The sequence below is a fragment of the Felis catus genome, chromosome B1 (genome assembly GCF_018350175.1).
Source record: "Felis catus isolate Fca126 chromosome B1, F.catus_Fca126_mat1.0, whole genome shotgun sequence".
Classification (NCBI taxonomy): Eukaryota; Metazoa; Chordata; class Mammalia; order Carnivora; family Felidae; genus Felis; species Felis catus.
The window spans coordinates 177720661-177792749 of NC_058371.1; positions in this window are offsets into that span (position 1 = coordinate 177720661).

Sequence of the window (72089 nt, forward strand, 5' to 3'; positions counted from 1 at the left end):
CAAATATAAAATCTTGAGAATTCACACTCGCCATTACCTGTCTCCTCAACCAGTCCTATTTCTTTCCCTGTAATCTCAAAAGATCAGCCACCTCTGCTCCTGTTCAGGATGTGGACTCCTGATGCCATTATTTGATGTCACCTCTGGAGCCATGATCCATCCATCATGTGCTGTTTCTCTCTATTTTCAAAATCTTAAATAAATAAACCATTCCATCTTCTCAAATCGAGCATGCACCTGTAGTCAGCATCATGTCTTTTCTTTTTTTTTTTCCCCCATAGGAAAATAGTATAAAAACAAGGAAAAAAGCTGCTGTTTCTCATTCTGCTTAAAATCAAACTATTGCCTCCAGAACCACTGTGAGAGTAATCTCAGTATGGATCCATGGGTCTTCTAATTGCCAAAGGCAGTGATTTTGCTTTCAATCTCCCACCTTGTTTGAGTCTCTTCTTTCTACTTATCATTGCAATTTGTTCCAACATTATCTACTTTCTATATAGTTGACCAATTCTTTCACTCTCCCTTCCCTGACCCTGAACCTGCCTTCAGTATAAGGTCCATTACTATGTTTGGCAAGTTTGCATTTCTCCTAAGCTAGAAGAACTTTGAAAATGAGGACTCCATAATTCCTGTTTCTCCACTGCTATCCCGAGTCCCTGCCACAGCACGGCTGCTTCCCAATTGTCGAACTGAATTGAGCTCATTGTCAGGGATCTGCAGGCATTTGGCTCTTTGATCACTTGAACTCATTTGGCTTTGGTATACTCAAAGTCCTGGTTTTTGCTTACACTACACAAAGCATTCCCTGTGTCATATCTGAATTAGTTTCTTATAGCTACAAGGTAGATGCAGGATCGTGAGCAACTAATAAGGAGGGATGTGGAGAGAAAAGAGAAAATGAATAGACATTATCATGATTTCAGTAGGTGCTAGCTAGATTATACTACAATGCAGGCTCCTGAAAAATTAGAGTGACTTACAACAGTTTATTTCTAAATATCCGGTGTGAGTCAACTTCAGTTTTGTTTCATGTCATCTACACTCTCGGAGCCAGACTGAGAAAGCAGCCTCTGGCTGGAGTATTGTTCTCACTACAGAGGAATAAGAGGACTTGGCAAATGACGTGCTGGCTCTAAGGTTTCTGCTCACAAGAAACACATTACATAGGCCAAAGCAAGTCGACGTCCAAGCCTAATGCCAAGGAAGAGTGGCAAGTATTGTCAAAAAATAAAGCACCACGATGGTTAGTTCAGTACTTTGCCTCTAACAATATAAATTATTGAAATGGTTAAACAGTTCCGAGAGGAGGTGTTGAAAACTATACTGCAAATTCTAGGATCATGGTACACGAGTCAAGATTATCAGGCAATTAGCTTCAAAAACGGTGGAGTTTTATTGTCTGAAGATGGAAAGACTTACTGAGAATTATTTTCTACATGAGAAACACGTATACATCCATCTGAATGTTTAAAGACGTTTGAATATAGTTTATAATTCTCATTTATTTTAATAACTCCCTAGTCCCCGTTCATATCCACTTGATTACGTTGCAGCGAGAGTAACAGCAAATATTTACTGAACAAGAACAATGTTCTAGACCTTCTGCTAAGAGCTTTGCATTTCTTTTACCATGTTGTCTTCACAGTATCTTTTTATGGGAAGTATTAGTGCCATCTTTATTTGATAAATGAGCAAACTGAGTACATTGATGTAAAGTGACTTGCCCGAGGCAGATTTTATATGGGGTGGCAAAGAAGTGTTCAAGTTCGGAACTACTGACTTCCGAAATCGCTGCACTCCTTCCTGTGACATGGAACTTTTAGCACCTTTTTCTCATATAAATGAAATTTGCTTTGGTTTTGCCTGTGGGTGCTTTTGTTCAAAAGAAGAGCGGTAATTATAGCAGAGAGTGGAATTTGGTTACTTTTCCCAGCTTCACTGAAGTATAATTGACAAATGAAATTGTAACATATTTAGCGTGTACAAAGAGACGTCTTGATACATGAATCCATGGTGAAAAGATTCCAACGTGAAGTTCATGAACACATCTGTCACCTCACAAATTTTCTTGGTGTGAGTGAGAACGCAAGTTCTAGTCTCTTAGCAAGTTTCAGTGATACAATACAGATTCATTAACTACATGTTTCATGTCATGCATTAGATTCTCAGACTTTATTCATCTTATAAATAGAAATTTATATTCTATCAACACCTTCCTGTTTCTCCCACCTCCCAGCCACTTGAAGCCATCATTCTACTGTTTCTATGAGCGCAACCTTGTTTTTGTTTGTTTGTTTGTTTGTTTGTTTTAAGATTCCACATATAGGTGTTACATCAGAAAGTATTAGTCTTTCTCTGTCTAGCTTTTATTTCACTTAGCATAATGCTGCCAAGGTCTATCCATGGTGTCACAAATGGCAAGATTTCCATCTTTTTTATGGTTGAATAATATTCCACTATACATGTATACCACATTTTCTGTATCCATTCATCCACTGAAGGACTCTTAACGCGATTTCTGTATCTTGGCAATTGTGGATATTGCTGCAATGAACATGAGAGTATAAATATCTTCTCAAGATAGAGATTTAGGGGGCGCCTGGGTGGCTCAGTCAGTTGAGCGTCCGACTTTGGCTCAGGTCATGATCTCCCGGTCCGTGAGTTCGAGCCCCGCGTCGGGCTCTGTGCTGACTGCTCAGAGCCTGGAGCCTGTTTCAGATTCTGTGTCTCCCTCTCTCTCTGACCCTCCCCCGTTCATGCTCTGTCTCTCTCTGTCTCAAAAATAAATAAACGTTAAAAAAAGTAAATTAATTAAAAAAAAGATAGCGATTTAGTTTCTTTTGTATATACACCCAGAAATGGGGTTGCTGGACAATATATAGCTTTATTTTTAATTTTTTTGAAGAACTTTCATACTATTTCCATAGTGGTTGTAGCAGTCAGTGTACGTTCCCACTAAGAGTATACAAGGATTTCTTTTTCTCCACATTCTTACCAGTAATTCTTATCTCTCATGTTTTTCGTAATAGTCTAACAGGTATGATAAATGTCTCATTGTGGTTTTGACTTGCATTTCCCTAATGGTTGGTGATGTTGAGCATCTTTTCATGTACAGAACTTTCTTGACTTATGATGATAAACCCATCGTAGCTTGAAAGTACTGTAAGCCAAAAATAAATTTCATACACCTAACATATGGAGTATCATAGCATAGCATAGCTTTCCTTAACTGTGCTCAGAACACTTACATTAGTCTATAGGGGAGAAAAAAACATCTAGCGCAAAGCCTATTTTATAATGAAGTATTGAATATCTCATGTAATTTACTGAGTATTGTAATGAAAGTGTAAAACACAATGGTTATAGGGGTACAAGATGGATGTAAGCGTATCAGTTGTTTAGCCCCATGATTGCATCGTTGACCAGGAGGTGTGGCTCATTGCCACTGTCCAGCATCAGGAAAGAGTACTTTACTGCACATCGCTAGCCTAGGAAGAGATCGAAATCCAAAGTTTGAAGTATGGTTTCTACAGAATGTACATCATTTCCACACCCCCATAATCAAAAAATCATAAATCGAATCATTGCAAGTAAGGGCCTGTCTATACCTGTTGGCCATCTGTATGTCTTCTCTGTCTTATGTCCATTCTCTAATTAGGTTTTGATTAATTAATTGATTGATTGAATTAGTTTAGTTACTGAGTTTTATGAATTCCTTGTGTATGTTGGATAGTAACCTCTTATTGGAATGTCATTTACAAATGCTCAGTGTGGAGCCATATGCGGGGCTCAATCTCATAGGACCCTGCGATCATGACCTGAGCTGAAATCAAGAGACTTATTCTTAACTGACTGAACCACCCAAGTGCCCTTCTTTAATCCATTTTGAATTGATGTTTGTGTATGGTATAAGATAGGGATCTAGGTTCATTCTTTGCATGTGGATATCGAGGTTTCCCGATACTGATTATTGAAAAGGGATTGGCTTTTTAAAATTAAACATTATTTACCATTGGGTTCTTTAAGAAAATAATATTCCCACTTTGATTCCTGGGAGAAAGAGATACACACTGGGAATTGAGCTATTTCATTACATTTCCAAATAGCTATCTCTTTCTTCAAAGTTAACAGCATCATGGCATTATTTTAAAGAGCAATATGGATAATTTCTCATTGTGACGGCATGATCCTTTCCCTCATTAGTGGGTTATTGTTTGATGCCTGGGCAAAATACAGGCAGAGTTGATAGTTTTATGAAAATACCTTGTTTTAACGTCATGCCATTCTGTAATAATGAAATTAAGTGATTTATATTATGCATATATATTTATAATTTCAACAGAAGCTTTCTCCTAAGAAATGGTATAATTTTCATAGTTTTGTTAGAATGAATTCCATATACTTAAGCATACATACAATTCATTAAAATGTATACATTATTTAAATTGGTATTTTTCTCTAAAATACTGTCCTATTTATGAATTAATTATTTAACCTTTTATAATTTCTCATTTGATTTGATTTCTCCAATTATCTCTGAGATAGTTCTTCAATTTGCTAAAAGAGTTAAGAAATTCTTTTAACTTTATGACTTTTAAATATTTAATGAGAGCTTTAAAATTTAATAGTCTCTGTATTAAGAAGGATGTTTTTACCTTTGAAAAATAGTTTACAAATTGGTCTTCTTTCTTTTATAGCAGGTTTTACATTTGAATCATTAATGTACCCATTTGAGGATAATTTATTCTGGAAGGCTTTTAGATGTTAATATCAGATCTGTTTAACTATAAATATTTTGGATAAGTGGAGATATATGTAATTATCTCTCTCTAGTAGTACAAATATGCTTTGCAAGTGCTACAAAAAGGCAGTCTAACTTAATGCTAAGACACATGGATTGAAAATTACCATATACAAACTGTCTGACCTTGGACAGTATTTTAACTCTCTAAGCTTTAGCTGCATCGATTATAAAATAAAGATGACAATAACCATGTGGCTACAAAATGAGTCTATGAGACAAGTCTACAAAACACCTGGCTATATGTGCACATAGATTGTTCCCAACATAGATCAGGATACACACACACACACACACACACACACATACATATATATGCATATATATATTTCCTATTTTACATATTAAAGGAAACAAATTTAAAGAGTGTGCAATTAGTTAACACCAACAGAAGAATGTAAACACAAATAGATTCTATCAGCAAGGTTTCTTTGAGGGGCTGGGACATTGATTCATGACTGGGGCATTCACGAGAATACGTAGTATAAACTTCCCCGCAGTTGGAGCCAAGGACTGAAGATTATTAATGACACTGAAGGCTAAGCACCTTCCCGTTTTCTCTGTCTCCCAGCACTGCTTGCTTCTGTGTGAATTTTACTCTTCAGCGGGCTTGTTCCACCTGGTGCTAAAATGGCACCAACACTTCCAGAGATGTATAGTTCTTTTATTTGTATAATTTTTAAATGTTCATTTATTTTTGATAGAGCAAGAGCAGGTAGGGCCTGAGAGAGAGGGAGACAGAGAATATGAAGTAGGCTCCATGCTGTTAACACAAGGCCTGACGTGGGGCTCGAACTCACAAACTGTGACACCATGACCTGAGCCGAAACCAAGAGTTGGATGCTTAACCGAGTGAGCCACCCAAGTGCCCTGTAGAGACATAGGGTTCTCATTGTTTACTAGGTTGGTGGTTTTCTTCTCTCTTCTGGAATATGTATGTGTGTGTATGTGTGCATGTAAGTATGTGTGTGCATATATGTGTGTGCATGTATGTACAAATATAACTAGTATATACACATATACACACAGGCTCAGGCTTGTGTGTAAGTGTGTGCACGTGGGGACATGCACGTTTGTGTGTTATAAATTACCTGGCTTTGTTTGCGTCTTTTGTTTAAATTGTGGATAAAAAACTGAGAGTGATAAAGTGGTTTGTGCGCCACGGTGTCCAGCCCTGTATCACAGAGCCATCCCTGTATCCGGGAACAAGCAGCCAATATGACTGACTCTACTGTTGATACCATATGTGTAGGGATGGGGAAAAATAAGAATGGCATACATTCCCTAAAATATTATATTTGCAATAGTATTTGTAAATCCATAAACACACCTCTTAAAAATTGTTAGGGCATTTTGCTTAGTGTGACTATTATTTCCTAACTTTAATATATTCCTTTTGACATTTAAGGCCCTAAGTGACACCTGAAGTCTACAGTAAAAAGGCAAATTTTTATTCCTACATCAAACTCTTAGAAAAAGGTATTTGTAAAATGCCAAAATCAAATGCCAACCTCTGTAGAAAATATGTAATTTGCAAATGACCCACTTTCTTAAACTGTATGCAAAGGGTGAAATTAAGAGGTGTTTATTCATAATATGACCTGAAGTCACCAATTTTATAACTTCATTTCTTGTTGCTTCATACGAAGTTGGAGAAGGACAAGGTAAAGAGGAGAATAGCTAATTTGACATGAATGCAGAATCAGAATTTATCACTAGGTACCTGCTGTGTCTTAGGTTTCTGTTAAGGTCATTTCTTTAGGATTTGTGAAAGGCAAGCCACAACATCCCTTGAATGTGGTGTAATTCTTGACAGAAAAAAAAGTGAATTTGTCCCCCTGAAAGTGAGGATAAAATCAAGATGAAAACAAAACCAAAGAAAGGCTGGTGTGATCTGCAATGCTGAAAGACTCAAGGTCTTTAAGGTTGCAGAAATTAACTTTCTCATGTCTTCTAGTTTTCATCACAGATTTTCACCATTTTTATCCATAAGGGCTTGAGTTTATGAGTGGGTGGTGAGATGTATTTGGGGGAAACTTGAAATTGGGTTGTAAGGCAAAGCCATTTTGAGGAGATTTGAACTAATGGAAAGAGATCACCTGCTGGGCAAACAGCTTTCTGGGGTGTTTTAGGGAAAGGGAAAGTTTACAAGGAAGGAACACCTCAACATGTTTAAGAACCATAAGGAAGACAACATAGCTAGACTTAGCTGATGAAGGAGAAAAGGGCATAAGATAAGGTCACTTAGGTAATCAACTGGCAGATCGTGTAGAATCTTAATAGTCCAAGAGAAGAATTTTGGATTTTTTACCATGGGACGTGAGAAAACAGAAGACATTAGGAAGTGAAGAATCGTACACTTATTTACATTTCTTAAAGTTTCCTATCCCTGATATATAGAAAGCTGATTGGGAAGGGACACCTAGGGGTAAGGAGGTGAGGGTGAATTGAGTGAATAGTGAGGATGGAGAAAATACAAAGAGCTATACTTTTGAAAATACAGTTGTCCTGAGATGCCTGGGTGGCTCAGCCCATCAAGAGTAGGACTCTTGATTTTGGCTCAGGTCCATGATTTCACTGTTGGTGAGTTTGAGCCCTGCAAAGGGTTCTGTCAGTGCAGAGCCTGCCTGGGATTCTCTCTCTCCTCTTTCTGTTCCTAACCCACCTCTGTGTGCTCTCTCTCTCTCTCTCTCTCTCAAAATAAAGAAATAAATAAACTTCAAAAAAGAGTATAGTTGTCCTGGTCCTGCTGTTGGAGGAGTTGTGAGGAATGGGGGGAGTATAAGGAATGAGGCAATCAACGTGGTATTTTTGTGTGTGTGCTATTGAGCACCATATACTGGAAAAGAGATAGGTTGGAGGGCAAGAAAATGATTGTGGGTAGGTTTGAGAGGCCTAGCATAGCTAAAGTGGAAATATAAAGAATTTGAGGAGACTTTTAGGACGAAACCTATCTGTACATTTATTTAAATGGTATTGAGCCCATGACAATGGATTGTACTATGTCAGAACAGAGGCAAGTAACGCAGAGAAATTGGTCCATGACCAAGCTTTCCAGTATTCAGAGCTTGGGCAAGGAAGAGAAAGCTATGAAAGTGGACTGAGAAGGAGAACCATTTTAGGGAGTTAAAAAAAAAAAAAGTGTTGTCTTAGGAAAGCCAACACAGGAAACTTCCAAGATGATGAGAAAAATAAAACTATTAGATTATACAAAAGTCATTAGTCCCCTTGAGAAGTGCATTCAGGGAGAAAAAGAATGTGGAGAAAAAGTTTAGAGACAATTATTTTGAGAGTATTTTCTCTGAAGTAGACAGGAAAATTGGATGGTAGCCATGGGGACCACAAAAGCATTTTGTTGGAGGAGAGAGCATGTTGTATGTTAATAGGAGAGATTCAAAAGGAAAGAGAGATGATGATGTAGAAAGAGGGCTGTATAAGGAATGAAGCCAACAAGAGATAAGACAAGGTGGAATTTCAAACAAAACATGATATGTTGAAATATTGTAGGATGTGTATACATCCCTGAATTCATTGCTTTGCTGTGAAGAGTGTAAACATTTTTCAGTCACCTCAGCATGATGCAAAGTAACCAGTTTATAATGATTTTTCCTACTACAGAAAAGTCTTCTAGGAAACTTGAGAAATGTTTGAGTTTCTGGTTGTTCTTTTTTTTTTAATATATAGCTCTTAATTGTAACAGTTACATTTAAATTTACAGAAATAATAATATATAATATGATAGCTTTACAGATGTAAGCCTTATAAACAAAAGAAAAAAGTAAAAAGATAGTTTTCTACTTTTGTGAACAAAAAATATAAGAAAGTTAAATGGTCCATTTGATTTATTTTACTTCACGTGCAATGCAAATTTGTCAAACATTATCTACAATACATTAGCAATCTGTTCCCTGTATTATTTTTCTGTTTAAGCGGCTTAGAATTAATAGCACCTTAACTTCACAAGTTTAACACATTACAATATGCCTTAAAATACCCATATTTTCGTCCTTACCACCAATACTTTAGATTGGTTTAAATTTCAATATGATATTCAGTATTGCAATTCATCAGCACTTTCTAATTTCAGCTGCTATTGTTGTTATAAATTAATACATGGAAATGATTTTTAATTTAAAAAAGTAGAAATGGGTACACAATGAAAAGTACATATGTTTTGCCTTTGCAGAAATTTCTAGGGATAAACTTCATCAATCACTTCACATATATTCTTCCAGGAATTTTCTATAAATACATGGCAATATTTCTTTTTTGGTGCTATAGAAGTGCCCAGCACTGCAATTCTCTGCCTGACCTCCTACATATATCAGAGTTATTTCCTTATCTTTACCGACCATGCTCAGCTTAGATAACCAGACACAGTTCTTCACGGTTTTGGGAGGAGGGAACACCAAGATGTAGTTAGAAACCAGGACAAAAAATTCTCACCGCCTAAGAGTTAGAAATCCACTGGTTACAGGTGCACAGTTGTCCCCCTCTTATCCATAGGGGAATACACTCTAAGACCCCCTGCATATGCCTGAAACTGCAGATAGTACTAAACCCTATACATATACACCAATGATAAAGTTTAGTGTATAAATTAGGCACAACAAGAGATTAATGACAATAATAAACTAGGACAATTATGATGATAAACTGTAATGAAAGTTTTGTGAATGTGTCTCTCTGTTTCAAAATATCTTATAGTACTGTGCTGTCTTTTTCTCTTCTTGAGATAATGGAAGATGATAAAATGCTCATGTGAAGAGATGAGATGAGGTAAATGGCGATGTGATGTAACATTAGGCTACTATTGACCTTCTGATGGTATGTGAGAAGAAGGATCATTGGCTTTGGAATCTTCGTTGACCAAGAGTAACAGAAACTACTGAAAACAAAACCACAGATAATAGGGAACTATTGTATTAAATTTTCTTGACCCCTACACTAAATGAAAAAAAAATCCACAAGGTTGTGAGGCTTAGAAAGGAGGACTTTGAACAGAATATGACTGGGAAATCACCATCCATCACCAGCCATCATCAGCTGTGCCTTCACTTGCCTATCAATCAGCCTATAGAGTTGGTACCCAAAGACATTACATGACGTTTCACCTAATGAAAATGATTATCAGCTCATCTAACAGTATGGTCTGGATGACTAGAAACAGAGTAGGTGAGTGATACAGAAGAGAACAAGAACACCAATTGGCCTGGCTCCTTGGTGTCTCCCTCCAGCTTGATTTCCTATCCTTCTGTATAGGAGTCTGTATAATGAATTTGTGATTATGCAAACATCTCTCGTACTTCTAGTGCTTACTGCTGTCTCAGTCTGGTTTCTTGCCTTAGATAATCCACACATTTCACTCCTTTATCCATTTGGATTTCTCACTAAATTTAGCTTCTTTGAAATCAGTGTTGATCATCTCCAATCCAAATAAAGTATCACTGTGTTCCACTCTCTATCTTAGTTTTCTTCATATTACTTATCACTGAGTGTCATACATTCACTCGTTTATTTCCTGTATCTTTCCACTAGTATATAACTGCATAAAAGAAGATACCTCAGTTTATTTTGTTCACTATTGTGCCCCTTGTGTCTAGAGTATAGCATATGGTCGCACTAATTACATCACTGAATAGATACAATTATTCATATGTTAATAAAAATGATAATAGCTGCTCAACAATTTGATCCAGTGTCAATTTTAAAATTTCCTTTTCTACATCACCCTTTAGGAGCAGTTTGATTGTGGACCACTTTCTAAAAGCATTCACAAAGGTAAACTGAAAAGGGATTAAAGACCTAAATATGAGACCTGAAACAATAAAAATCCTAAAAGAGAACACAGGCAGTAAATTCTCTGACATTGGTTATAGCACCATTTTTCTAGATATGTCTCTTAAGGCAAAGAGAACAAAAGCAAAAATAAACTATTAGGACTACATCAAAATAAAAAGCTTTTGCAGAGCAAAGGAAAACAATCAGCCAAACAAAAAAATATATACACAGAATGGAGATGATATTAGCAAATGATACATCCTATAGAGAATTAATATCTAAAATATATAAAGAACTTCTAGAACTCAATGCCAAAAAGCCAAACAATCTGATTATAAAATGAGCAAAGGACACGAATAGACATTTTTCCAGATGGCCAACAGACACATGACAATACGTTCAACATAACTAATCAACAGGGAAGGACAAATGAAAACCACAATGAGCTACCACCTTATACCAGTTAAGACGGTTAAAATCAAAATGACAAGAAATAATAAGCATTAGCAAGGATGTGGAGCAAAAGGAACCTTTGTACACTGTTGGTGGGGATATAAATTGGCACAGCCACTGCAAAAAAGTATGGAGATTCTTCAAAAAATTAAAATTAGAAATACCATATGATCCAATAATTCCAGTATTGTATACTTACCCAAATAGAACAAAAACACTAACCCAAAAAGATATATGTACCCCTATGTGTATTGTGCTATTATTTACAATAGTCAAGATATGAATAAAACCTGTTTCCATTAATAGGTGAGTAGCTAAGGAATACATACATCTGTCTATGTATCTATCTATATAAAGAATATATATATATATAAATTTATTTATTATATATAACTTTTACATATTTTATAATTATATATATAAATTATATATATAAATTTTATATATTTTACACATTTACACATTATATTTTATACATTTTATGTATATACATTTATGTATATGTTTATACATTATAAATGTATATGTTTATACATTTTATGTATATTATGTATAATTTATGTATAAATTTATTTATATATAAAAATATATACATATGTATTTATATATGTACATATATATAAATAAATATATATAAAATGCAACCAATAAATGCAATGGTATGCACCCCTCTAAAAGGATGAGATCATGCCATTTCAGACAACATAGATGGACCTGGAAGGTATTATTCTAAGTGAAATAAGTCAGACTGAGAAAGACAAATGCCATATGACCTCATTCAGAAGTGGAATCTTAAAAAAAAAAAAAATGAACAAAAAGCAGAATCAGACTTATAAATACAAAGAACAAACTAATGGTTGCCGGGGGCGAAGGGGATGGGGTGTTAGGCAAAATGGGCAAAGGGAAGTGGGCGATGTAGGTTTCCAGTTATGGAATGAATAACCCAGAGGAACAGCATAAAGACTACAGTCTATGATATTGTAATAGTGATGTAGTGGTACAGATGGTGGTGACGCTTGTTGTGAACATAGCATTATATATATAAATTTGTCAAATCACTAAGTTAAACACCTCAAATTAAAAGAAATTTACTAGGGGCGCCTGGGTGGTTCAGTCAGTTGAGTGACCGACTTCATCTTAGGTCATGATCTCACAGTGTGTGAGTCTGAGCCCTGCATCAGGCTCTGTGCGGACAACTCAGCGCCCGGAGCCTGCTTCGGATTCTGTGTCTCCCTCTCTCTCTGACCCTAACCCACTCGCATTCTGTCTCTGTCTCCCTCAAAAATAAATGAACTTTAAAAAAATTTTTAAAGAAAATTACTCCTCCCCCAATTTGTTTTAAAAATTAAAATAAATTTATAAGTAAACACACACACACACACACACACACACACACACACACACAGTTTGATTGGATTGCACCACTATCCATATTTCTCCCAGAGAATTCTCTGTTTTATGTTGATTTGCGCTTCTCCAATTTACCTTTTGCTGTTACTCAAGCTAAAAAACATTTCCTAAGCCTCTTGTGGGATATTTATCTCCCACATAAGTTTTCCCCTTTCGTGCCAATTGTGCTATTTGCTCCAATATTTTATTTCGCATCAGAATTAATAAAATCTTCCAATTTTTTTCCTGATTTGATAACACATTTATAAAACATTATTCTCTTCACCAAATGTGTCTCAAATTGTGTTTTAAGTGTGTTCCATTTGTAACTTAAAAAAAATAATGCCTACCCCAATCCAGACCTAGAAGTTAACTTTGGATACAGTTTAGTAAATACATATACTGGTCCATTGATGGAAGTAAAGGAAATCTTTAAAGTAAAAATTCCTACTTGATTTTAATGTAACCAATTTTTTTTTAAGGTAACCAGTCTTGTACTTCGGTAATGCATTTTAATGGGCTCATTTCTTATCCACTGGTAAGCTTCTAAGCATGATCTTGAATCTAGAGAGGGCAATTGACATAGCTTTGCATAAACATGTAAAGCATTATCTCCATCACAATCGAGATATATATTTATTTTAAGGTTATATCTATCTATAAAAAAAAAGAAAAAAGAAGTGCTTCTTTATATATCTTTTGGTCTAATGTAAGTTGTTCTTGTTTTTACATCTCATCGTTGATTTCAGTTGTGATTGGGAGACAAATCAGATGAGTGTTTTCAAGTTTCTTTTCATTCTCAGAAGCAATGGGGTTGCAGCTGATATTGCAACATCGCCCATGAGATTGTATCTGTGAGTGGTGGACATTACTTAAGTGTCTTTTGGTTTCATGTAACTGAAAATCCAAATTCAAAGGCAAAGTGAACTTTATTGCTTCACATTGATGAGAAGTCCAGAGAAGAATGCCTTTAGACATTGCAAAATAAATATTCAGAGACTAGTTGTAGGCTCTAGTTTCTCCTATTCTCATCTTCCTGTAGATTGGCTCTTACTTCATTTTTCACAATGGCTATAGTAACCTAATAACTTACTCCCGCAGCTAAGCAGTGGGCTGGTTTGTTTCTCCCCCTGCTACCCCCCCTCCCCCCATCTTCCTTTTCTTAGAGCATTTACTGTAGAAAACTTGCAATTATAAATTCTTTCTCTGCTCCTTTGAGATGTAAACTCCCAGGATAGCGCCAGTTTTCCAACTCAAGGATGTCTTTCTCAAAAACCGGGGAGCCCCCCATGGGGCACCTGGGTGGCTCAGTTGTTGAGCATTCGACTTCGGCTCAGGTCATGATCTCATGGTTCGTGAGTTCGAGCCTTACATCAGACTCTGCATTGACAGCTAGGAGCCTGGAGCTTGCTTCCTATTCTGTGTCTCTTCTCTCTGCCTCTCCTCCACTCATGCTTTTTCTCTTTCTCTCTCTCTCTCAAAAATAAATAAACATTAAAAAAATTTAGAAAATAACCTGGGAGCCACCCTTTGAAATGCAATCATCAGGAAAGACTGTATCCCTATCTCCCAGCCTCTGTGGGATAGTAGGAGTTCACCTACCATAAGCACCAATTAGCCAACACAGATGGCCTTAATCACATGACCTATCCTCTCACACTTCCCAGGGTCCTCCAGTACTTTACCCACGAGCTCACCCAGCACTTAAAACCTTCCCCACCTTCTGTTTCAAAGGAGTTGAGTTCACCCTCTCTCCCCTATTGCAGTAGCTTTCCCCTTATTGCAATAGCTTTAAGCACAGTTTTCCTACATTTTTAACACATCCAGTGCAATTTCCCCTTGACAAGAAAGTAGATTGTATGTATGCTAAAGACAAAAAGAAAAACGACAAAGAGATTTCCTGAAGATTTTACTTAAAATGTTCTTAATATTCCAAGTGGGTTCAAGGAAACAAACAAAAGCCTCAGCATCATGCTTAGGAAAAAAAGTGTTGGGACAGTGCCGGCTGTAAGGTGGTGGCAGGAGAGGAAGAGGTAGGTATAAGTCCGAGGGACTGAAATGAGCAGGAAGTCCAATGGATTCTGATTTCACTATTAAAGTGGAAGAAGATCCAGTTTGGCAGCCAAACTTCTCTTCTTTTGTCATCCGCGTGAGAATGTCATCCGCGTGAGAGAAGAGGTGAGGAAGGACGTTGATGTGGTTCAGGACCTGCTGCTCTAGAAGACAACGCTTTGGCGTAATGAACCCCGGAAGCTGAAGGAGTTTGAGAGAACAGAGGAAGCAGAAAGATCACTCTGACCTCCTCCCCTTCCTCACCCTTCTTCCCTAAACGGATCATAAAGTCCTCATGTGGGAGGGGCCGTCCCTACACCCAGAGGAAAGGAGCATTCTTATCTCAGAAGCCCAAGAGACGCCAAGAAGAATCCCAACAAAGGCAATTTGTTAAATGCCCCCCAGTTGACCACGATTGCTTCATACTCCCTAACCTATCATATTCCTTCATGTCTGGCCACTCTTCATCAAACCCAGCCTGCAAATACTCAGGTCTATTCCTCCAGGTCTTCGTTCCTTATGAGAGTTCCTGTATTACGTGAAACTCATATGAAATAAATGTGTATGTTTTTCTCCCGTTAATTTGTCTTTATCAGTTCACTTTCCAAACTCAGCCAGGGACTCTAAGAAGGCGAACGATGTTCTTTTCCTCCCTTACATGTTATGTCCCCCTTCTCTGCACCTATCCTTTCAAGCTATCACTTCTCTGAAATGGTAGCAAAATGAGGGTGTGAAATGAAAGACGATAAATGTGCCCCCAAGGTTTATATGTAAAATTCATTTCAGGACTATCTTTTGTCAGTCGACTGGAGTTATAAAATGGGTGTTGGCTACACTTCTTTTTTAATAAATCAACTCTAAGTATTTGTAATGAAATAGGATTTGTGGCCTAAGAATAATAAAATAACAAGAACTCAAAAAATCATCTGTTAGATGTATATATATATATTTTTTAACATTTATTTATTTTTGAGACAGAGAGAGACAGAGCATGAATGGGGGCGGGTCAGAGAGAGAGACACAGAATCTGAAACAGGCTCCAGGCTCTGAGCTGTCAGCACAGAGCCCCACACGGGGCTCGAACTCACAGACCGCGAGATCATGACCTGAGCCAAAGTCAGCCGCTTAACCGACTGAGCCCCTCAGGCGCCCATAGAGAGATGTAATTTAAAAAAAATAATAATGATTATTTATTTTTGAGAAAGGGAGAGAGAGAGAGAGACAGGGCATGAGTGAGGAAGGGGCAGAGAGAGAGGGGGAGACAGAGAATCCCAAGCAGGCTCCAGCCTCTGAACAGTTAGCACAGAGTCTGATGTGGGACTCAAACTCACAAACGGCAAGATCGTGACCTGAGCCGAAGTCAAACACTTAACCAAGTGAGCCATCCAGGCGCCCCAAGAGATGTATATTTTTAATGTACTTAAAACCTTTGATAATATAATATAATTTTAAGTGTCTAATAATAGATTTTACCTGTACCAGTCAAATTATTAATATTTGTTTCAATCAGTACTATAAAAATTCAAAACATTAACTATGTCTCCAGATAATTTGCTAATTGTTTTGTCTGCAGAAATACCTGTTATTATATTCGATATCCAGATCCTCTATATTTAAGAAAAGCACAGTTTACCTTAATCTATGGTTATTCTGTCAGAGAAATCTCACTTAAATGCACTGATTAGAGAGTTAAACAAATTTCAGTATGGGACTTTGCATGAGAAATCTTGCTATGGCAACATTAATTTGTTCTAACTTTTATTTTATTGTAAAAACAATTGAATAATGAAGAGTTAAAGATATTTTTAGTATCAACTAAGTGACCAGGAATGAGGAGTACAAAGAACTTACATCACAGAGGAATTGCATTAATCTTCCTCCCTAGCAGTAATTTCTTAAAACAAAAACAAAAACAAAAACAAACAAACAAACAAAAAACACAAGGGTCATTGTCATAATCTGTGTGCATATACCTCCTGTTAAATATTTTACCTCTTCATTATTGAAGTGATACCATAATAATATAGACAGCAAATTCCTTTAACTGATGACATACTTGTCACTTTTCCCATGTAGGCATTCTCAGCTGTTGTGTTTCTTCTGCTTAAAATAAATTGTCATGTCTTTTCACTCTACATAAGTGGAACTGGTGAAAAACGAAAAACAACCTCATTATCAATAATTCATGCTTAATCATGTGGCAATGGCATTTGATGAAAGCATTGTGATGTATATTCTCTTAGACTTACTGTCTTGTAATGCAAGCATTTGAATATGAGACTTAGGATTATAGAAAAGAATCAACAGATCATACCCAGATGTACAGAGATTTATTCCAATGGTACTTTTAGGATTGTAAAGCTTTCAAAGACAATCTCTAAAATTCTCAACCCAGGGTTAACAAAAATTTAAAAAAAATCTTTCCTGAAAGGAAGAAATGTTTTCAGGGGAGCAAAGCCATTTAATGCATTTTCTAGGCAATTATTCTTTGTGGAACCACAATCACAATGTTGATGATTCTTGTCATTGGCATGTTGTTGATAGAAGGTGCATGGTGGTGTAGAGAAAGACATAATTTTAATTCCTTTTTGCCTCTTTGCAGATATTTGATCACAGCAGACCAATTGTATACCCTATTTTAGGGTTATTTGGGGAATTTAATTGCACGGCCCTGTCCACCAATACATTTCCAACTTTTCGATTGTAATATCTCCCATTGTTCATTGATTACTTCTTCCTTATTCCTGCGGCTGTATGGAATATAAACGTTAGCTTTGATGTAAGATATACTAGTGAAATCAGTGAATGGGAGGGACTTTTCAAATGGCAGCGATACCTACAGTTTAAGTACTTTCCCTATTATTTTTCTTTCTTTGTTGTTTCCTCTGATTTGCTTTACTGTTTATATTATAGAAGCATCTTCATTTAGAATATGAGAATTGAAGTGAATAATACTTCTTTTTCATTTATAATCCAATCCTTCTGACTGGTAGCATCTATTATTACAGTAATATTATTTTCACATTATTTTTAGGAAGTTTTAACATATATTATCTCAATTCACAACTCCAATGATGTGGTTGGTTGAGCCGTTACTTTTTCACAGATAAAAGTTATGACAGCGGAATCTCAAAGAAGTGTTGGGTAGTTGAGCATCTTGCTTTGGTAAAAGAAAAATGTATATATATATTTTTTTCATTTTTAAGCACGCCCTTTATTTAGTTCCTAGTGCTTTTATCAAAATATTTTCATATTCTCTGGATGAGATTTCTGAAATCACTCAGAGGGAAATCAAGTGGTATCACTTCTGGTCCCTACTGACCCTCACTGGTCTTCCTAAAGGGTAAATATGTGAAGTTCCTGGCAGGTGAATTAGATTAGGATGCTGAGAGTGTGTGGGTCAGCCTTGCACCTTTGGAGAGGTGTCTTTCAGGAAGTACCTGTCCCATGTCATAAGTTTTACCAGGCATTCTGCCATGTAGAGAGGCCAGCCAACGTCCAGCTGTAACTGAGATTGGATCAATAATTCTTCCTAATTCTGAGGTAAGAGCTAATAACCTTTAACCTAATGGTCACCAGTAATAAAGATGCTGTATTTATTTCCAGCTGTCTTCTCCTAGTTTATATCTCTTCACTGATTCAGAACTAAGGTGAAGAAAAGTGCGGTTTTATATCTTGAGACTTCATGCTTCAATTATATTTTTGAGGCAGCCACAAAACAATACATATGCTCTTTAGATTTGTTTCTGATCCAGTTACAGGCTTGAGACAGAGATCTGGGGAGGGGTGGTAGGAATATTGAAAGGAAGATGCTTAATTAAAGTGTCTTTAAAATATCAGTGATTAACAGTCCTTTTTTTGACCCATGTGACACAGTATAAGAAAAATAAGGTTTGTGACTGTTTCGCCATCTCAGTGGCATTTATTGGTGTAAAGGATACTAGCTGCATTAGAAGTAGCATCAAGGGGGGAACAAGCATCTGAGCGGCAAGACATAGGAGGATACAGGATACAGACAACATCCTGGGAGAAGGAAAGCAGTAGGGCATGAAAGACCTTGGGCAAATATTATATGTGGGCTGGGCCCTGGTACATAAAAGCAATTTGCATAAACATTATATCAAAAATTAATGGGTTCACATGAGGTATAGTGATTTGTTAATGAAGATTTAGAATAACGGATAAGAAGAGGTATTTGTTTAGTCTGATCAGTGAACATACCCCAGCACCAACTCTTGCTATTCCTGGTTCCTGAACCCCGGAACCAATTCTTCCTGTCCTTTATTACCAATTTCACCATTCCTGACTAATTTAATATCTCCCATCCCCCCAAAAAAGAGCAACGTTGTTATTAATCACAAGTCCACAGTTCTTTGGAACCACCTTGTAACGAAACAAACGAGATCTTCTTGCCTCTGCAATGTATTTCTTGTGGTTACATCACTACTAATATGATGATACATCGTCCATTATGCCACAATGATTACTGACTTACAGTGACTCTCTCAAAAGTTGTTCCTGTACTTCAATGCTAAAGACCACAAATACAAGTCTTATCTGGAGTATGAAGAAAAATGTGAACCATACTTTATTTTCTGGTCATGTTAAATTAACCACTCATATAATTTCTTACCACGGACTTAAATGGCACATCTTTCAATCATGTCGTCCTTTGAACTCTGTAGGCCAAAAACACTGCATTCTAGACTGTGATCTCTTTTGATATTGACCATACCCTTACCTTCCACAAAACAATCCCAATTGGTCGAGGAGTAACCTTTACTCATCTGGCAATTCTTGAGAGCAACCTAGTGGAATATTCAATCTCCATATGGGTGAGAGCAAAGAGAGGACATCAATCATAGATGTCCACTGATGTTGAAGAACAAAGATCCTAAAAGCCATAAAAAGTGATAGGCATGACTCCTACCAGAGGACTGCTTGATATATGCCATAGAATCTGCAAAGGTGATAAGGTGGCTGTTGTGGATGCAGGCAGTGGAGGCCCACAGGATAAAAGATGATGTCAGGTCTCTTTGTGTTGTAAACACTGTAGACTAGAGGTAGCACCAAGATCAGAACGTAGATGGACAAAGGGCAAGAGTCTTAAATCCAAGGTGACTGATAGACTGTGGCTCAGACACCTGCTCTTGTACTGCGTTTAAAATGAAGGAAAGTAGGGGCACCTGGGTGGCTCAGTCGATTAAACGTCTGACTTCTGCTTCGGTCATTAACCCCACGTAGGGCTCTGTGTGTACAGCTCAGAGCCTGGAGCCTGTCTCCCTCTCTCTCTCTCCCCTCCCCCTGCTTGTGCTCTCTCTCTCTCAAAAATAAACATTAAAAATTTTAAAAATAATCAAAAAGTGAGGGAAAGTAACACAAATTAAAGTGTTACTACCATTCTAGTGGTCCATCCAATTTTAAGGATTTTATGAGATAATAACATACTGGATCGTGAGAACTTTCTGCTTTCCCGATTAAGCTTTTGAAGCCAGGACTCCATTGGTGAGAGTCTTAGAGCTCCTTCATTTATTGGTCAGCCTCATGTAGGTGTGTGTGTGTGGGGGGGGGCAATGGGAGGTGGAGGTTTGAAAGTACCCTAATGGAAAGAAATAGGACTGGTATCCATTCATAGATGGGACTACTATCTCTGATATTCCAGGTCACAGAGAGAGACATCCTTCAAAGAAAGCTCCCCAAAACAGCAAAGAGGAGGGAGGAGACCCAGGGTCTACTTGCCCAGGTTGATATTGGAAAAGTACTGATTTAGCTTTGAATCCTAGGTTTGTAGCTTATCAAATTTGAGAACTTAACCAGTTTTTTTTTAATTTATTTTTTTTATTTTTTAAGATTTACATCCAAGTTAGTTAGCATATAGTGCAACAATGATTTCAGGAGTAGATTCCTTAGTGCCCCTTACCCATTTAGCCCATCCTCCCTCCCACAATCCCTCCGGTAACCCTCTGTTTGTTCTCCATATTTATGAGTCTCTTCTATTTTGTCCCCCTCCCTGTTTTTATATTACTTTTGTGTCCCTTCCCTTATGAGAACTTAACCAGTTAGTTAATGTTTCAAAGCCCAATTTTCTTTATCTTTAAGGCAGAAATTACAGTTACCTGGTAGATTTGCTGCAAGAAAGAAATAAGAAAATGTATTAAATCGGTTTGCAATATGGTCAATTTTCATTAAGTAATAATATGGGATTCAGCCTATTTCAGACAAAAAATAATACTGAAAAAAGTCATACTATTTAGGGGAGTCCAGAGTAAGATCTGGGGAAACTCTAAGCCAAAGGAAAGAAGGAAGAATGCCATGTGGTAGATTGGAAGGCTCATTCAGGGCTACCTATGAGAAGGCCAATTGGATGTCTAAAATTTTGCTCATATTTTGGAGTCCAAGAGATGCTATGGTCTAAGAAAATACAAAGTTTATAAATTACAAGATCTCATTTGTTATAATAACTCATTTTGTTGTATCTCTTCCCATTTGGACAAGGAGTTATTTTCCCCTATCTTGGAGAACTATGCACCTGCTTAGCTGAAGTTTGAAAATTAGAGATTCACATTTTGGCCTCAGGATAGCATACTAGTTGCTTATAGGAGATAACACACCGGTAGCCTACAGGAGATCAAGTATATATTTTTAAAAGAAACACTATGGCAATGTCAATAAATCTAAAGTAAAAGGGTATAAAAACTACCTTCAAATATAATAGTAAGTGAGCAATCACACATTTTAAACATCTATGCTGTTATCCCTGAGAGGCTAATTGTTACCAGTCTTACAGGGAATGGATATAGTTATTACCCATAAGACTTTATCTGCTAATTGTTTTAATTTTATGTGTGTGTGTGTGTGTATGTGTGTGTGTGTATAATATGTGTATGTATGCAGCTATGTGTGTGTATACGTATATATGTGTGTGGATATCCACACACACAGATAACTACATGGAAATACCATTGTAAATGTGTTGTTTTTGAATAACAACAAAAGTGACATTTCCTTGATTTTATTTCTCACTGCCTTAGGAGTCACAGTCTACATTAAAATGTCAGAGTATGTTGGATGAATGTGTCCCTATTGTGTCTGTAAAATGTAGTATAGGGAAAACATGTTGGCAAATGTATAGCTCATTAGTTCATGCAGCTAAGTGACTACTTTTTTCATTAATTACTTCATCCGGTTTTTTTTTTTGTTCATTTTTCATAATTTTTTGCTTTTTTTTTTTTTTTTTTTTTCATTTAGAACTGGCCTGGAAGGGGCACCTGGGTGGCTCAGTCAGTTGAGTGTCTGACTTCGGCTCAGATCATGATCTCGTAGTTGACGAGTTAGATCCCCGCATCAAGCTCTGTGCTGACAGCTCAGAGCCTGGAGCCTGCTTCAGATTCTGTCTCCCTCTCTCTCTGCCCCTGCCCTGGCTCATGCTCTTTCTCTGTCTCAGAAATAAATAAACATTATTTTTTTTAAACTTGCCTGAAAATTCATGAAGACTTATTATTTCACCTTCTTAGCTACCTGGGGTATCCTATTCCAGGACACCTCTACCGACTAAATTGCTATGAACTCTTAGGGATGTTTAACAAACATAACACTGTATATTCCTTTTAGAAATATAATTCATTATGTCTGAAAAAGTTGGAAAGATGCCTGGTTCTCTAGTATAAATAATTTCATATCAAGACTATAGGGACAACAATTAAAACGTACAAAAATTAAAACACTTCTTTTGGGGCCCTGGGTGGCTCAGTTGGTTACGCATCTAACTTCTGCTCCAGTCACGATCTCACAGTTCATGAGTTTGAGTCCCTCATGGGGCGAGCTTGAGCCCAGCTTTGGGTGAACATGAGTGCCCCTTTGGGTGTGCCCTGCTTCTCTTTCTCTCTCTCCCTCTCTCTATCTCTCTCTCTGTGTCCCTTGTGGGATTCTGTCTATCTCTCAGCCCCTCGCTCACTTGCACCCTCTCTCTCTCTTTCTCTCTCTCTCAAAACAAAAACAAAAACAATATACTTTTGTTTGTTTGTTTGCCACCTTCCATAAATGCATTCACCTTCTGGTAATGAATGATTTGCCCACATTTTCAGCGTCATAGCCAACAGCCACAGAAGCTGCATTTTTCTTTTTTTGGGTTACATTTCAATTATATTATGAGTACCTTTAAGTCTAAATGATGTGCATCCCTACATGTCCCTGAGAATTGCTAAGATTGCTCACGATTCAGCCTATAATCCATTTCTTTTTGATGTTCGGTCTACTAGTTCTGCTCCCTAGTTAGTTAAGGGAATGTAACAATAACCAAATAGAAGAATACTTGACTTCCATTCTTTCCAACTATTATTATTCATTTACTCATTCTTTCAGTTAATATGATTTAAGTGTTTCCCAAACACCACTGTGATAAAAAGCTTACAATTCTGAGTAGCTATCTCATCAAGGCACAGACACACGTTTAGGGTCAGGGATCAGTGAGGGAGAAAGCACAGGAGTAGCTTATGTTGGGTCCATGTTAAAAATGGGAGCATGAAGTGAGGGGCTCCACCTCTCTGGTATGTGGAGGAAATGAGCTAATTGAGAATATCTATTCAAATTCATATAAACACTATTTTTTAAGCAAGATTACTGGCTTTTATATCTAAGGAAGTTGACGTTTGGTAAAGATGATGTGTTTTCCCCCTCATTTACCTGGTTTATCGCTAACTTTAAAACACTCGCTCTGTATCTTTCATTGACTGGATATTACCTTGACCACACTGTTCTCACTTACACATTCCATTTCAGAGTATGTCTCATTGTCTAAGCATCCTCCACTGTCCCCGTTATTTAACATCAGTTAACAACTCTTACCAACATTATTCAGCATCCCATTATTTGACACCTACTTATCATTCATGTCAAAGTAATTTCACAGATGCAGTGAATTTTATATAGGCTGTTAAAGAAAATTTGGATTTGAAATCTTGTTTACCTCGAGGATGGAAGCTTTCAACAGGGACAGAAATTGGCCCAACATAAAGCATTTCCTGATCCATCCCCACTAGAGTATCAAGGTCATATTAGGAAAAAGTCGAGAATATAGAGGATGGGTGAGCTGAGGACATGCCTTAAACATTTTTGAATTTGATCATTATTGAAGGATAATTCGCGTTAGGTGCATGGAAAAAACAGTCAATTGGCATAACGATCTCAATTCTGTGTCCACTCTATTTCCAAAATCTCAATTTTAAAATACACCAAAATAAAAGTGTGTTACTATTTTAGTATCTTTTCCCTCTGCCTTTGTCGTTTACTGGTCTCTAAAATATTATGTGCAGATTTTGCTTTTTCCCTCGCTCAATAATTGCTTTGCATAAGCAACATGATATTCAATGTCTTCACCTAATAAAGATAATGAGCGAAAGTAAAATGCAAACGACAACAGCTGATGTGATGGTGAATCATCCAAATGCCTGATTTTCTTGACTTAAACCTGCTGCTGCTATAGAAGCAGCTATTAGCACACTGACAGATGGTGCCAGAACCATTGTCTTGTTCAGTCTCTCTCTCCCTCCCCTCTCTCTTCCCCCTCCTTTTCTGCCTCCCCATTTATGACAAAGTCACTGTGCTTGGAAGTGTTAATTTTCTCTGAACATTACGATCATAACATCAAAACTCATCACAGTTGGGTCTTTTATTGGATCATAAACAACCAGAAAAATAGATTTGGTCTTTGAACATTGTTTCTCTTTTGACACAATATGAAATTCTCTTTGGTCACCAGAGAAAACTGGGCTTGTACATCCATTACTACGATTTACAGCAAATGTATATTTGTGTTTCGTTCACAAGTGTGATACATATATTTTTTCTCTCTAAGACCTCACGTAACAGAAGAGAGAAGTGTCCTTTCCCATAAGTATTGCTTCTTCATTAAAATACTATTACTACCAACACCACCAATACTAACAACAACAACCTTAAAACTCATGTTTAATAGCTTGGTAAATTCCACCCTTACTGGCTCACCAATTCAATACTGCATTGCCTCTGCAGACATTGTAATCCTCTGCAATCATTTCTTCAGTCTAGGAAATAAGTCAAAAATATTTCATATCTCTTTATAGCAACACGTTGTCAAAACTTTGCTTTCTAAAAGTCTAAGTTTAAATTCAGCAGTGGAAACTCTCGGCACAGGAAATTCTGTTATCTCTATGGTTATTAGCTTTCTGTTGCTGCCATAACAGGTAGCACAGCTTTGGTGGCTTAAAACAACGTGCATTTATTATCTGAAAGGTTTGGAGGTCAGGTATGCCAAACGGGTCTCAGCGGGCGGCAATAATGGTGTTGGCAAGGCTATGTTGCTTCTGGGAGCACCTGGGTGGGTCAGCCAGTTGAGCATCCAACTTCGGCTCAGGTTGTGATCTCACGGTTTGAAAGTTCGAGCATTCGAGCCCCACATCAAGCTTTCTGCTGTCAGCACACAGCCTGCTTCAGATCATCTGCCCCCACCTCCCACTTTCTCTGCCTATCTTCTGTTCACACATTCTGTCAAAAATGAAAATAAACATTAAAAAGAGAGAAAGAGAGAACAAAGGCTGTTCCCTATGTTCCTTTTGGAGACGCTAGGAGAGAACCATCTCCTTGCTTTTTCTTAGAAAAGCTTTTTCTTAATATCCTTTTTATCCTTTGATCTTCATAATAATACAGTGTGTGGGAAGACAGATTTTACCACATTCTACTAATAAAGAATCATTCATAAATTGTTAAACATTTTATAAATAATCTTTTTACTACCAAATTAGGTTTCTCCAATTCTTAGAGACTAAAAGCAAATTTCTTTCTTAAGAACCTCCAGATTTCTGTTGACTTGTTATTTAAGCTTATTTACCTTCATTATGTTCATTATGCATTAGCCAGAAACAGAAAACTGGCTTAGCATGGCACTTAAAAAGGCATGGCTATAAAAAGGTGAGATTTTCTTCACACACAGGCATTTTCCCCTTGCCTACGAAATAGTCTCACATGGTAAAGTCGATACAGTTCATGTGTATTTAGGAATGCACCTTTGGGTTAACAAAGCTTTCCTAAAAAACTTTAGGAGATATATTAACCTAGCTCTTTTACCCGTATCTTTTGCTCCAAAGCCGGTTATGTCTGATTCCCTTGTGAGATTAGGCCCACCCTCTATTTATAGAGGCCCTCCCTGATTTATACCCCACCCTCTATTGTTCTCTTCTGTCCCCATTTGTCTTCTCTCCTATTCATTCCCACGGATGCCTTTCTCAGGGCCTGCTGAGAACAACTCTGTTTCTTATTCCCGGTGTTTTCACATTGTCTGCCATATAGATGGCATATATGGTTCCTCATGACTTGGCTTCTTATGGTCAAGTAATACCATCATTTCATATAATCCTCCATAGAGGCCAAGCATTCTGTCTTTGTGCTGTCCCTTCTTCTTTTGATGCTTGGTTCACTTTCCCACCCGGCCCCCCAACACGACTATATCTTTCAAAAGTGAACTCTTCCTCCTATGGAAAGCATCGCTGCCAATTCCTAAACTTCAAGCTGAAACCTTCCTTCTTCAGGTGCCTTTCCTGGGAGTCCCCATGGTAACCCTGCACATACTACTGTTCCAGTGTAGTAAACTCCATCTTGCCTTTCGGAGCTCCACAGGGTAGTAATCAAACTGTTGTAAATTTTAGTGGAACCACTTATGAGCAACACAAATTCATTAGGATGTTTATTTATTTATTTATTTATTTTGTCACAGTGTTCTCATTTTTTTTTTAAAGTGAGGATTATAATGATAATGTTTCCTACCTGTTAGAGTTCTTGTAGGGACTAAATTAATTTATATACGCAACGTGCTTAGAACGCTAATTACCGTGTAGCGTCTGTTAGAGTATGATAGGTACAGTAGAGAAAAGAAGTACAAAAATATGAAGAGTGTTTTGGGACATGAGGAGAGTGATGGTAACTTAGTATAAAGTAATTGGGGCAGGCTTGAGTGAAAGATGACTTTGATTAAGGCTGAAGGCAGTGAGGGAGCAAACCATATGATTATCTGAGGAAGGAAGAACATTCAAGGCAAAGGCAATAATTAGTGAAAAATCCATCAGGTGAGAGCTTTCCTGACATGTTCTGAAAGTAGCAAGAAGATCACCATGATGGAATAAATGAGGAGGGAACTAGTAGCAAGTGAGGTTAGAAGTGTAAGGTTGCCCAGATGATATTGGACCTTGTAGGCCATTTTAGGGAATTTAGCATCTACTCTGGAGGAAATGGGGAGTCAATCACAGGATTTGAGCAGAGCACTGGAATATGTCTGGCTTACAATTGAAGACCACGGTAGCAGGTGGAGAGTAGAGTGTGGGAAGGGAACAGGTGTGGAAGCAAGGCAATTGATTAGAGTGATATTGCAGTCATCCTGGACATAGAGAGGGACAGCTGGGACCAGGACCCAATTTGAAGTGAACAGGGTGGGAAACTTTCATATTCAGGATCTGTTGTGAAAGTTCAATGAGCAGAATTTCCTGACTGAATGTGGATTGTGAGGGAGTTCGGGCATAAGTATCAGGTTTTTGTCTTGCTTTTAACTGAGAAGTTGGAAAAATAGATTTTCTGTCATATGAATGGAGAAGACTACGTAGATCAAATTTGGGGAACAGGGAGTAACTTAGGAAGGCAGATTTGGTTGTATTAGGTTTGAGACTAGAGATATGAGTCTGGAGGACAGAGGAGTAAAAAGTTTACGTTAGAGAAAAAGTGAGGAGATTGAAGGCCATGAATTGTCCAAGAGCTCAACCCAACAATAGATGGTTGAAGAGAAGAAAAGGAACCAGCAAAAGATCAGCTAGTATGGTTTGTGAAGAGGTCTCATGTGTAAGTGTTCAGAATTTCTTCTTGTTCTCTGCCAGGGGACAGTGTGGCCTTATTTCAAACTTGGGGTGAAACTTGGGGTGTTTTCTCCTTTATACCTTACTGGCCAAAGCATAATGAAAATCAATGTCCTGTTCCCCTTTTCCCCTTTGTAAACCTAGTGTTTGATACAATGCCTAATACCCACTAGAAATGTAAATCTATAAGAAGGGTATCATGGCTCGTGTCTCAAATGTGAGAGCATAGACTGCTGGGGTTGAATTTTGCTCTGAGTGCTAAGAGTCACGCTCTCATTTTTTTTTTTTTTAAGTAAGTAAGAAAGACCTTCATTGCTTTTCACATGCATCTTCTGCTTTTAACTAGATGTGAAACCTAGGCTATCTGCCCATTTGCTTCCAGTGTCCACATTTGGTACAAACAAGGAGAGGCCAATCCAGACCAGACCACTAAGCAGAAAAAGAGCTTTCTCCCCTCTGTCCCAATCCAGACATATTTATACAAATGGAAATGTTCTGGATTAACAAAATGTTTCCCTGAGTGGTTTTGTCAATTGGGCATATCAGCAGTGGTGGTGATGGGAGAAGTGTTAGGAAAAGGTACCTCGAGGTCCTTCTTGACAAAAATATTTTACAATGCCCAGTTTTAAGGCCATATCAGGAAGTACATATTTTCTGATATTTTCTAAACATAATGCTGCAATTGTTAGAAGTTAGAAGACCTGGGTTAAGATCCTACTTAAGAGGCATTGGGTGTGCTACTAAGATTCTCTAATCAACTAAGATAGCACAGAGCAGAGGCTGACACTAGGAAGTCTGATCTGATAACCATTTTTTAAAACTTTTATTCATTTTTGAGAGAGACAGAGTGCAAGAGGGGGAGGCGCAGAGAGAGACACACACACAGGATCCAAAGCAGGCTCCAGGCTCCCAGCTGTCAGCACAGAGCCCGATGCCGGCCTGGAACCCATGAGCCACGAGATCATGACCTGAGCCAAAGTCGGACGCTTAACCGACTGAGCCACCTAGACGCCCCTGACGATCAGGTTTATTATGTGGCTCTCTCATCTGCACAACCTCTGGGCCGCAGTTTCCTGATCTACTGGTGCTGCTATGCACTCTTGAACTTCTCTTTCCTTTTTTCGTCTGCCAAACGAGAATAATAATAGCACCCACTCTAAGGGTTCCTTGGGCGTCTTAGATAAATTAATATATGCAAATATAGTCTCCGCCATTAATAAAACATTCATTAAATATTAACTATTAATGGCAAGCATATAAACGAACTTCTGAGATTAACCCATATTAAACACAGAATTCAAGTACTAACAACAAAGACTCATGAACAGAGGCCCTGAATAAGGAAAACAGTTTGGGAAAATACATGAAAGGGTTGCTGGGAGCTACACGTCATGCACTGGAACTTTCTGGATTGAAAATCCTTTTCCTTTAATTGTGCAAAATATACTGTATATCTATAGCTATAAAGATATATATGCAAATAGGAAAACAATTTAAGAGAAAGGCACACTTAACATGAAGCTACTGGAGCAGAAATACATTTAGTGCATCAAATAACTGAAAGGAAGTGTTGTTTTATTAGAGTGCCTCTAAAAGCCATTAGACTATTTAAAGACGGTTCATTTCTTTAAGTGTACAGAGACTGATGCACTATGGAAAGTTCAGGCAAGCCTCTTCAACCACTTTCCTAATGCCACTTTTATTTCTAAATAGATTATTTTCTGGATAAAACCATGGGCTTAAAAGCCATGTATTAAAACCTCTTAGCTGATAAGATTAAAGATTTTCCTTTAGAGAGAAAGAAGATTATTCCAAAATATTAGAAAAAATATCTCCAAATAAAAGAGTTATTGCTGTCACATTTTTTGTGGGTATTGCACCTTGATATAACATGTTTTATTTGATTTTTTTTTCTGAGCCTGAGTCCTTCTTTCATGTCCAGGAGGATGTTCAAAACAAGCTCTTTGTAGTTAAGAAGAAGAATAAAAAATTGCCTCCTATCAATTTTTGAGAAGAACAACTGAAAGACATATTGAAAACTAAATGATAGATGATCAGGAAAAAAAGAGAATGTTTGACTGGACCTCAGAAAACAATCTGGCATTAGGGAAGGCCTCAAAAACATGTGAAAAGGAGTCCAGGTCAAAAGGAGAACTATTGGCCAATTGGACCTTGTACCACTGTCGAAATGATCAAGTATGACAAGTAGAATATTGTGGAAACAATAATCATCATGGAGGCTGAGAGAGTTGTGGTGTAATAAACCGATCGAAGGTAAATCAGTATAACCAGTAATGATGTGGAAGTCAGAATACAAAAGTTCAACTTCCAGAAGTCATCTGGTGGGTGAGCTAGTCAATTGCCTTGGGCTTAAGGTAGGACTCAATGTAGAACTTAATGTAGAAACTTAAGGTAGAAAAATCAAACTTAATGTAGAAAGATTCATGAAGAATAAGAAAACCCAAACAGAAACCTGATTTGAAATACTAGGTGAAAAATGGCAGGGGCTAAATCCTGGCAAGGGGGTGAAATTTGGCAAGGGAAAAATGGCAAGAATGAAAACTACAACTTTGTCAGTTTGTCGGTGTGTGTGACCCATACCAACGCAGCAGAGTGGTAATCAAGCTTGAAATAATTCTGCCAAATCTGTGAGGGTTGGCTAGGTACCTAGATTGAACTGATGCCGAAGGTAAGAATGGATCAGCGATTGAAGCTAGAGAAAGTAAGACCCAACACAACTGAGATATGCCTGAGTCAGTGTTGTCTTCATATCATCCATTCTGTACCTTCTGTAGCTTTGTATGTTCTATATTGTACCTTTCCTCTCAAAACTCCTTACCTTTGCAACATATGTCAATCAGACCACAAAGGACAAGATACTAGAGCTAAAATAGTTAGAATATTCTGACCAGCTCATTTAACAGAGGCTTTCTCCTCTTTCTGCTGTGATGAGAGGCATAATGATCTTCTTGATTTGGGTCAAACACTCTTGTTATAAAGGGATAGTAAACTTTAAGAGCCCTTCCAACTCTGAAATTCATAATTTCCCCAAACCGTGAATGCATGACCCTTTCTCCTTCACTTGCCCTGGTCAGAATATGCTCTCTCTTTGCCAAGCGGCAATCTGCAGTCATAATCATATGGGTAGTCACAGCCAAGGCATCCCCAGAGGATCCGGCCGTCACAGGAACAGCTGCCCTCCTGACTATATACAGAAGCTAGGCGAAGCTTAAACAGTTCTGCTTGGATTATTTTATTTATTTATTTATTTATTTATTTATGTTGGCTCAGGTGCCTCATGAGCCAACATGAGATAAATCCCTTTGGACAGAAGTGAGTGGGAAATTATTCTTTCCACCTAATGGACTTAATCCTGGCTCCGCTTGTCCTCTTTATTGTAGTTAGGATGGCAGAAGGGCACTTGTCTAAATAGTCACTAGGTGAGGGCATTCCAAGTCCCCACTGTGATAGGGAGGAAGTATATTTCACTAGGCAAAAAACAAAAAGACTCGCGATTCAGGCTATGTGAGTGTGAATACCAGCTCCATCTCATTCAGTTATATAACGTTTGGCAAATTATTTGACTCTCCCAAACTAAGTCTTCTCATCTGAAAATGGGGAGTCATTCTAACAGGTGCCTTATGAAGTTGTTATCAACCTCCAAAGGGTGAGTACTTGATAAACAAGCGTAGCACAATCCAGAATACACACGCAACTTATTGCTGTGAGTATCTGCATGCAGTTATTTCTTCCCTGGATGGTTATGAGTTGAGAAAATTTTGAATGTGATAGTGAACGCCAGGAGGTATGCTTGAAGAAATACTGCATCGATGTAGGTTTAAACACCCAGCTAAGTTTCAACTGCCTTGTGTTACTGTAACACACATGATGAGAATTCTGGTTCCTCCAAAAGGTTAGAAAAGTTCTTAAAAAGGGACGCCTGGGTGACTCAGTTGGTTATGCACCCGACTTCAGCTCAGGTCCACTTCGGCTCAGGTCACGATCTCGTGGTTTGTGGGTTCAAGCCCACACAGGGCTCTCTGCTGTCAGCACAGAGACTGCTATGGCTCCTTTGTCTCCCCACCTCTCTCTCTCTCTCTCTCTCTCTCTCTCTCTCTCTGACCCTCCCCTACTGGTTCTCTCTCTCTCTCTAAATAAATAAATAAAGTTTTAAAAAAAGTCCTTGAAAAGATAAAGGACCTAGTATTTACATTAGCATAGTAGGTCATAGACAATTAACTGTTGAATCAAGGAGTTCTAATCTACATAGAATTGAAGTTCTATATAACTTTTCTATACAATTGAGAGGAACTGGGTTACACAAACCGTCAAGGAAAGTTTACCAAGTGTCACCATTGTGTGTTCTAATAGCCCCCGAACAAAAACATTCACACATGATTTTGAAAAATAGATTTGAATAAGAATAAAACCCTTGGTAAACATGAAGTGGTAGATAAATGCTGGCAATACGCAAACTTTACAAAGGAATGTTTTGAGTGGTCTCTGGTCTATCAACAATACACATCATTATGCATTTATAACTTAATGGTGCTTTCATTAAACACCCTACTTCTTTGAAAAATGACAAAATTGCAAGGTTAAGCTGCTAGTGTGGAGCAGATCTGATGATGTGTGCTAATTAACTATTTTTTTTTAATCAGTGCACTAAAAGAGAAAGAAATGGAAAAACATCCTGCCCGGTTTTCAATTAGTGTATTTTGCTCCTTGCCATTTGTTCCCAATTGTCTATTTTGACTAAACCTAGCATTTTCCCTTGTTGAACTTTTTTTTCCCCCTTAATGTTGTTCTAAATTAACCTCTTCTCTTCTGTTGCTTGCAACATAACGAGCAGTTTGATACTAGACAACTAAATAACTTCATTTAAGAAAAACTGGAGTTCTTCACAGCTAGTCTAAACAAAATCACAAATGATTGTGCAGTGGAAATGTGTTTTATTTGCTGTAGCATTTTCATTAGGTTGAGCATTGAATCAAATTGAAAATCAAAGAATAAAACCTGCCTCATATAAGCAAAGATCATTTTTATTGCAGTGAATATTACCCCTTTCCCTGTCATCTTTTCTGGCTAATATAAAATCATGTACTGTTATACATAAATGGGGATTTGTAAAATTGCAAAGCTTGTTAACAGTAACTACTTTCTTAGCTTGAGATCGACCAACATTTACTTCGTTTTCCCTGACTCTAATTTTGACATATTCCTGTCATTTGGTAAGAGAAGATTTGGATGGAAAAGTCTCAGAAACTGGCATCATATTTTGTGTTTTACATTCTTTTTGACATAATGAACATTTCCGCCTTCTTTTGCTGAAATCAGCACTGGTAAAGATCAAACACAGCGATCTTTTAACAGTTTAAAATTGCCCCTGTCGTTATCTTGTCAGTTACACGAGACCTTCAGTGTTCAGGGCTATGGAAAACTTTCAAGACAAATTTGCCAGAAGTGCTGCTGGAGAAGACTGTTTATAAGACCTAAAAATTTCAATCATTGGTAAGGACATGGGTAACATAAGTGTTATTTAGTGGTGGCCAGAAAGCAGAGTGGCACAGTTCTCTAAGAACGGACATTCAAGGACAGTTTGGGCAGCTGGGTCATTTGATCACATTTTATATTTCACATCCTTACGTTTTCTCCCCATGCCAACCTATACATTTAATAATCTACTCTTAAAACATTCATCTTCACAAAAACCCGGATTAACTGTCCTTCTTTTGTCTATTTCACATATGTTGCCTTTGTAAAGTGGAGAAGAGGTTTAGTGGGGAAGAGGAGATTTTGAGACAGAGTAAGCATGATTCCTAGATCTCCCTTTTGGTAGCATTTACTATGGTGTGATTTTAGGCAAATTCCTTACCTTCTCCAAAGCCCAGTTTCTCTCTTTAGCTGGCACACACCACGCACTCAATAAATGGTAGCATTTCTAGTCTCTAAGTCTAACCAAAACTCCAAGCTTAATGTTGATTTCCTACTTTTGAAAATGTACTTTGGATAATTCTTCCCAATTAATCTAAGTTCACATTACAGCTGTCACTTTTTCAGTAGTAACTGTGCATGTTGATTTTTATTTTAATTAGTCCTCTACTTTTATATTTTCAAATTTGGAGTAAGACGTTTACGCTTAAATGCCCGGATGCTGTCTCAAAATCCAAATGTCAATATTTGATTTTTTATTCCTAAATCAATTTGCTTCTTAATTCTCACATTTATGTCCATAATACTATTATTCCCTTCACTTTAGGAGCAGGACTTCACATTTTAAAATTTCCTTCATATTCTATATTCACTTGGTCATACATGACCACCCATTCTCCCTCCATAGTATCTCTTGGATGATTATGTACATCCAATACTGCCACTTAGTCTGGGATCCTGTCACTGTGAGTCACGTCTAGAGATGTGATTTTTTTTTTAATTTTTAAGTTTATTTATTGTGTGTATGTATGTGTGTGGGGGGGAGGGGGCAGAAAGAGAGGGAGAGAGAGAGAATCCCAAGTAGGCTCTATGCTCAGCTCAGAGTCTGATGAGGCGCCTGAACTCACAAACTGCAAGACCATGATATGAGCTGAAATCAAGAGTCAGATGCTTAACTGACTGAGCCACCCATGTGCCTCTAGAGAAATCATTTTCTAATTTCTCATCTTCATCTCATTGCATTTGTTCTGCACTCAAACACTAGGCCACTTTTGCCAATTCAGCTCTTTCATTATTTAACCGTCTTTCTCAATACCTATTTTGATCACCTTGCCAATATTTAATTTCTAAGAACAATTATTTCATAATGCCTTAATATATTCATTCAGGAGATTCCTTTCAAAGACTTCTATGTGTCATGGCCTGGGCAGAGAAGGATGAGTAAGGTACTGTTTCTGATTTAAAAAGCCTGTCATTTTTTAGGGAAGATCAGTGATCACCCAGGTGATTACAATGTAATGTGCAAAGTAGTCTGAGAGTGCCTGGAATGTAAGAATGAACTCATCATTACCATCCAACTGTAGCTCTCACTATTAACTTATATTTATTTTCTATTTCTTCATATCCATGCAGGAATTAAAAATTCTAACTCCAGAATCGTATGTTCTACCACCTTTTATTTAAACTATGATTTATTGACTATTTACAATAAACTAGGTATTAAGTTCTTCCATACCTTAAATAATTTCACATTCATAATAACCTTAAGAAATATATAATAGTGGTCTCCTTTTATAGAAAAGATAGGGAAGCCAAAATAATGGAAGTGTCCGGTTCAAATTTAACCAGGTAATATATCCCAGAAATTAAATTCAAACCTAAAGCTACCTAATTCTAAATCTTGAACTCTTAAACCCGATGAAAACTTTCTGACCTGGCATGCCATTGCTATTCAGTCTCTTGTACAAGTTCAATCAATTTCACATACCATTCTTCTTAGAATCCTGATTTCCGTAAGTGGCATTGATTTCTCCATTCTCTCCCTACTTGAATTTGTATTATTTGACAGATTTTGCAGAGTTTGGTGGACACAGAACTTAGCACTTTACTTGCATATGGAAAAACACTAAAAGCAGGAGTGAAACTGAAGCAGCTTCAAAAGCAGGACAAGTACAGAAACAGAGTAGAAGCATATCACACGGCACCAAGGAAGTCCAAAACAAGTGACTACGGGGGGGTACATGTAGCCTCTGTGAGGCTAGAATCATGAAAGAACATCTTGCCCAAAGACCTAAACACGGAGACAAGGCATTTCCAGGATAAAGAATCTGTGGACAGCTAATATCATCCTCAATGGGAAAAAAACAGAGATCCTTTCCCCTCCAGTCAGGAACAAGACAGGGATGTCCACTCTCACCATTGCTATTTAACATACTATTGGAAGTCTTAGTCTCAGCAATCAGACAACAACAACAAAAAATGAAAGGCATCCAAGTCAGCAAGGAAGAAGTCAAACTTTCACTATTTTCAGATGACATGGTACTCTATGTAGAAAACCCAAAAGACTCCACCAAAAAATTGCTAGAACTAATACATGCATTCAGTAAAATTGCAGGATATAAAATCAACGTGCAGAAATATGTTGCATTACTATACATCAATAACAAAGCAACAGAAAAAGAAATCAAGGAATCGATCCCATTTGGAATTGATAAAAGGTTAGTGTTCAAAATCTATAAAGAACTCATCAAATTCAACAACCAAAAACTAAATAACCCATTTAAGAAATGGGCAGAATACATGAATAGACACTTTTCCAAAGATAATGTCCAGATGGCTAACAGATACATGAAAAGATACTCAACATAACTCATCACCAGGGAAATACAAACCAAAATCATTATGAAATACCATGTCACACCTGTCACAATGGCTAACATTAACAACACAAGAAGCAACAGGTGTTGGCAAGGATGCAGAGAAAGGGGAAACTTGTTGCACCATTGGTGGGAATGCTACTGGTGCAGCCACTCCTGAGAATAATATGGAGTTTCCTCAATAAACTAACAGTAGAACTACCCTATGATCCAGCACTCTTAGGTATTTACCCAAAAGATACAAAAATATTAATTCAAAGGGATATAGGTACCCCAATGTATATAGCAGCAGTATCAACAATAGTCAAACTGTGGAAAGAGGCCAAATGTCTATCATCTGATGAATAATAATAAATAAGAAGTGATCTCTCTCTCATATGTGTGTGTGTGTGTATATATATATGTATATATAAAGATATATAGATACATAATATAATGTAATATATTATATATATAATGGAATATTACTCAGCCATCAAAAAGAAGGAAATCTTGCCATTTGTAATGATGTGGATGGAACTAGAATGCATTATGATAAGTGAAATAATCAGAGAAAAACAAATACCGTATGATTTAATTCATATGTGGAACTTAAAAAACAAAACAAGGGATGGAAAGGAGATAAGGAAACAAATCACAAGAGACTCCTAGTGATGGAGAACAAACTATAAGTTGACTGAGGGAGGTGGATGAGAGATGGGCTAGATGGGTTATGGGTACTAAGGAGGGCACTTGTGATGAGCACTGGGGATTATATGTAAGTGATGAATTACTGAATTCTATTCCTGAAACCAATATTGCACTGTATGTTAACTAAAATTTAAATAAAACAAAGAAAAGAAAAATATTTATATATTATATGCATATGTGGATTTAAGGAATAACTATGAATAACAATGGATAACTGTGGTTGGCAAATATTTACTGTTTGGGTCAAATAATAAATATTTTCAGTTTTGTGAGCTCTATGGTATCTGCCCAACTATTCAACTCTGCTATTGCTGTTCAAAACAGCCATAAAGAGTTACATAAAAAAAGAAAAAAATAGGTGTAGGTTTGTCTCAATAAAACGTTATTTATAAGAACAGGCAGTGGGGCAGATTGACTCGTGGATTATAGTTTACTGACTGTTGACTTGGAGCCTAATCCTCACATAAAATACAAATGTCATAGTGTAATGTTTTAGTGTGAAAACTATTATTTATTACTGACCATTAAAAATTCAATACTTAGAACTTAAGATAAACTCACTCTTTCCTATTAAACAAGAACTTGAATTTGACTTACTGAATATTTTTTCAGGTTTAATTTTTAGAACAACAACAATAACAACAACAAAAAAGAATCTGTGTGGACTCAAACACTCAGTCCAAGGACCGAGAAGTAGATCAGAGGTCAGGAATTTGGGAGGGGACATTTCTCACCTCAAGGAAATACAGACAGTAAATGCCCATGAGAATATACAAAAGAACCCTCCCATAAAGAAGAAATCCTACGTTTAAAAAATCTGCTGTCTCTGAGGGCATTATACAGCCTGTATAGTACTATAAATACACTCGCATCATAAATTGTGCCCTTTGCTCTTAAGCCTTTACTTCCCCACACATCAAAAATAAACAAAGATCAATTGACCATATAAGCTTGGGTTTATTTCTGGGCTGTCTATTCTGTTCCATTGAGCTATGTGTTTATTTTTGTGTCAGTACTATACTGTTTTGATTACTGTAGCTTTGTAGTATAACTTGAAACCTGGGATTGTGATACCTCCAGCTCTTCTCTTCTTTCTCAAGATTGTTTTAGCTACTTGAGGTGGAGAAAAGGGTGAAATAGATTAAAGGGATCAAGAATACATTTATCTTGATGAGTGATATACGGAAGTGTTGAATCATATTATACACCTGAAAATAATATAACACTGCATATTAATTATACTTCAATAAAAAAAATAAAAAATAAACAAAGATCAACCTAGGAGGATAGAGAAATAACAGTGAATGATCAGGGAGGAAAGAATGTGAGGAAGACAAAATAATACTGGAAATACCCCCTCCCTACCATAAACTTCTAGAACAGAGTCAGGCCAAAGTTAAGGGTAGAAGAAAGTGAGTATTAGATATTCTCGAGCTTTTAATGTCCAAACAAATAAGGCTTTTTATTCATAGTTAAAGGCGATCATGAAAACTGTGAGGTTTGATCCAGATTTCATTTAAGGTTAGGAACTACAGTCAACAGAATAAGTTTAAAAAGCAATGGTAAAAAAGAAAATAGTTTTTTGCTCATACTCCATTTTGTTCAGCTCATTCAATGAGTTAGTTACCCTTGTTAGTATCATAAACAGATCCTATATTGAAAATTCTCTGGCGATTTTCTTTTTTGATATTTTTTAAAAAAATAACATAATATACACTTATTTGGCATAGACCACTGAAGAGTGGAAATTCAATGATTGCGTGTAACTAGAATGCCTTTTCCCCAACAAACTGTGTAATCAGTTCTCTTTTCAAATTACTTTCTTTTTAAAAAAATCCTTCCTTCATCTGTATCTTCTACTTCAATTCTGAGAAACTATGGGATATTTTATAATACATTTCAGTTCCTTTGCCAAAAGTCTATCAATTTCCTGCTGATCAAAATCCTTTATATCTCTTATTCTCTAGTTCAAATGCACCCCCTTCAGTAGGATCCCTTCATGTATATTTCTTTACATTCTTTTGAAAAGTCTTTTAAAAAATATTTTTTTCTGTTTTCTCTGGGTTTGATGGTATACAGCAGGTTCCTTACCTATTAGTTGAAGCTAGTTTATCTGTAAAAAAAATAAAGGGGATTACTCAGAATTTAAAACCAAATAATGTACATAACATATATTTGATTACACTAGCATGTGTGATATGTATATAAAAATAATTATTATTAATGGTATTAAATCAACCTTTCATTGTGGGGTTAGATCCATCCGAAATTTTAAAAAAATAGTATTTCCTCTTCGGGTGAGCTTCTTTGTATAAGAATTATCTAGGTAGACATAAAAAACATAAATTATGAACCTTAGGAAGAAGTTATTTTTAAATTTTCTAAACTAACACATAAGTTCAGAGCTTTCTTATAAATCTCTACACAGTGGTAATTATTATCTCAATTATATTCATGTGAAACAATAGTATATATGCTTTTATTCAGAAGTATGATGTCTTAGTCCATTCAGGCCGCTATAACAAAATACCATAGACTGGGTGGCTTATAAACAATAGAAATTGGTTTCTCACAATTCCAAAGCCTGGGAAATCCAAGATCAAGGCATTGACAGATTTGGTGTCTGATGTGACCTGCTTTCTGGTTTATAGATAGCCATATTTTTGTAATGTCCTCACATGGTGAAAGGGATAAGACAGCACTTTGGGGTCACTTGCATAAGGAGATTAATTCCATTTATGAGGATTCTGCCCTCATGACCTAATCAGCACCACCTATAGACCCCACCTCCTAATACCATCACATCAGGGCTTAGGATCCCAATACATGAATTTTGAGGGAGACACAAATATTCAGTCTATAGCATGTAGGGAGTCTACAAATATTACTTGTGTCTACTGCTTTATTTTACTGTCTTATAAAATATATTCTCAATGTCCTATAAAGCAATTTTATTAAAATTCAATATAGAACCTTTTTTTTAAAAGAAGAAAATTGCAACCACAATACAAATATGAGCTAAAGAGAAACTTCAATCATTTTTAAATTAAGAATGTATTTGAAAGGGCTATCCAGTTAGATACTGACTGGAATTTCCAATATTAACTCTTTCTATAAGGATGTAATGTATAATAGAAATAAATTCACATAAACTAAATTACATATAAATATAACCATATTATATCTTAAAATATAATATTTAAGTGCCATGACAAATAATATATTTACATGACAGTATAATTAATAATGTGTTTTTATCCATTTAATGCTCATAAAATTCAACCAGATAAATGTATTGGTACCTTTTAATTAAAGAATCAATTAGGCTAGTTCACATAGTTTTTTCAAAGACACACATGTGGGTAGAATTCAAATCCTTTCCTTTTGATTACATGTCTATCCCATCACTGTTGCCTTAAGTAGAAAGTCTTAATTGCCTTCATGTGTGATTGTGGTACAGCTAAATCCTAATTATGCCCTAAGAATTCCTGTTTATAAAGATTTATTTCTTATTCTTGGATCCTCAGGCACCCTGGAGACACATAAAAGTCTGTGAATCCCCTAAAAGCTTCCCCTGAAGTCACTCCCTATATGATCATCTTTGGGCCTCTGCTGGGCTTGTTAGCATCCTAAATACCTTCTGGTAGACCAAATAATGGCCTCTCAAGGATGGCCATGTCCTGATCTATAAAACCTGTGAAGATGATTTCATACAATGGCAAAGGGACTTGGCAATATGATTAAGTTATGGTCCTTGAAACAAGTGGGTTTTCCTGAATTTACCAGGTGGGTTCAATGTTATCACAAGGATCCTCATAAAGGAAAGGCAGATGGTCAGAGTGAGAAGAAGAAACAATGGCTACAGAAACAGAGGTTGGAGCGACTCCACTGTGAGGATGGGGCCATGAGCCAAGATGGCAGATATCTCCCAGTAACTGGAATGGGCAAAGAAACAAATTCTCTTCAAAAGCTTCCAAAGTGCCAATGTCTTCACTTTAGCCGAATGAGACTAATTTTGGACTTTTGACTTCCTGGACTATAAGATAATAAATTTGTATTCTTTTAAGCCATGATAGGTTAGTGGTAACTTGTTACAGCAATAATAGAAAGTTAATACAGTGTTTAAATGCTATATGACAGTTTGTGTTTTTTTCTGGATTTACTAACTCGAAATTTTCCATCTCAGTCTGAAAAGAGCCAAATATTAAGACTGGTTAAGGAGTACATCAAGAACACTAAAGTGTCTGAGATTTTACCCTACTAACTAAAAAATTAGCTTGCAGTTTCATGTATTCTGAGAGATTAGAGACAAAGGAATTTCTTACAGCATAGCAGGCAATACAAGTATCAGCATATTTGCATTGGTTTTATTTGCCCACAAGTCCCACCAGGGCGAGACAATGAGCCCAGATGGACACTACTCATGCAGTGGGTTTGCATCACAAATGAGGAATCCAGGTCCAAATGCTCTTTTTGAGAAAACAGCAAATATTATAGCAAGCTACGAGCCAGTCCCCTACCCACTGGAAGCAAGTAATTTTATGGTAGTGATGCTGCTTTCTCTTGGCTTAATTACTTGCCTATGTGACTAGTTACAAAAACTCCTCAGTACCAGGGGACAGAATGTCCAAAGAAGCCAATTTGTTCATATTATTTTTTGTAGTGAGAAGTTTAAATGTTATTTTCAGTATGAAGCTTAATAGATCTTTATATTTTCTCCTTTTTTGTTTATGCCCACACACAATTTATGGAATATATATATATATATATATATATATATATATATATGTAACTAATAGTGACTACATTCTTAATTGTATGTAGTTTCCAGCAAGATAATATCCTATTCTAATTTTCTTTCATTAGTAACTGAAATCCACAAATACATTTCATCCTTCTCAATAATGTCTTGGATATCTTTACTTATGTCCAGCTGTTCAGAGAGCACTTTGCTTGCCATTGTAAAAGGTATTTTCCACAGAGGTACGGGGGTAACTATCAGTAGAATTGAGGGATAATTTAATGAAAGCTACAGACAGCTAAGGCATTATATTCTTTAGGAGTCATGTGCTGGGAGAAGTCATCAAGAAGATATGACTGACTTAACCCATAAGTGGTTAACCCATAAGTGGCACCAGGATAATTGGAGTCTCTTCATCCCCTTCCCTGTCCTTGGAATGTAGGTTATGCTCAACTCGTCCACTCCTAGAAACTGCCCAAGGACATAGCCTTGAGATAGTAATGTGATGATGAGACCATCTGGAAGCCATATATAACTAAACCTAATTGAGACCTCTATATAAACTTGTAAGAAATGATAAGTGGGTCTGTAGATCTTCTTTCCTTGTGGCCACCCAAGACAAGACTCAGTATGTAAGTTCTCTTGCTTATTAAACCTGCACCTACCAACTAGGAGTGGCTTGTCTCTTTGTTTTCTCCCTGCCCTCCACATTCAGTGGCTGGTTTCAGATTTCAGCTGGGAAGCTTTTTTGTTTGTTTGTTTTTGTTTGTTTGTTTGTTTATTTGTTTTGAGAGAGTGAGAGAAAGTGAGAGGGATGGGCATAGAGATAGGGAGAGGAAGAATACTAAGCAGGCTCTGCACCATCTGTACTGAGTCTGATGTGAGGCTCAATCCATATGAACCTTGAGATCATGACCTGAGCCGAAATCAAGAGTTGGATGCTTAACCAACTGAGGCACTCAGGTGCCCCCACCTAGGAAGCTCTTAAGAACATTGCAAATCAACATCATGCCTTTCCCTTTTTAACAAAAATACCATTTTTACATTTGGCTGCATCTATTAACTCTCTAAGGTAAAACAATATATGGAGGAAAACTATATAATGTTAGGAAAAATTTATAGCCAAATGCATGTCCCACTTACACTAAAATTGATTTTAACAATTGGAGTTACGTGACTTAAAATTGTTGACAGATGAAAGGATGACTGATTTAAAAAAAAAAGGGAAGGAAAAAGAAAAAGTAAAAGCTCTGAGAAAGCTAATCTCAAACTCTGGTGTGAATTACAGTAATCTCAGGGAGGTACATTAAACATTTTAGATGCTTCACCTCTTCAACTTTTTTTTTTTTTAATTTATTTTTGGGACAGAGAGAGACAGAGCATGAACGGGGGAGGGGCAGAGAGAGAGGGAGACACAGAATCGGAAACAGGCTCCAGGCTCGGAGCCATCAGCCCAGAGCCTGACGTGGGGCTCGAACTCCCGGACCGCGAGGTCCTGACCTGGCTGAAGTCGGACGCTTAACTGACTGCGCCACCCAGGCGCCCCTAGATGCTTCACCTCTTATTTGAGATGCAGATTCTGCAGATACCAATTTTGGTATTTTTATCAAGCTTCCCAAGTTTAAGTCTCTTCTCTAAGATATCTTTTTAATTTGCTTCAGAGGACCTGATTTGTTTTCCTGGAATTTAAGGTCACCACAGATTGAGTATTGACAGCCTCTGAGAACACATAAAGGCAAAATATAAGTTGTTGGAGATGGGCACATCCTCCCAGAATTTGTTGAACCAAGAAATATGGGAGCTCAGCCAGGAAATGTGTGTGAGAGGTGAGCCTACAAGAGAGAAAGCTGGCGTATGATTGTGTAGTGTTCTGTCTAAAAAAACTCAAGTGGAGAAACCACAGAATCAAGAAACTGGTGGTTAATGCTGAATTATGGAGGACTAAAAGTGATACATCTGATCTTGACAACAGTAAGAGGTGCCCAGAGATGGGAATTTCTGAACAACCTAGGAGGAAGAAGCTATTTTAACCACTCCCTGAGCCAGAGAGCAGACAATCATGCAATCCGAACCTTATCCCTTCCCCAGCTACTAAAAGAGCTAATGTAACCCGGGAGAGGGCAGAGAGATTATACTCCATACTCAAATGCCGAGAACTGCCAATTTCAGGGCAGGCAGAGGAAGATGTGTTTACTGGGAGATTTCTTATAATTAAATAATGATGGATACTATCTTCAAAAAGATAATCTAATTTTAGAGTGGAGGCCCTATTTGCATTGTAAAGTGGGAATAGCATTGTCTATTACCTAAGAGGGCAGGAAGCTTTCCAAAGCTTCCATTAAGGCATCAGGATTACCCTCCTGAATACATTGTAAAGGGAGTGTGGGAGCCTAAACAAATACATAAATAGAATTGTATTTTACTCTCATTCTGAGAGTTGTTTACTTGCAGTGGAGCAGTACTAATCTGGCATTATGCTGCTCTTTCTTTTTCCCATGGAAAATAAATTTTATGGCATTCTTCGGAGCTTCTCTTACCCTGGAATACCACTAGGGACCTCTGCTTTCAGTTCCTTGATGTGAGCAATGCTTCCTCCTGACTTCCTCCAACCCCAACACTGACCTATACCTATTTTACACATGATGATACCTTAAGCTTCTTTTTAATGAGATTTGCTTACTCCTAGCAAGAAATCCTCTTAGGTCGGGACACTTTCAACATTACTCAAAGACTGCTATCAAAGAGCCCACAATTGGTGCCATGGCAAATCCCCACATCTCCACTATCATCTGTGGAAGATCAGTTTGCTTTCCTTAGAAATTGTCAAAGATGCAAGTAAAATTGCCATTGTCTTCCAAATTTTGGAGAAGACCTCTAGGCTTTCTAAATTATTGTATTAAAAGATCTTTGCTACCGACCTTTTCAACACTCTGTAACTACGCTTTCAGAGTCTGAAATTGAGTAATTGACTAAATTGAGTAAATTGACTAAATGTGAAAATGAGTTGACTAAATGTGTGGTACACAATATGACAGCACTTTTAGTTCTTAGACTGAAAGTCTTTTATAAAGAAAAAAAAATTGTTAATGATACAAATACTTAGTCTCCTCTATATCTTTCTGAATTAATTTCCTGCCACTATAATCCTATGCAGTCCTATGCATAGGATTCCACTGCAATCCTATGCAGTCACATTGGCCTCTGCTTTCCCTAAAAAGCCGAATAGTTCTCTTGCTATTGGCATAAAGTTTTGATGCTCTTATTAGTAACTCTCTTCTGCCAGGAAGACTGTAACCTCCCTAGAGAGGTCTTTCCAGACTTCTCTTCTCTTCAGACTTTCTCTTTTGTCCCTGCTCCATTTGAGTTCATGGCAATTGGATCTGACACTGTATTGCCTATCCTACATTTATTGTTTATTATCTCTCTCACTCATTAGAATATAAGCTCCATTAGGGAAAGGATTTTGTCTTTGTTTGCAGCTATGTTTCCTGTGCCTAGAATAATTCTTGGTATCAACTTGATATACCATATTTGATAAACGAGTGAATAGTTTAAAAATGTCTGAAACTCTGGAGGATGAGCATAGATGGGAAGGGTGGTTTAGTAAAGAAATGTTCCTAGAAGTAGGAATAATTCCAAGGTCTGTAAAACAAAGATATAACAGGGTGCTTGGGTAGTTCAGTCGGTTAAGTGTCTGACTCTTGATTTTGGCTCAGGTCATGGTCTCGCAATTCGTGAGATCCAGCCCCAAGTTGTGCTCTGTGCTGGCAACACAGGGCCTGCTTGGGATTCTTTCCCCCCCCCCCTCTCTCTCTGCCCCTCCCTCACATGTGCATGCACTATCTCTTTCTCTCAAAATAAATAAACTTACAAAATGAAGATAAAGCAACGGGGACAAAGTACTGTTAGACAAGAGTTCTACTGAAATCAAGGAAGTGAGAGAGAGTTTCATGGAGAATTACTGGAAAAGTGGTGGAGATAAAGCAAGAAGTAGCACAATCCTGATCACAAAGGTCTCTGGATGCTAATGTATTTACACTATAAAAGCTACAAGGCTTTGAAGCCATTGAAGCTACAGCTATAGAAGATTCTTAAGAAGGAAAACGATATCACCAGATTCATATTTTTGAAAAATGATTTCTGTAGCTAGGAAGAGGAGTGATTGGAGAAGAGCCAGACTGGGGTCAGGAAAAGTGGTGAGGAGGCAATGAGGCAATCCACAGAATAAGTGAGACACCCTGGACTAAGGTAGGGGCAGTGGGGATGAAGAGAAGCAAAATAACCACTGAGACAGTTAGAAGATATGATCTGCAAGATTTTATCACATCATGAATGTGTTGGTAGGGTAACAAGAATCAAGCATGACTGGTTTTATGGCTTGGCAATCAACTGAATAGTGGTATCATTCAAAGAGTTAGGAAATATGGTAGAATGGCAAGGCTTGGGGAAAAATTGGACTGGTTTTGTTTTAGACAACAGGACTCTAAGATGTATTTGTATTTTTTTAATAAATGAGCTTTAAGTACGCTTTTAGATTTAAAGTAAAATTGAGAACAGAAAGTACAAAAGAATTGCCATATATCCCCTGTTCCCACACATGCCCAACCTCCCCCACTATTGATACGAACACCACAGCAGGACATTTGTTACCATCAATGAACCTACAGTTGTGCATCATCATCACACATCATAGTTTCTGAAAGGGTTCACTCTTAATGTTGCATATTCTATGGGTCTTGATAAGTGTACAATTACACATTTCCACTATTGTAGTATCATACAGAATAGTTTCACTGCCCTAAAAATCCTCTGTGTTCTTCCCCCCTCTCCCCTAAAACGACTCCTGACCTTTTTACTCTCTCCATATTTGGCCTTTTTCAGAACATCATATATTTGGAAGCATGCAGTATAAAGCCTTTTCACACTGGCTTCTTTCACTTAGTTATAATTCACTTAATTTTGTATCGTATCTTTTCATGTCTTAATAGCTCATTTTTTTAGTGCTAAATAATATTTCTGCATGTACAACAGTTTATTTAGCCATTCAACCACTAAAGGACACCTTGGTTGCTTCCAAGTTTTGGTAATTATGAATAAACCTGCTATAAACATCCATGTGCAGGTTTCTTTGTAGACATAAGTTTTCAATTCTTTTGGCTTCATACTAAGAACAGCATTGCTGAATTGTATGGTAAGAGTATGTGTAGTTTTGTAAGAAACTGCCAAACTGGCTTTTAAATAGTCTCTCTGCTTCTATATTGTGGAAGAGACCATAAGGAGTAAATTCTTACTTAAAAATATGGTAGAATTTGCCAGTGAACCTATCTGGATTTGCCGCTTTCTGTTTTAGAAAGTTTGTAATTATTGATTCAATTTTTAATAGATATAGGCCTATTCAGATTGCTTCTTTTTGTGTGAATTTTGGCAGATGGTATCATTTAAGGAATTTGTCCTTTCCATATAGGTTATCAAATTTATGTGCATAGTTTCTTTTTTTATAATTCTGCTTTATTATCTTTTTGATGTACATAGGATCTTCAGTGATGTTCCCTCTTTCATTTCTTATATCAGTAATTGTGTCCTTTGTAGTTGTTGTTATTGTTGTTGTTGTTGTTAGGTGGCCTTGGTAGAGGCTTACTGATTTTATTAAACTTTAAAGAAACAGATTTTTGTTTTGTTGATTTTTCTCTATTGATTTCCTGTTTTCAATTTCATTGACTTCTGTTTTAATTTTTATTATTTCTCTTCTTCCTTTTACTTTGGCTTTAATTTGTTATTTTTCTAGTTCCCCTTGGTGAAAGTATGGTTTATTAATTTTAGATCTTTCCTCTTTTATAATTTATGCATTCAATGCTTAAGTTCTGCTCTCAGTACTGCTTTCATTTCATCTCATAGATTGCGATAAGTCTCATTTTCATTTTTATTTACTTAGATTTATTCTTTGACTTTTGTAATATTTGGGAGTATGTTGTCTAGTCTCCGAGTATTTGGGGTTGTTCCAGCCATATTTCTGTTAGTGATTTCCATTGAGTGATTTCCAGCTTAATTCCATTGAGGTCTGAGAGCAGACATTGTACGATTTTTATTCTTTTAAATTTTGTTAAGGTGTGTTTTAAGTCCCAGAGTGTGGTTCTATTTTGGTGAATCTTCCATGCGAGTTTGAGAAAACTGCGTAGGCTGATGTTGTTGGATGAAATAATCTATAGGTGTCAATTATACTCAGTTGATTAGTGGTGGTGTTGAGTTCAACCGTGCCATTACTATTTTTCTGCCTGCTTTCTCTGTCCATTTCTGGAAGAGAGGTGTTAAAGTCTCTAATTATGATAGTGGGTTTATCTATTTATCCTTAAAATTATATCAGTTGTGGCCTCTCATGTTTTGACTTTCATTTGTATGGTGCATGCATTAAGAATTGTTATTTCCTCGGGGCCCCTGGGTGACTCAGTTGGTTGAGCATCTGGCTTTGGCTCAGGTCATGATCGCACAGTTGTGAGTTTGAGCCCAGCGTTGGGCCTTCTGCTGACAGCTTGGAGCCTGGAGCCTGCTTCGGATTCTGTATCCTTCTCTCTCTGCCCCTTCCCAGCTCACAATCTGTCTCTGTCTCTCTCTCTCTGAAAAATAAATAAACATTAAAAATAAAAAATTTAAAAAAAAGAATTATTTCCTCTTGGAATATCAACTCCTTTATCATTATATAATGCTTCTACTTTTCCCTGATAACTTCCTTAGTCTGAAGTTTACTCTGTCTGAAGTTAATATAGTTACTCCTGTTTTTTTCTAATTAGTGCTAACATGGTATATCTTTTTCCATCCCTTTCCTTTTTATTTAGAGGTGTTTCTGTATTTAACGCGGGTTTCCTGTAGACACCGTATAGATAGATTTTATTTTTCAATCTACTCTGACAGTCTCTGTCTTTTAACTGGTATATATAAACCATTAATATTAAGTGATTATTGATATATTTGGATTCATAACTATTATATCTGTAACTATTTTCTATTTGTTGAACTTGTTTTTTGTTCCTATTATCATCCATACTTTTTCTGCTTTTTTTGTGGTTTTAATTGAGCATTTTATATGAATCCATTTTCTCTGATTTCTTAGTATATCAGTTATGCTTCTTTTTATTACTTTTTTTAGTAGTTGGTCAGAGATTGCAATATATGTTTACAGTGAATTCAAGTCTACCTCCAAATAAGAATATTGTAGTGCAAGTGTCTTATAGTGACAAAATATTCCTATTTTTTTCTTTCTATCCCTCTATCACTGATGACATTCATTTTACTTATACATAAGCATATATATATGCATATATATATACATATATACACACATATATATACATATGTACATATGACATATACATGTACATATGTAGTCAAAGCCATTGTCAGTATTATTATTTTGCATAAAATGTTACCTGTTAGATTAATTAATAATAAGAAAAATAAAATTTCCCTTTCTGACGCTTTTCCTTTCTTTATGTAGATCTGAGTTTCTGATGTATATCATTGCCCTTCTCTCTGAATAACATTTCTTGAGAGGCAAGTCTATTGGCAACAAATTTGTTCAGTTTTTGTGTGTCTGAGAAAGTATTTCCCTTCACTTTTGTTTGGTAATTTCACAAGGTACAAAATTCTAGATTGGTATTTTTTCTCTCAACACTTTAAATATTTTACTCTCCTCTTGCTTGCATAGCTTATGAAGAGAATTCAGATATAATTCTTAGCTTTGTTTCCCTTCAGGCAAGCTGTCTTTTCCCTCTTTCTTCTTTCAGGACTTTTTCTGTATATTTGATATTTTGTACTTTGCAAGTGATATGCCTAGGTACTGTTTTGTCTTGTTTTAAACTAATTGGTATTCTCTGAATTTCCTATATATGTGGCTTAGTGTCTGACATTAATTTGGGGAAACTATTGATGATTATTGTTTCAAATAATTTTTTTTTGTTTTTTTCCCTTTTTTCTTCACCTTAATGAATTTCCATTACACATATATTACACTGTTTATAATTGCATTTCTGGCATATTTTGTTCTGTTTTTTTCAGTCCTTTTTTCTCTTTGTGTTTCAGTTTTAGACATTTCTTTTATCATATCCTCAAGTTCAGAAATTCCTTCCTCAGCCATATCCAGTCTATTGGTCATCAAAGCATTGTTCATTTCTGTTACAGTGTTTTTGGTTTTCAATACTTCTATTTTACTCTTTCTTACAATTTCTACTCTCTGCTTACACTCTCCATCTGTTCTTACATTTTGTGTTTTTTTTTTTTTGTTTGTTTGTTTCAGTTAAGGCCCTTAGCATATAATCATAATTTTTTAAAAAATGTTCTACTCTGATAATTCTAACGTTCCTGCCATAACTAACTCTGATACTTGTTTAGTTTCTTCAAACTTTTTTTAAATTTTAATATGACTTTAATTTTGTTGTTCTCATTGTTGTTGAATGGTCGACATAATTAGGCAAATAAAATGAATTGCTACAAATAGGCATTTAATAATGTGGTGATGAGGTGTGGGGGAGGAGAAGCCTCTTACAGTCCCATAATTAGATCTTAATCTTTTGGTTAGCCTGTACCCTGGACTCAGTTTTCTCTCCTCTTTAAGTGGGAAAGGATGGCTAGAGTGGGGCAGAATTGTGTTTTGTCCTTCCACCAGGTAGGTTAGGCTCTGATAAACCCCCAGCAGGTTAAACTCTGGTAAAATAGTTTCTCCTGAGGGCAGGAATTGTCTAGAAGAGAAGAATATTCCAGAATATTTAAAAACATATACTTTTACTCTACCCATGCCAAAAGCATAAGGAAATTTTTTGATAGTGAGGACCTGGAAGAAAACAGAAAAGCATGAAGAAACTTACTGAGTCCTCCTGGAGTTTTGAACTCTCGTATTTGTCTATGATAAGCCTCCAGGAATTTGTTAATTATGGTGCATGTTATTCTACCCATTCCCTGGGCCTTACAAAGCTTTCTCCCCAAGGGTTTATGCAGGGATAAGTTATGATTCTATGTTACCTCTGTATGTCTAATTTTTTGTGCAGTAGTTTGTCTTGTGATCTCACTTTTCTGACATATCTCAGAGGAATTGTTGATATTTTTCACTTTGTTCATCTTTTTACTGCCATCAGGATGGAGAGGTGACTTGTAAGCTCTTCATGTGCTGGTGAAGAAACCTGAAGTCTGCATATGTATTTTAAAATTGTAATGTTGTGTGGGAAATTGAATATTTTAAAAATCTGAATTTTTTAGTAAATGATATAAACTTGGGAATGTCAAGCATTAAATGCTGGTCCTTGTAATAGATTGCAGGTCTCTTAATTTTTAGTTTAAATTTAGGTCTGCACCCTATTTGTGATTTCTTTCTGCGGACTGAAATATCATGGAGGTATTGACAAACTCTTCAGAATAAATGACAAAGAGTAGATTCCAGACACAGGCAAAATTGTGTTGTCATTTGAGTCATAGAAGGAAGAGGGGGAAAGATATAAAAGAGAAAGAAAGAATTATCTTGACCCGTGGTGATATACTCACATCCAATAACTCCAAAGCAGGGATAGTTCTCAGAATCTGTTAATATTAAAAGTAGGAAGCAGGTTTGGCTAAGGTTACTGTTTACTCCCCAATGTCACCCATTAATGTCTCTGACTAAAGAGCCAGAATTAGTTGCCATAGCTGCTTCATTATATTCCTTGACGGCCTTCAGAGGCATCAGGTCAATACCTGAATAAGATTTAGCAAGAACCAATGATAATATGCATATATAATTTTGTTCTATGAAATGTATATACATCGTTGAATCTAAAAAGGCACATTTACATCTATCCCCTCTCTTGGTTCTGACAGAATCTGAATCTAATTAGTATCTACATTTAGCAGAACTTGAGGCTAAGTGCAGTTAGAGACTTTCCCAATGTCAAGCGAAATGTAAGTAGTGGGGGTGGAACTAGATGTTTCACTCAAAATTTCATGTTCTTTCCACTTCTAGCTGGGCTAAAATAAAATACATGAATTTATTCTTGACATACTAGCTTATTTGTCACAAATATTATAATTTGCATTGAGAAACACATAATTGAAGCAAAACTGTAAAATTCAGATGGAAGACCAAAAAAAAAAAAAACAAAAAAAAAAACACTTTTTTTTTTTTAGATACATGGTAATCTGTTTTCTCATAAAAAGGTGCACATATGCAGGGATATTGTAATCAGAATGCCCAGTGGAATTCGCACACTCATTAAACTCCTCAAGCAGAGAGCAATATAAACTAACACAGTGGAAATAAGGTCAGTGAACATAATGAGTGAAACACCTTACAAAGGGAAATTGGTGTGTAGCCTTGAAATCCTCATTTTCTACAGTTTGAGAAAATGTGTCTAGCTGCTAGTTTAGATTACCGCTGCGTCGCCATGGTCATGCCATTCAGAAGGAGAGACGTACACAACTGGGTAAGTCACCAGGAGGCACAGATGTGCGGAGAGAGTTGGTGAAATGTTTCCCATTTTCCAATTACCAGCAGTTTTCTTCAGTCATGGAATTTTCAAAAGGACCCCTCCCCCACATATGGCCAAGCCTGTGTATAAGAATTATAAATAGATGGATTCAATGTGGTTGGCATAACACAATGTGAAAAGTGTTTTGTGATTTATAAAATGTTACGCCAATGCAAGGAGATTTTATTCATTGATATTTTCATTCTTCTACAAAATACATTACACAGCTATCAGATCCAGATACTCTGGTATCCCTGAGAAATGAAAATACATGGAATGTTCTGCCTGTTCTCAAGGTGTCTAATGGATGAAGCAGAGACAATTGCAATATAGTTTGGTAAATATTTTAATAATGATGTGACAGTATGCTGTAGGAGGGCACAGATCCTCCCTATGGGAGAGTCTTCCCTGAAAGGTTGTCATTTGAGATGAGGGATGTCAAATGATTGGCCTTGGCTGGACGAAGAGGCAGGGGGATTGGATAGAAGTAAACAATAGCAAAGGCACAGTGTTGTGAAATCCCATGGTGTGTGCAGAAATGAATGACTTTGGTGTGATTGTGCCGTGGGCTGTAGAATTGTCGATGAGTGTAGACAAGAAAATGGAAGCCAGACTGCAAAATTAGATACTGCAGAATGTGTACTTTCTATCAAAAGTAAGAGAGGCTTACGGAGGTCTTCTGGCAGGGGTGTTATGCTATCGTATTTGTTCTTTTGCAATGACTGGGAGAAAAACAGAATATATAAAAAGGTGGGTGAAGATTAGTGGCAACAAGGTTACTTTAAACAATCAAACTATATGAATTTTGTTACTGGAAAATTTCTAAGACCAACTCCCCAGATAGGTCTCTTAGAGCATTTGCAATCATACTAAATGTTGCAAACATCTTAACTTAGATTTAAGCCCAGTCCATGTTTCATCAGTATGGACCAGGGGCGCCTGGGGAACTCAGTTGGTTGAGTGAACGACTTCAGCTCAGGTCATGGTCTCACGTCTCATGAGTTCAAGTCCCACGTTGGGCTCTGTGCTGACAGCCTGGAGCCTGTTTCTTTGTGTCTCCCTCTCTCTCTGACCCTCCCCCGTTCATGCTCTGTCTCTCTCTGTCTCAAAAATAAATAAACGTTAAAAAAATTTTAAAAAATATAGACCTGTAGCATAGCAGTTAAAAAACAAATCCCTTTCCTTAAATCTCATGTAGCTTATCTGCAAATGAGGGCATTAGTGCAGATGTTCACTGAGGACCTACGTGTGCTAATATTTTATAAGTTCCAATTATCCTGGGGTGCTTAACACCTTATCACAGAGTGGTGCAGAGGCTTATTTGTGAGCAGTATTCAGGAAAAAAATGCATTTTGACTGGGAGAGGGGTGTGCATGCTGTGGGGAGAGCCAGCTCTCTTCTTGTCCTGCCTTAAACTTGGGATGGAAGCAAATGGAACGGAACATAACTTCTATTTGGGGACGTTCATATTTTTAATAAAAATAAATGAAACTACTTATTTTCCTTCAAATACTGAAACACTGTTTCAAGCTGACTTTCATCGACACTGGGTTCTCCTAGGATTTTCTAGTTATTTACATTTGCATTTGACATAGCCTGGTGGAAAAGAATTTTGGATTAGGATTCAGGAAATTAGATTCTAGACTTTGTTCTGCCTCTGAGCAGATGGGTACAAATTTTAGATGTTATTTAATACTTTTATTTCATTACTGTGTGCCTAAGTTTATTTCTGATAAAGGAATGATGTCTATCATACCTGACTATAACATGTGTATGTGTGAATATACATTGGGAAAGGTATTTAAATATGTTTAAAATGATGAAAGTTTCAAGCTTTTATTATCGGTAAAGTTGTCATAACCCTGGGGAAATTTCAAGGAATAATGGAATTACAGGAAGTCAGAGCTGCAAGGGAATATGATAGACATAATCAGTTCTCACAAAGATTTCTGGTGTTCCTCATCTTTCTACATGCCTCTTTGAATAAGAGTGACTGGGTGACCAGCTGTGACCGAAGAAATGTGTGGGGAAGAGTCACGGATCACTTCCAACTTTTAAAGAAATCCAGAGCTGGACAGCAGTTGAAGTAGTTAAAATAGATTTTACTTAAGCACTATTACAACAGAGGACAAAAGACCTCAGTTTAGAGAGGGCTCAATACCAAGTATAATAAGGAAAAGTGGGAATAGGGAGCTGGTAGACAGAAAACTATTAAGAGGGTAAGAAAATTCTTGCCACATTGACCTAAAAGAATGCTTTCTGAATTTCTGAAGGCAGAATTACAACTTTGGACTAAGGTAAATATATATTGCCTGGGGGGTGATGGGTATCTTAGTTCATTTGGGCTGTTATAACAAAATACTGTAAAGTGACTAGCTTATAAACCACAGAAATGTATTTCTCCAAGTTCTGGGAGCTAGGGATTCCAAGATCACGGAGCCAGCAGATCTGGTGCCTGATAAGGGGCCACTTACTGCTTCATAGAAGGTAACCTGTCACTGCTAATTTCACATTGTGAACAACCAAGGGAGCTCTCTGGGGTTGCTTATGAGTAGGACACTGATCCTCCTGACCTAATCATCTCCCATCAGCATCCGTTCCTAATGCCATCACATTGACGATTAGGTTTCAACGTACAAATTTTAGGGAGACATAAAAATGCAGACTATAATAGTGAAGGATGAGGAATTTGATCAGATATTAAGGGTGATTAGATGTTGGGGGTGGGGAGAATCTCGTTAAACTGACCTGAGCAGTTTTCTTGCTACAACTGGGATCTTGAGGACACGAAAGGACAGGGACTAGTTGAAAAAGAACTCAGAGGAGCCTGTCTAGAATTTGGTTAAGGAGATTCACGTTTTAAAGCACATATTGCCTTATGTGTGACCCACCCGTATTTTCTTGAATCATCCAAAAAAGCTACGTGTTCCAGATTATACAAGGATAGGAGGCTTCCTGCCAGTCACCAAGCAGCTGCGTGGGGCACAGCAGCCTCAGAGGTTTAGGGAGTTGTCCGGATCTTCAGAAGAATTTGTGTGAGTTAAAAAAAGAAAGTGCCAATGAGATTTTGACATTTTTTTCCCCCATTATAGGAGCATTTGCTCGCTTACCCTGGTGATACTGGGGCCCTTTGAGATCCTGGTTAGTTAGCTTCATTGTCTAAGTAAGAAACGGATTTTTAGAAAGATCAAATAACTTGTGTGACGTCACATGTCTCCCTTGGAGTAAATTTATTACCAGAAGGAATGTCTGTCTGTTCATCTACTAGCTTTTCATTGTTGAAAAAATTATAATTTCTTTCAGACAGGTAGATCTCTTACTGCTCAAGATGAAAGAAGTTTTTGTGTTGTTGCTATAAGGCACACGTGACATGTTTTTAAAAGACAGAAAATATATACTATTGAATATGTTTTGAACCTCATAGAATTCATTCAAATATAATTTTCAAAGTAATTTTCCAGGGAGGCTATTTCTGTTCGCATTTGTGAGAAACCAAATAGGTATGATAAACTCCCGCCATTGGTCTCATGTGTATGGCACTTCAAACTAAATGAAATTTAAAAACAAAAACTGAAACTAAGTGTTGCATATTATGTGATAGGTATTATTTGATAGGGCTTGATTTCATGAACCATGAGATCATGACCTGAGCTGAAATCAAGAGCTGGATGCTTAACAGACTCAATGGGATGCTTAACAAACTGAGCCCCCAAAGCCCTCCAAAATAAGTTACTTTCATTTTAAATAAAATCCAACATTGATACCACAATTTTATTGCATTATTATTCTTATTATTTTGTGACTTTAAGAAAACTTGGTTTAATGTACCAGCACTTTAGCTGGTTTCAAAACTAAACTAGAATCATCAAAATTTCAAATTTCAGAGTAAAATTTGCCGAGATATGACTACCATCTACTAAAAACTTTGATAAACATCTTCCTGCTAATAATAAAATGAGTCAATGACAATGTGGAATGATATACCTGAAATCTTCTATCCTATATATAAATGGAAATGCATAAAGGAAGACTCTTATGACAACTTTTAATCTATTGTCTTTCAGTAAATACCATCTGACTCTTTGGAAAATACAGAGGTCAGAAATCCTCTAAAAATTCCTTGAATCGATAAAATTCTGTGTTCTTATTTATTCTAAGGTATTAATCATAACTTGGATTGTTTTAAATTTAAATATATTATAAGTAGGTGCAAACCTCTTTTACCATTCTATTCAGTTTTATTTGAGAAGGTAAGTCTAGGTTCTTAGACTCAGATGTGGTACTTCTATAAGCAACGTATGTATGCTCTAAGTCACAGTTGGAAAAAAATATTCTATTAAATCAGCTCATCTCTCGAAGTATCTACTTTTGCTTTTCTTATCCAAATGTCAAAATTGAAGAAAAATACCTTTAAATCTTTTCACCATGCAAACTCCAAGTATTTCAGAAAGCCGAAATAGCAAGTTAGCAACTGTTGACTATTATCTACCCCTCCAATTATCTTTTTAGCTTATATTTTATTTTCTTAATTGTCCTTTATCTTTTGCCTCTATTGTTGTTAGTTATGGTTAGCTTCCCATTTGAAAATATTATAATTAGTAATTCCTATAGAGCTCTTCACTTTGACACTTGAACTCTTAGAAAAGGTGCTATGTAATCACATTCAGAATGTGAAAAAAAGATACCCTCTGTGAGAAATTTCAAGGCCACCATGGCTAAAGTACATAATTTATAAAGCACTTTGTCTTTCTCGGAAGACCAACACTCAAAAATCAACAATGCATGAACTATTTAAGTGTAAATCCTATTCAAGCAGAATTCTCCTAGGGACCGTCATTGAGATTCCTTGTACAAGTTTTTACAAGCAATATATTAAGGCCAACTAGTTACTAAAGCTGTCGATTTTTTTAACTCAGCAGAAAAATGCCAGAAGGTAAAATTTTTGTTGAAAAATATCATCCCGAAGAAAGGGTTATATCGTCTTAAATTATTTCAATGTCCCTCTGGATCTGCATATAATGATACCTCATTTACTTAGTTTTCTGGTAATGAAGCCACATTATAACAGTCAACTGGCTTACACAAAAGAAAAGAGACAGGCACAATTCTTGGGAAATGACATAGATTTTGCAGTGGGCAGGTTAGAGTTTAAGTGGTGTTTTTCTGTCCTCAATGCAACTGCTGATATATAATGCCGGGGAAATCTATTTAGAAACCTAAGTAGGTCAGAATAGGCTTCCAGACATTTAGCAAAAGGAAAGCCTAATTTCCACGACATAAACATTTGGGGAGCCTCCTAAAGACAGATCATCTGGCGATGAACAGTCCTGAATTGGGAGTCCTCTTCTATGTTCTCATCCCTAATATTCAACACCATCATTGACTCAGAGATGCAGGGAAACGTGACTCACTTCATCTTGGACTCTATCCCAAATTTAATATTCACATTTTCTATAACTCATGTAGTTACATTAGAAACCACACCATAAGGCACTAGAACACATTCACTCTGTCAATATTGAGAACAATCATGTTTGATGATTTTGGCAACAATAAATTATCTACGATAAATAATTCTGTGTAAAGTAAAGCATAATGTATTTAGAATCAGTCTTTTCTTTGAATATAGCATTTATCACTGCTAGAACTTGAGGGGAGATCCCTTAAAATCTCTGTGCTTCACTTCTATTTTCTCGAGAAAATAGGTATAATAAGAATCACTTAGGTTGTCTGTGAGGGGCAAATGTGGAAGTATCTAGAAAAATATATAAATTTTCATTATTACTATGTTCTCTATTAAATGTGGCAGTCAATATATAATAAAGGAAGCTGGTGGCCTCCTTTCCACATTGAATGAAAGCTTATATCTGGGCTAAAGTTGAACTATATTTCCTATTTTGGTAGACAGAATTCTCAGAGTGATCCTCACTGAACTTGGCCTTGAATACTTCTCGGTCTCCTGGAATGTGGCCAGAAGTGGTGAATATGATGAAATTTCACTCCTGTGATTAAGTTATATTATAGGGCATGGTTGACCTCCAGATAGGGAGACTATAGAGGCAGGCCTAATATAGTTGCACAAGCTCTTTAAAAGCAGAGGATGTTTTCCGACTGATGGCAGAAGGGGATTACAAGGGTAAAATATTAATACTAATATACTGATAATAGTGAGAATTCTCTAATTCCTCTTCTTCCTATTCGTCTTCATTGTAACACTTGGAAATTCTTCACCAGCCAAAAAAACACCTTAAGTCTCATTCATCTAACCAAATCAAAGACCATCACTCCCAAAAATAAAGAGCTAGTGAAAAGCAGTGTGGTCTAGCATTTTGTACACAGCCCTAAGTATACTTTTGTCATCTGTCTTTGGAGAAGTTTGCTAATTTTTCAGGTAGTCGTCCCAACTGGCATTCAGCCTTGGTATACCTTGATTCTATGCATGAGTCTGCCTTTTTCCCTCTTTGTATTCCCAACTTCTTTATTCCAAGCACTTATTTTCACTTTCAAATTAAACTCAGAGGGTGCTGGGTTTTTCTTTCATGTCCAAACCCATAATTGTGCTTTGTTATTTCGAGCAAACTTTTTTTTTTTCCCACTAAAAAAATGTCCTTCTATAACAAAGCCATCTGGAAATCCTGTTAAGAATTAAAGGCAGGTCTCTTGTGTTTTTCACAAATCTTTATAATTCCCTTGTGAATAATGGCAGAGGAATTACTTTCTACTTCAGGAGACATATCTTCAATGTGAAGTTCAGAAAGGCTTTGCTTAACAAAGATCTAAGATTTGCAAGGGACCCGGACAGATCTTTTGGTTCAGGATTTCCTTCTTCGAAAAGATAAGACATAAAATCATTTTACCAATGATGCAAGAGAATTACAGAGACGATATAATATCCTTTTCAAAGCTATGGTACTGTGTGATTTGGGGACAAGTGGAGGATAGAAACTACATCCTTTGCCTATTAAGTAATTATTTTTTGCATTGAAACAATACAGAGAAAATCCCTAGGCTTGAGTCATTATGGCAGAATGTAGAACAACTTGATAAACATCTGTGTACCTGCCATTCACAAAACCCTGTACAGAGAATGGGATACTGCACGGAGGACTCTATTAAAATATAGCTAGTGATAAATGCCTTGAGGAGGAAAGTATAATAGGTTGAGAGTTAGTTGAAAACAGCTTCTCCAGTGGTGAGGAAAACTGTCAAGGGAGAAGGAGGATTTGGTGTGTGCCATGCAGGTTGGAAAAATATTTTCATAAACAGAGAAGTGTAAAAGCGTGAAATCCCACACAAATAAGTTAACTTCTTTACCGCTATCTTTGCCTAATAAAACATGAGATTTTTCAGGAGTAAGTTGAGTCATTTAAAGAGAGAGATATTTTAGTGACATGAATTATAATGAAACCATATTTTCTGGTTTCTGAATTAGTTTGGCTAAATATTCATCTTATATTGGGCTTATTTTTCACAATTAGATATTTCTCCTCCACTTCCATAATACATGATGTATATAACTTATCACTTAGTATAGTTATGATTATAATATCTAAAATATAGCACTATACACTTGTCTTTCTTTGAGTTAAGCACTCTACATGAATTTTTGTATTTTTGTTGTTGTTTGTTTTTGAGAAAGAGAGAGAGAGAGAGGCAGAGAGAGGGGGACAGAGAATATTAAGTGGGCTCCGTGCTGACAGCAGAGAGCCCAACATGGGGCTCAAAATCATGAACTCGAGATCATGACCTGAAACGAAGTCAGATGCTTAACCAACTGAGCCACCCAGGCACCTCAACATGCATTTTTGTCTTTAAATGTGTAGATAACACTGGGGTTTTAATAATTAAATAATTTAATAATAGTGATATTACAGTTAGGAATTAAACCCAGTATCTGTGATAAGAACATGATTCACGCTTTTTGATATTTTTTTTTTGAATACCCATGTGTCTTTCTGAAAAATAAAAAGGCACATGTTAGAGAAGAAAGGAGTTGTAAATAATCTGGCCCAGTGGTTTTCTAGGTACTTCAGGGGATCGGAGAGGGAGGGATGAATGTGCAGGGTGGAGATCAAGAACCATGTTTCATTGCTGTAAACTTAATCATATTGTGGCCAAAGGCAAAGTACATTCACTCCCTCCCGAGGATCCTCCAAATCTCATGCCATTATGCTTCAGAATCAAAGTCTAAAACCTCATCATATAAATCAGGTTCTAGAGCAGATGAGGTTCCTGGGTGTAATCCCGTATGTATAGCTCTTGGGACAAAATCCCTTTCCATTTGTGGACCTGTGAAACACAAGACACAGTACTGGCCTCAGTTCCATGCAGTGGTAGGTGAAGCACAAGATAATAAGCTATAAATGTACAGTTTAAAAAGTGAGAAATGGGGCACCTGGGTGATTCAGTAGGTCGAGTGTCTGACTTTGGCTCAGGTCATGGTCTTATGGCTAGTGAGTTCGAGCCCCTTGTCGGGCTCTGTGCTGGAGCCTGCTTTGGATTCTGTGTCTCCCTCTCTTTCTGCCCCTCCCCTGCTTGTGCTCTGTCTCTCAAAACTGAATACATGTTTTAAAAGAAAAGTGAGAAATAAGAGGCAAAAATAAGTCCTTGTTTAAGAGGAGTTCTGGTCTTTCTGGGAAAATGTTAGGAATTTTTTCATTACATTTCAAAGCTTAAGAATAATTATTTGTGGCTTCTTACTCCATCCTCTGGTTTCTTGGTTTCATCTTCTTTTCCATGAAAGAGAGCTTCTTGCAGGTAAATAGTTTATCTGTCTGCTTCTCACCTATTATGGACTGAATGCTTGTGTGTCCCCAGATTTCTATGTTGAAGTTCTAACCCCTGATTGTAGTGGAGATGGGGCCTTTGGGCAGTACTTGGGTCAGGAGGGTGGAGCCTCATGAATGGTATTAGTGCCCCTAAAAAAGAGGCCCCAGAGAGCTCTTTTGCCCCTTCTGCCCTGTGAGGATACAGCATAAAGACGGCATCTATGAACCAGGAAGTGGGCTCTCACCAGACACTTAGTCTGGCACCTTGATCTAGTCCTTCCCAGCCTCTAAAATTATGACAAATAAATGTTTTGTTATTTATAAACCACCTGGCTTATGATATTTTTGGTATGATTGCCTCAATGAACTAAGAGATGGTCAGTAGAATTTTTGAGGTTCAACTACATCCTTTGGTATTCTCTCTCTTTCAGTCCAAGCTGGCAATATATCTACTGAAATAATTTTCTGAAGAACCTTATGGATCTCCTGTGGATTTCATTGGGGTTCAGTCCATTAGACACAAGTCACACTTACAGATATTTTTGAGATAATTCCTGTCTACCTCCTGTTCAGATGTCTGAAGGACAAGACTCTCAATCTCCCTAGGCTGATTGAGAAGATTGACAGGATCACCAGGCACATTATTAATTTATTTAAGGCCCTTTGTGTGACTGACTTTTCAGTCTTCCTGAGGTAATAACAAAAGGTTCTATAGTGATGCTCTCTGTTTTTCCTTATGCCATACTTTTGAAAGACATTTCTTAATTTTAGCACTCTTTGCAATCTGGAAAGACTCAGTATTTCAAAACCATCAAGATCTGGTTTCTTTTTCCTCCTTCCCTCTTTCTTTCTTTCTTTCTTTCTTTCTTTCTTTCTTTCTTTCTTTCTTTCTTTCTCTTCCTTCCTTCTCTTTTCTTTCTTTCTTTCTTTCTTTCTTTCTTTCTTTCTTTCTTTCTTTCTTTCTTTTTCTTTCTCCCTTCCTTCCTCTCTGACATCCCTTCAATTATCTCTCTCCTTTCACATTTTACTAAATCCAATGCAAAAAATCCAGGTGGTAACTTCAACAATTTGCTTGGAAATCTCCTTAGCTAGATAAACAAATTTATCCCTTTAAATTCTGCTCTCCACATAAATGCAAGAGACAATTTTGCTAAACTTTCTGTCAGTGTAAAACAAGAATACCTTTTTCTCCAGTTTCCAGAAACATATTCCTCACTTGATTTTTGAGCCCTCATCAGCAGTGTCCTTAAAGATCTTATTTTACTAACAGTTTGTTCAAAGAAATTTAGGGTTTCTCTATAATGCTCCTTAAAATTCCAGCCTCTGCCTCGATGAACTCCACCTTCACATTTGGAGGTATTTCTTTCAGCAGCATCCCACTTCAGCTATTAAAATGATTACTAGTTTCCAAATGCCACAACGCAGATTAAGACAAATGTAGTGGTGCAAAACACCCCACACATTTCTTACCTCACCCTTGCCGTGATGAGTGAGGAGTCCAGGCATGCCTTACTTCGGTTCTTTTTTTGTGTTTTTTTGTTTTGTTTTGTTTTGTTTTCAAATCTTTCTTTAAATTCTAGTTAGTTAACATAAAACACAATATTCGTTTCAGCAGTAGAATTCAGTACTTTGGTTCTTTGATTAGGGTTTCACAAAGGGACAATGGTCCGGACTGGGTTTTCATCTGGATACTTGCCTAAGAGAGGCTCAGCTTCTCTGTTCAGGTGGTTGATGACAGCATTCATTGCATCTGGCTACTGGATTCATGGGAGACACTTTTCTATTCCCTCACTTTAGTTAGGTCTCTGTTCAAATCTTACCTCTTGAGATAGGCTATCTGAAACTATCCCATCACAAACAATGCTTCCTGTCAACTCCAACGTCATTCTCCTGCTTTATTTTTATTCATCACACTATCACTTTCTGCCATCATATTGTGTATTAATTTGTCTAATTTGTATCCTGTCTATTTGCCTATCATAATGTTAAATTCTATTAGGGCAGGGCTTTATTATTTTGCTTGGCAATGTTTGTTCACCACATTTAATGTTCATCTAAGAGAATGATTCTTATACACTATGGATACAAAACTCTTTTTGAATTAATGAATGGAAGTCAGTTTCTTAATGTCTAATTAGTGAATAATTAGGCCAAAGTTATAAAAATAAAATACTAAAGGGGCACCTGGGTGGCTCAGTGGGTCAAGCATTCAACTTCGGCTCAGGTCATGATCTCATGGTCCGTGAGCTCTGGCCCCGCATCTGGCTCTGTGCTGATGGCTCAGAGCTTGGAGCCTGCTTCAGATTCTGTCTCCCTCTCTCTCTCTGCCCCTCTCCCACTCACACTCTCTCTCTCTCAAAAATAGATAAACATTAAACAATTTAAAAAAATAAAATACTTAAAAAATGTTTAATGAAATTTATCTCCATCAAAATTCGTGTAATTTGGTCAGTTGTATTTAGAGGTAAACTCATAGAAATAAATCCCACTATTTTTAAAGTACAGCATTACAAAGCTTTAACTTACATGTTTAAGTCAAGAGGAATAAATAACTATACATCAACTTTAATGTTGTAGAAAAATATACTTGGTCTTCATAAAGGAGTTCAAGTCTTAAAGTACATGCACTATCCTTGAACAGAACAAATAAATATTATGAATTTAGATTTTTCTAAGGATTCTCCTCTCTTAGCACATGACACATGCAGGTACACTCAGAAACACACATATGTATCATAAAGAATCTGGGGGGAACATTACAGTGGCTAAAGTAGGTGGTTAAATTATGGGGTCACTTAAAATTCTTGAGAGCTGTATGCATTTATAATTGTAAGTTATTTTTTTTTAATTTTTTTAACGTTTATTTATTTTTGAGACAGAGACAGACAGAGCATGAACGGGGGAGGGTCAGAGAGAGAGGGAGACACAGAATCGGAAGCAGGCTCAAGGCTCTGAGCCATCAGCCCAGAGCCCGACACGGGACTCGAACTCACGGACCGTGAGATCGTGACCTGGCTGAAGTCGGATGCTCAACCGACTGCGCCACCCAGGCGCCCCTATAATTGTAAGTTATTATTATTCAGAAATGATTAATGATAGTGAAAAATGCCTGATACCTATGTCTTCTTCGTGTTGTATTTAATTGCTGTAGGATGATGGGGAGCCTCAGTGGTTCAGTCGGTTAAGCAGCCAACTTTGGCTCAGGTCATGATCTCATGGTTTACCAGTTCAAGCCTTGCGTTGGGCTCTGTGCTGACAGCTCAGAGCCTGGAGCCTGTTTCGGATTCTCTGTCTCCCTCTCTGCCCCTCACCTGCTCATGCTCTGTCTTTCTCTCTGTTCAAAATAAAAATAAAATTAAAACAATTAAAAAACCTTAATTTCTGTAGGATGAAAATATAATTTAAACAATAAGTCGGTTTGTAAATGTATATTCCTCCCTGTGTGTGAGACAGAAAGAGGAAGGTCACTTACAAACATCCTGAAATACAATACAAGAGATAAGAATGATTTCTGTATTGAATGAGATAAAAATTATTTTTGGACTAGTGTGAAAGAGGAAAGCATACATCCTGCCCACAATTCTAAGTTTATCTTAGAATTATTTACGGATATATCTAAATATAGAATATTTAGAGCTAAAATCTAGCTGCAGCCAACACTTTGAACTTACTGGTCAGTACAATTCTTCAACTTGAAAAACAATTTTATTAGTCCTCTTCCAGTGAGAAGTCATAAATGTTAATGAGATTCAGTGTTTTAAAGAAGCAAAAAAGAAAACCACACAAAACAAAACAAACAACAGAAAAACACCTGATACACTTAGTGTCCAAACATCATTTAAGATTTGAGTTTTTGGTTGGACTCGGGAATTATTTAACATTCCAGCCCACATTAAACACTGAGAAGTGGTCAGTGAGCAGGATGGCTTGTATCCAGTTTTTGCTGTGACTCTGCCTCATGGAATAAATTTTTGACAACTTAAACTGTCTGGTTGGAAATTTCCTCTTTAAGTGAGGGCATTGGACCAGATGTATTCTATATTTCCTTCCTCCTCTATCATTGTCTGCAACTAAATAATTTCTTTTCTTTTTAAATTAAGTCCCATTTGGTAGTAATTCTCAATGACTCATGAAGTAGAGTTTAAAATACATTTTCACTGGAAACAGGAAAAATTAAAATATTCTAGCATAGAACTATACTGGTTCAAAATTGCATTTCCATATGAAATTAGGTCACTAGTTTTGCCAAGGCATTTCAACAATTGTAGACATTTCATCACCTTGGAATTAAACAACTGGTTAAAATTTTCTGGAGAGAATAATTTCAATATTCAATTAAATGTATTAAAACCATGTTAAGTATAAACAGCATAAAGATAGTTTTAAAGAAGTAATATTGTTTTTAAAGTTGGGATCCCCAGGTAGAACACAACATAATTAGTAACATTTCTAAGTATAGGTGAAGAAAAGTTGTTAGTAGAATTAAATTGGAAAAAGTTGTCAGGACAGTTTACCTGGTGTGAGGTTTCGTTGCCTGATTATCAACATACATTTCCAGTATAACTATATCATAACATTTCTGATTTATTACCTACCAAGTTGTGTATTTTTTTTCAAAATATAGCTGAAAGTTCACTCTAATCTAAGGAACTGATGTGACCTTGAACAATGAATTTCCATATATGAGCTTCTATCTTTTTTTTTTTCTATTAAAAATTATATACAGGAGCACCTGGGTGACTCAGTCAGCATCCAACTCTTGATTTCAGCTCAGATCATGATCCCAGGGTCATGGGATCAAAACCCCCCTTTGGGCTCCATGCTGAGCATAGAACCTGCTTAAGATTCTTTCTCTTTCCTTCTTCCCATCTTCCCTGCTCACACATACTCTCTCTCTCTCTTTCTCTCTCTCTCTCTCTCTTAAAAAAATATAATAATTGGGGTGCCTGGGTGACTCAGTCGGTTAAGTGTCCGACTTCAGCTCAGGTCATGATCTCGCGGTTTGTGAGTTCGAGCCCCGCGTCGGGCTCTGTGCTGACAGCTCAGAGCCTGGAGCCTGCTTCAGCTTCCGTGTCTCTTTCTCTCCCTCTGCTGCTCCCCTGCTCACGCTCTGACTCTCTCTGTCTTTCAATAATAAATAAATATTAAACAAATTAAAAATATATATGATAATAAAAAAACTGTATACAGAATTGAAAAAATATTAAGCCAAGATAATTTTATAAAACTAAAATCATTAATAATGGGGGTAACCTCTTTAATATTACAGTTAGAGAGGTATTTTAATTAGTCTATTGATATATCAAGTCACAGAATATTAAGTCAAAGTAGTGCAGAACTTTAGAACTTATAACTTATTTAGATATAACCTATAGAATTCATCAACAGTTTTATTTATTAAAAAAATTACATAGTGCTTAATATATGCCAACCAAAGTTCTGAGTGCTTTACAATAGTAGCTCATTTAATTTGCAAATAACCCTATGAAAGAAATGCTATTGTTATCACTTCTACTGGGCAGGTACAGAGGCCAAGGCCTAGAAACTTCAGGTGCATTGCACAAAGTCTCAAAACTAATGGTACAGCCAGCATTCAAACTCCTCACTCTGTGCTCTTAATCACTATATTACACACCTTTTTAGCAGAAAATCAGAAGCCTGAGAGTCTATGTGACTTACTCAGAGTCTCACAGATATTTAATGGAAAACCAATAGAAGCAATATCCTCCCAAATCACATTAATTTGTAACAAGTGGGGGAAATTGGCAAAATAATTCAGGAAAATCAGGATGTTTTTTTTTTTCCCTAATGTAAAGCATTTTTTGGTTTCTGATCACTTCCTATTACAAGGAAAATTAACAACCTCAAAAAATGTTCTTACCTGTGTTTCCCAGTATTTGCTGAATATTACTTTGTAATACCATATCTCATGTTAACCTGAGCTGAAAAAAGAAGGAGCAGGAACAGAGTGAGGGGTACTTTTCTGGAGGTTTCTTCATTATGTGAGTTTCCAAGACAGAATGTCAACTAGCACTGATGTGCCCACTGGCCCCCTCCCCCGAGTATATTTTTCATTTGTGTTTGTCTACAATATGAACATAAGAGATGAACAACAGAAAAGAGCAATGCCTCCCCGAACAGGCAGATGTAACTATATTATTTATTTAGTAAGTATGTGTTAGAAGATACAGTTGGACTATAGCAAATTGAAGTGACTGTGCCTCGTCCATTAAAAAAAAATGTCAAGTCCTGCCACTTCACTCAAGTGAATTGTTGTCATGCAAGAGTGAAATCCAGGTGTTTAAGGTCTCTAGTTTGGACTTTTGTGCAAAATTGTCTAATATTAAAATGTTGGCCCTCTTTTGTGTTGGGGGATAGACTAAGACTATCTAAAATGAGCTCCAGACCTCTTTGGCAAGAATGTTTTGACCTCAGCCATAAATAATTTCAGACAGGAGCTTGATTGTGTCTTTATTGGTTGGAAGGTCACCGCATGCTTCTATGAAACTTTATTTAAAACAGTTATTTTCTGGTTTGTGTGTGTGTATGTGTGTGTGTGTGTGTGTGTGTGTGTGTGTGTGAAGCAATTTGGAAGTACAAAAAGTAGAATGTTGAATGCAGGACAATTTTCAATACATTTTTTATAGTTGGAAAGTAGGCACATAAATCGTACTTCTATAGTTTTAAAAATAGATTAAATCTGTTCTTGCTTGAAGTAATTACACTATTGTGCACTCACATTTACCTAAATTAATATTTAAGGATGGAGCCAATTGAAAGTGAAATTGAATTAAACTAAGGTATCATATTGCACTGTGTGCTGATGGTTTGTAATTGATCAGATATGCAAATGTCAATCTATAAATGTAATAAGCTGTGCATACAAAATGGATCAAATATAAGATGCTGTAGACAATATAACATGTCATTAGAATGTAAAATGATACGGCACAAGAAGATTGAGCTCAATTGCTTAATAAATAATGTAGTAAAATGTAATAGCTTTTAAAGGGTATTTGTGGAATGAAATTGGGAATCCAGAAACAACATTTCATATAAATGTGTCTTATACATTTGAACACCCAAAAGCTTCATGCATCAGGCAGAAGTTAGTAGGTTAATAAATAATGGAATTAATTTCTATAATTGGTATCAGATGGCTTACCCGCAAACAATTCTCGTATCTAGTGTACCTGTGGTCATCCTGCTGACATAAGTTCATGCTTTTTAAATAATTTCTGAAGTGAAACTTTACAGAGTGCTGTGTAAAAGCTTCAAATGTAATCTTCATAGAGTGCAAACTTCGAATGAACTCTTTGCACGTACAGCACACCTTCACTACTTTTGGGTGATTTTTTCAACTCCCACACCACTTTTTATCCTCTCCCTCACCCAAGGAAGGCAAGTTAATCTTAGTGGGAAAAATAGGTCTTCTGTTGAAATATATGGTTGGAAATGGGGCTGTTGAGAATTTTGCTGCCACTTTCTTGTCTAGGATCATGACTAAAACCCACTAGGCTTATTGCTAAAGCAGAATGAACCTTATGTGCAGCATGATATGGTGTGTGGGTTTGATTTCAAAGTCTGGCCGTTATGTACTAGGGCATGCACTACCTAGCCATTATCTTGTTTAATGATTATAATGGGCTCCTTTTTTGGGTGCTGAAAATCTGAAGCACAACATTCTACCCAGATCCTGAGCCAGCACTTAGACATATCAAGGTTTTAATTTCCTCTATTGCTGTTAAGAATTCCGTAGTATATATTGTCTCCATAACATGGTGGATGACACTCATTATATTTTTCAAGAATTATACCAAATCCTAGAAGCCAAAGCTACAATAGGAGGAGGTGGGAAGTATGAACTAAGAAGTCATGCAAGACAATCTTAAAGCAGGGAACTGTGTGGAATGAGAAGTGAAATTAGATTTGTATTTTATATTTAGAGGACGACCAGACACAAGTCCAGATTCAACTCACTGCCAGGCTTCATACAACTATGAAATAACTGAAGGCTGTTGTCATCTTTGCTCATCTATTTTTGTAATACCAGATAACCCAGTTGGTAGATTCAGAGAGTACTTCTCAAATAAGGCAGAAGTTATTTTAGATAAGTTGATATTTCATGTTTTTAAAAAGTCTTGCAATACTCAAAATAAGGAGGTGAGTTGCTAGAATTTTGTTATATTTATTTACACTTGTTCCAGCCTTTAATGGTTTCTTTTTATTTACATTTGTGTAAGGACGGTGAAAATGTATTGTAAACTCTTCAATGCTTGAAATTCTACCCAACATTTCCTTGAAGTATGGTCCTCTTCTGTTCAATTCAATTCTCTCCTAACCTAATGTATTGTTTTAGGATAAAAGTCCAGCCTATCTGAAACAATGAATCATTAGCAAAACGTTTCTGTATGTCTTATAGAATTACCTTTGGACAGGCAAGAATGCTTTCACCTAAAATTTGCCCATGCCCAATCAGAAAGAGCCTTCAGATATTTTAGAAGACCAGCCACAACCAGACTTGATGAATCCATTCTGAATTTTGTTGGATTTGGAAAGCAATATGGATAAGGCCAGGTCTTTGGAAATTTTATAGTGCTTTTCTCTAATAGAAAGGGAAAATAGCTTTGAAATTTTTGACCCTCTCGGCCAGATTCTTTGAAAGTTTGAAATAAATGCTGAAAATAAAGTATAGTCCTACTGAACTAACCAAATACTATGGTAGCATACAAGTGTCTTACACTGTTATGGAGACTCTACATACAATGGAATTCTTAGAACAAACGAGGGAATCACAGCCTTGATGTAAATAGGGAATCAATAGAACATAGGTGTTTAATCATGCTATGCCAAACACAAAGGTGTGCAAAACATAGCTCTTAAGGAGCTTGTGAAGAGGGAAAAATTGAACGCTATACTTAGGAGAGAATACACATGGAATTTTTTGATAGTGTGGAGGGAGGAGAGAATACGCATGGGCGAGGGGACTTTAGAGGCCTTGGAAAAGAAGAGATGGCATTTGAATTGCTCTGTGCTAAGAATCTCCATTCTGTGAAGGACAAAGTACAGCTACTGGAGGTTATTTCACACAGAACAAAATGGGGGTTCAAAGGTCTGAGGTATAAACACTTGAAGTTTTTCCTCTTTGCTTGCAGAAAAGGTAAAGTGACAGTGGTGACAGGATCATCTGCTGTGGGTGTAAGCTGTTAACCAGCAAACCCAGCGTAGGTTATTACGCTCAAGAGGGATGTCTAAAAGTGTGTCACAGGAAGCAGCATAAGGTCAGTGGCTTCTGTGCTTTAGGGAAAACTTTATATGGCAATTAAACTGGAATTAGCTCCATTCTTGCCAAAAGCCACAACCCCTTGAGGTGTTATTGAAGAAAGCTACCTGACTAATCAACCGAACTAACATTGTGGCCAAGATTCTGGTGCCTCAAGTGGGTTGAACCAAACAATCAGTGAACTTACGTAATGGAATCTGCGTGAGTCCTAATTCGGCCAGCATGGTTCTCAAGTTGCAATTTCTCCAAGCTGGAAGAATCCAGAATTAGGTTGGTTGGTTTCTTGCTTGCTTCTATGGCTGTTTGCATACATTTTGCTTTTGTTTTTGTTTTTTGTTTTGCTTTTCCTTTTCAAGATATTGAGGTCCAGGGGGGGAATTATCTGCTTAACATGTTTTCTGGGTTTTTTTCAGAATATTCCTCTGACTTTTTTCATAATATCTTCAATTTATAGCCTAACACATGAACACTCCTAAACTGGCATAAGTAACTGGAAGGTAATACAAAAGAGGAATGGGATGTTGAGACTAGAGGTGGGTACCAGTGAGTGGAAATTCAGAGCTCTGAACACTGGTTGATGCGCCCGTCACTAGTAAAACTATGAAGTCACAGAATAAGCCTGAATGCCTTCCTGGGTTCTCCAGGGCACTTTATAGTTTTCCTAGACACAGATCACTACTGTCTGACTGAACGCCTGTTTAAGCCAGCCAATTATTGTTGAGCTTCTATTATGTTTCAGGAATTATGCAAATGAATAATGGGTGGTCTTTCCCCTCAAGTTGCTTATAGTGTAATTTAAGTCAAGCGGACTGACTAAAACAGGCGATTTTAAACCAGTGCAGTGACAGAGCTCTGAACAGAGCACTTCTGTGGTCTTGAGAGAAAGGCTCAGGAAAATATCCCTGGAGAGGGCACACTACTTCCAGTGAGATGAATTACAGGATGTCAAAGGTAGATTCACTTCAAGTGAGGTCAACGGCATCAAGCCAGTATCTATCCCTTACAGTATACTTGTGCATAAAGAGTTTTATGCATATTTACAGACGTATGTGTGTATTTATGTATATATGCCAAATGCACATATATGTGCATGTGATTGTATGTGCTTGTTTGTTTGTTTGTTTTTTTAACGTTTATTTATTTTTGAGACAGAGAGAGACAGAGCATGAACGGGGGAGGGTCAGAGCGAGGGAGACACAGAATCTGAAACAGGCTCCAGGCTCTGAGCTGTCAGCACAGAGCCCGACGCGGGGCTCGAACTCACGGACCGCGAGATCATGACCTGAGCTGAAGTCGGACGCTTAACCGACTGAGCCACCCAGGCGACCCAAGTATGTGCTTATTTGTATTTATAGACACACACGCACCCACACACATGCACACACACTTCACATTACTCTTAGAGTTTAATTGAAACATGGCCTCTAAGGGATAATGGAACACCCTAGTTTAACCTGGCTCTTCTTTTGCATCATCACCCCCCTGCACTATTGTGACAAAGAGAAGTCATAGGGGGAATAATTGCAAGGTTTACTCCAAGCCTCCAAAGTCGTTTTAGGCTTATGTCCCACTTAATGTCATGAGTGGAACAGTTAAATGGCCTGAGGGCTCACTTGAGATGTACTATCAGATGGTGTATTATCTAGGTAGCCCTGAACAGGTTTTTCAAAAGGGCTGTGTTGCCCTGTGGCCACCACCAGAGGGCTCAGCCTGAATTGTTCTTTGAGCAACAGTAGAGCACTTCCTGAAACAGCAACTTTAAAATATTTTGTCACAGAAGAGGCTGGGGGAACATGAAAGACACAGAAGGGCTTAAAAAGATGCCACCAGAAGCAGTTACTAGGAAGTTACTAGCAAAGGAAGTAAATGTTAGCTTCTGGAAGTCCCTGTGTTGACAGTTGCTGTTGCCATGTGCTTCACCAGGAGCATCGGCTAAATTCTGAGGTACTGCTGTGAGAGTAATTGGTCTGAAAGACCATTTCAGAGGCTAGACTGGCCATTCATATTCATCATCCTAATATATTAGCCGCAACATCAAGGGGAGCATTGAAATGTGGGATCTTTCTTTATATTCCTTACAAACAGTAAATTATTTCTCAGTAATGAATACTGGAATAAGTAGGATTTCAAATGTAAAGATAGGGCTTTGGATAGACAGAATAGAGATGAAGTCTGTCATTTGTTAGATGATGCCTACATTTGTTCACTTGCAAAACAGGGTAACTCCCACTTCTAATATGTAATTAGAATATATATGTTTTTAAGACTGTGTGTGTGGAGGAAAGAATAACGTCCCTAAAGATGTCTGCATTCTAATCTCAGATCTGTGACTATAATACCTTAGATGGAAAAAGGGAATTTGCAGATGTGACTTAAATTAAGGATTTTGAGATGGGGAGATTATTTTGGATAAGGGGGAATAGGACCTGTGTAATCACAAGAGTCATTATAAAAAGGAAGTGAGCA